Raw genomic sequence first — 69,590 nt, 5'->3', positions numbered from 1 at the left:
TAAATCAGGGACAAAAACAGAAGTTGCTGGAGAAGCTCATCAGGTCTGGCAGCATCTGTGATGGAGAAAACAGAGGTAACATTTCAGGTCCGGTGACCCTTCCACGGAACCAGATGTGAGGTATTGTTCCTCCGGCTTACACGTGGCCTCATTGTGGCACTGGAGGAGGCCCGGGCCGACAGATTACCCAGAAAGTTGTTGGGGGTGGAGGAGTATAAGTAGTTAGAAACTGGAAAGTGTTGTTGATTATCGTGTGTGGAACGCAGTTGCTCAGCGAATCAGTTCCTGAGTCTGTGACTGGTCTCGCTGATGTAGAGGAGACCACATCAGGAGCAACAGGTACAGTCAACCAGGTTGGAGGGTGTGCAGGTGAATTCATGTCAGATTTTGAAAGATTGTCTAGTGGCTTGGATGGAGTTGAGGGGGGAGGTGTAGGGGCAGCCGTAGCACCTCCTGCGCTCCCAGGTTAAGGTGCCGGGGACGGTGGGTCTAGCGGGAGTGTGGAGCGAACGAAGGAGTCACAGAGAGCACGGTCCCTACAGAACGCAGATAAGGGTGGGGAGGGAAAGGTATCTTTGGTGGTGGGGATGGGTTGCAGGTAGTGGAGGATGATGTGCTGGATGCAGAGTTTGGTGGGGTGGTATGTGAGGACCAGGGAACTCTGTCTTTATTTTGTTGAGGGGAGGGGATTCAAGAAGGCAACCTAAGAAAGCACATGCGATGTGCCTTAATAACTACTGTCCAGTGGCTCTGAGCTCAAGAATCATGAAGTGTTTCGAGAGGCTGCTCATGGCTTATATCAACTCCAGTTTCCCAACCTGGCTTGATCCTCTACGATTTGCCTCCTGTCATAAGAAGTCCACAGAGGATGTCATACCCCTAGCCCTGCACTCACCCGCGAAACATCTGAATAACAAAGTCACCTGTGTCAGACTCTTGTTCATTGACTACAGCTCCATCTTTAACTCCATTCTCCTCTCCAGACTGATTTCCAAACTCCATGACCTTAGTCTCGGCTCCATCCTCTGCAACTGGGTCCTCAGCTTTCTGACCCGTGGGCCCTAATCAGTGAGGTTAGGGAACTGCACCCCCTCCACAACACTGGAGCCCTCCAAGGATGTGACCTCAGCCCCCTCCTGTACTCCCTGTACACCCATGACTGTGGTGCAAAATTCTGAACAACTCCATCTACAATTTCGCTGGCAATACCACCGTAGTGGGATGATATCTAACAATGATGAGTCAAAATACAGAAGGGAGATAGAGGGCTCGGTGAAGTGGCACAATGAGAACAGCCCCTCTCTCGGCAAAACTAAAGAACTGCTCATCAACTTTAGAATGAAAAGAGCAAAACACATCCCCATCAACGTCAACAGAGCAGAGGGTGACAGGGTGAAGTGCATTATGTTACTCAGAGTGATGATAACCAACAATCTGTCCTGGATTTCCCACGTAGATGTGACAGTCAAGAAGGCACAACAATGCGTCTTCTCCCTCAGGCTGTTCAGGAAATTTGACATGTCCATAAGGACCCTCAGCAACTCCTACAGATGCACCATTGAAAGCATCCTGCCTGGGTGCATAATGGCCTGGTATGGCAACTGCTCTGCCCAGGGCTGTAAGGAGCTACAGAAGGTGGTGTGCACAGGCTAGATCATCATGGAAGCCAGCCTTCCATCCATGGGATCCATTTACACGGCTCGATGCACACACCAGCAGATTCAGAAACAGCTAAAAAATTGCAGCACGCTGCTGTGCAGAGGCACTTGGGTGTCCTTGTGCATGAATCGCTGAAGGTGGGACTGCAGGTGCAGCAGGTAATTAACAAGGCAAATGGAATTTTGTCTGCCATTGCTAGAGGGATGGAGTTTATAAACGGGGAGGCTATGCTGCAGCTGTATAGGGTCCTGGTGAGGCCACACCTGGAGTACTGTGTGCAGCTTTAGTCTCCTTACTTGAGAAGAGATATACTTGCACTGGAGGGTGTGTAGAGGAGATTCACGCGATTGATTCCAGAGTTGAGAGGGATGGGTTATGAGGAGAGACTGAGTAGACTGGGATTATACTCATTGGAATTCAGTAGGATGAGGGGAGATCTTATAGAAACATAAGATTATCAAGTGAATAGATAAAGTGGAGGTAGCGAGGTTGTTTCTGCTAGCAGGTGAAACTAGGACTAGAGGCCATCTCCTCAAAATAAAGGGAAGCAGATGTAGGACTGATGTCAGGAGGAACATGTTCACCCAAACGGTTGTGAATCTGTGGAATTCCCTGCCCAGTGAAGCGATTGAAGCTACCTCACTGAATGTTTTTAAGGCAAGGCTAGATACATTTTTGAAGAGTAAAGGAATTAACGGTTATGGTGAGTGGGCGGATAAGTGGAGCTGACTCTCACAAAGATCAGCCATGATCTTATTAAATGGTGGGGCAGGCTCGTGGGGCCAGATGGCCTACTCCTGCTCCTAGTTCTTATGTTATGTTCTTTCCTGCTGTTGTTAGGCTGAGGAATGAACTCTCTAGCCTCAAATAACACGGAGTTTGCTAACACAGGCCCGGATCAGATTTGTCCTCGGCTGCTTTGGGAAGCGAGAAATGCAATTGCTTCGCCACTTGCGAAGATCTTTGCATCCTCGCTCTCCACTGGAGTCGTACCTGAGGACTGGAGAGAGGCAAATGTAATTCCTCTCTTCAAGAAAGGAAATAGGGAAATCCCTGGCAATTATAGACCGGTAAGTCTCACGTCTGTCGTCTGCAAGGTGTTAGAAAGGATTCTGAGGGATAAGATTTATGACCATCTGGAAGAGCAAGGCTTGATCAAATACAGTCAACACGGCTTTGTGAGGGGTAGGTCATGCCTTACAAACCTTATCGAGTTTTTTGAGGATGTGACTAGAAAGGTTGATGAGGGTCGAGCTGTGGATGTGGTGTATATGGACTTCAGTAAGGCATTTGATAAGGTTCCCCATGGTAGGCTCATTCAGAAGGTCAGGAGGAATGGGATACAGGGGAACTTAGCTGCTTGGATACAGAATTGGCTGGCCAACAGAAGGCAGCGAGTGGTAGTAGAAGGAAAATATTCTGCCTGGAAGTCAGTGGTGAGTGGAGTTCCACAGGGCTCTGTCCTTGGGCCTCTACTGTTTGTAATTTTTATTAATGACTTGGACGAGGGAATTGAAGGATGGGTCAGCAAGTTTGCAGACGACGCAAAGGTCGGAGGTGTCGTTGACAGTGTAGAGGGCTGTTGTAGGCTGCAGCGGGACATTGACAGGATGCAGAGATGGGCTGAGAGGTGGCAGATGGAGTTCAACCTGGATAAATGCGAGGTGATGCATTTTGGAAGGTCGAATTTGAAAGCTGAGTACAGGATTAAGGATAGGATTCTTGGCAGCGTGGAGGAACAGAGGGATCTTGGTGTGCAGATACATAGATCCCTTAAAATGGCCACCCAAGTGGACAGGGTTGTTAAGAAAGCATATGGTGTTTTGGCTTTCATTAACAGGGGGATTGAGTTTAAGAGTCGTGAGATCTTGTTGCAGCTCTATAAAACTTTGGTTAGACCGCACTTGGAATACTGCGTCCAGTTCTGGGCGCCCTATTATAGGAAAGATGTGGATGCTTTGGAGAGGGTTCAGAGGAGGTTTACCAGGATGCTGCCTGGACTGGAGGGCTTATCTTATGAAGAGAGGTTGACTGAGCTCGGTCTCTTTTCATTGGAGAAAAGGAGGAGGAGAGGGGACCTAATTGAGGTATACAAGATAATGAGAGGCATAGATAGAGTTGATAGCCAGAGACTATTTCCCAGGGCAGAAATGGCTAGCACGAGGGGTCATAGTTTTAAGCTGGTTGGTGGAAAGTATAGAGGGGATGTCAGAGGCAGGTTCTTTACGCAGAGAGTTGTGAGAGCATGGAATGCGTTGCCAGCAGCAGTTGTGGAAGCAAGGTCATTGGGGTCATTTAAGAGACTGCTGGACATGTATATGGTCACAGAAATTTGAGGGTGCATACATGAGGATCAATGGTCGGCACAACATTGTGGGCTGAAGGGCCTGTTCTGTGCTGTACTGTTCTATGTTCTTTATGTTCTATGATCTTGCCGAGTGCAAGCCCTGTGCAATGAAGCCTGTATGTCTCTGCCTAAGTAAAATCTTAAAGAACTGCGGACGCTGTAAATCAGGAACAAAAACAAAGTTTCTGGAAAAGCTCAGCAGGTCTGGCAGCATCTGTGAGGAAAAAAAGAGAGTTAACCCTCAGAAGGGAGGGTCACTGGATGTGAAACATTAACTCTGTTTTTCTCTTCACTGATGCTGCCAGACCTGCTGAGCTTTTCCAGCAAACTTGTTTTTGTCTCTGTCTAAGTAATTTTGATCTGCGCATCCTTTCTTACTATCTGCCTGTACTGCTCGAAAGCTTTTCACTGTACTTTGGTACTAGTGGCAATCAATCAATAAAGCAACCAGGAACAGGAGGAGTCCCCTTGGCCCATTGAGCCCATACCGTCATTCAACGGCTGCTCTGATTCTAATCTCCCCACCACATTCCTGTCTATCCCCTGGTAACTTTTCACTCCCTCAGGCTTTAGGAATGTCTCTCTCTCCACCATTGATGTAGGAAGAGGTTCTGCATCCACTGCTCTTTGAGGAAAGGAATTTTAAAGCCTTACAACCATCTGTGAGGAAAAAAAAACACTTCCTCATCTCTGTTTAAAATGGGAGCCCCAGTATTTTAAAACTCTGACCTCACCCTCCAGCCCCGCCACATCCCCTTTCGAGATTCTCCCCTGAGGGGAGACATAGAGTTAAAGAATTAAACAAGTACAGAAGAAATAGCTCTTTTACCCATTGAGTCTGTCGTATCAAAATTTCAACTCGAGGTCCCACTCTGGGTCCATTGTCTTCATTGTTATGACAGTGCAAGTGCTTTTCTGTACCGCAGCGACGTCCCATATTCCTCCCTAACTCCCACATTAACCTGCTCTACCACCCTCAGGGATCTGTGGGCTAACACCCCAAGATCCCTCTGCCCCTCTGAGCTTCCCAGTGTCCTGCCATTCACTGAGTTCTTCCTTGTCTTGTTCCTGCTTCCAAATTATATCACCTCCTATTCCTCACAGTTAAACTCCATCTGGCACAGATCGGCCCATCTGACCAACCCGTTTCTATCCTCCTGTAACCTTACACCTTCCCCCTCTCTGTCACCCTCCCAGACAAGCTGTGTGTAATCCACAGATGTACTTCTCATCTCCTCTACATTCCCATCTCCATCATTTCTGAATATCATGAATGATAATGAACCCAGAACTGATCCCTGTGGGACATTACTGCAAACCGGGCTCCAGTCACACACACAGTCCTCGAACACGCTCTGCCTCCTGTCACTCAAACCCATTCTGGATCCAACTTGCCGAGTCACACAGGATCCCATGGGGTTTTACCTTCTTTATGGAGATCCAGCGTATGGGATCTTGTTAAAGGCCTTGCTGAAATCCATATAAACTACTTCAACCCTCCCCTACACACTTGGCCACCTCCTCAAAACACTCAATTTAATTGGTTAGGTAGGCTGTACCTCTGACAAAGCCACGCTGACTTTCCCTGATCAAACCTTGTCCCTCTGAGTGGAGATTAGTTTTCTCCCTCAGAAATTTCTCCAATAATTTCTCTATCACTGATCTGATACTCCCTGATCTGATACTCCCTGATCTGATACTCACTGATCTGATACTCCCTGATCTGATACTCACTGATCCGATACTCATTGATCCAATAATCACTGATCCGATACACACTGATCTGATAATTACTGATTCGAGATTCACTGATCTGATACTCCCTGATCCGAGATTCACTGATCCGATATTCCCTGATCCGAGACTCACTGATCTGATACTCACTGATCCGAGACTCACTGATCCGATATTCCCTGATCTGATACTCACTGATCCGATACTCATTGATCCAATAATCACTGATCCGAGACTCACTGATCTGATACTCACTGATCCGAGATTCACTGATCTGATACTCCCTGATCCGAGACTCACTGATCCGATACTCATTGATCCAATAATCACTGATCCGATACTCACTGATCTGATAATCACTGATCTGATACTCCCTGATCCGAGACTCACTGATCCGATATTCCCTGATCTGAGACTCACTGATCTATCTCTACCACCTTCTTGTAAAGCCGAACCTCATGAGATGTCCTCCAGCTCTTTGGCACCTCCTTGTGGCCAGATAACAAAGTGTGGAGCCGGATGAACACAGCAGGCCAAGCAGCATCTCAGGAGCACAAAAGCTGACGTTTCGGGCCTAGACCTTTCATCAGAGGTTACCTTGGATTCTCCAGAATCTGCAGTTCCCATTATCTCTTGTGGCCAGAGATGGTTTATAAATTAGGGTCAGTGTCCTTGTAATTTACTTCTCTTCCGACAGCAGCCTATGTTATAACTCACCTGGATCTGGGGAGTTGTCCACCTTTAAAACCTCCATTCCCACATGCTGCTCATATCGATCTGCTGAAGAACTTCACCGTACCCCTTCTCAACCTCTGTACCTATATCCTCCTTCTCCAGACAGATGTAAAGGTTTTGATTAACACTTTAACAATATTGTCGGGCTTCAATATGTGAGGAAAACTCCTTCCCACATCTACCCGATCAAGCCCCTTCAGGACCTTATCTGGTTCAGTTCAGTCTAACCAAATCTCATCAGATCCCATCCCCTTTCCTGATTACTTGCTGTACCTGTTCCTTCACCAGAGCATTGAGTCTGTTCCACCATTAAGTGGAATATTAGCCAAAGACCGCTCTAACTAGTGCTTTGGCTGTGAGATCCTTCAAGCCCATATCTGCCTGATGGTGACTTCAGGAACCAGAATTCAATCTCATGACGCTGATCACCACGTGTGGAATATCTGCACAAGCAACTTAATGGGAATGGCTGATCTCTCTGTCCTCAACTCCACCTTCCTGCCTTTTCCCCATAACCCTCAATTCCCTTCCTTATTAAAAGGCTGCTCTCCCTCAGCCTTGAATGACCCCACCTCAACAGCCATCTGCAGTCGAGAGTGGGTTTCCCATTGTGAGCAAAACTAGAATGAGGAGCCTTAGTTTTAGGATATGTGTTGACTGATCCCAGACAGAGATGAGGAGAACAAAGTGTGAAGCTGGATGAACACAGCAGGCCAAGCAGCATCTCAGGAGCACAAAAGCTGATGTTTCGGGCCTAGACCCTTCCCTCTGATGAAGGGCCTGAGATGCTGCTTGGCCTGCTGTGTTCATCCAGCTTCACATTTTGTTATCTTGGATTCTCCAGCATCTGCAGTTCCCAATATCTCTTATCAGAGATGAGGAGAAACGAGTAGTCTCAAAGGGTCACATCTGTGGAATTCCATCCCCCATAGAGTGGTCGATGTTGGGGCACTGAATAAAGCCAGGGAGGAGACATATTTTTAATGAGTGTTATATTAAAGTGTAATGGGGAGTGGGATGGACAGTGAAGTATAGGCTTGGATGAGATTTGCCATAATCATATCAAATACCAAAACAAGCTTGAGCAGCTGAACTGTTTACTCCTGCTCCTGGCTCTTCTGTTCTTAATATAAATATTTGTGTAAAGTGCAGCAAATCTCCGTGACAGATTTATATTATGTTGCAGGCACAATATTCGGAAAAATGATTTAATGAATGACCAGATAATACTTGAGGTGAGGACTGAGAATTTATGACACTTTTTTCCCTTTAAGGATATGACTTTGGAACAGACAATCCAATTCTCTGCACTGGCAGAAATTGGTACTTAGAATAATTGCTACAGTGAGGAAACACCATGGATTGTCTGAAGTGGTCATGTGAGTGAAGCCCCTAAATCATAGATTCCTTACAGTGTGGAAGGAGGCCATTTGGCCCATCAAGTCCACATTGACCTTCCCAGGAGACCCACTTCCCAACTCTAACTCCATATTTCCGATGACAAATCCTTATCGCCTGCACATCTTTGGACTGTGGGAGGAAACTAGAGCAGACAGGTACAGAGAGAGAGTTGAAAGCCCAGAGACAGTTGCCTGAGGCTGGAATCAAAGCCAGGCCCCTGGCGTTGTGAGGCAGCAGTGCTAAGCACTGAGCCACCATGCCAGCACACTTTGCAAAACTGTATTTCATTATAGTTAGTACTTTTACACAGCGAATCAATGTGGCAGAGCACTACTGGGGAGCAAAGACAGGACAGATGTTCCTTCATCCATGCCAATTTCTGTACAAACTCATGAAGAGATGCAACTTCCATCATGAAATATTTCTCTGTAAGTTTGGTTGGAATAAGAGCAAAGGATTTTTCCAGCTCGACCAAAGATGTGACTTGGCAATCACAGCCAAGCTGATCATGAAGTGAATGGAACTTTGCTAGTTGCCTGGCTACAAGCTCCCCGTAAAAAAAATGGATCCTGGACATTTCTGGGATCCAATGTATCGATTTCTGTAAACGTACAGCAAATCCCACTCAGAAAGGGATGTGAGGTGTTTCTTTGTCAGCTGGGAAGGGGTACAGCTGGGAGGTAGACCTGAGCTGACCAGTCGTTGCTGTCTGGAATGTGTGGAGAATATTAACATTTCGCTGACTCTGGGCAATGCCACTCTCTGAGGAGCTGAGTACTCAGATATTTCAGGTCAGATCTGCTGCCACATGCAGTTTCTGTGTGAGTGGCTAATCCTCAGGGGGCAGGGTGGGAGGAGGGGAGGAGGGAGGCGGTCAGTGAGCTCCGAGCTGCCGTTCCTGTGTGAATGGCTAATCCCCAGGGGGCAGGGGGCTGTGTGTGTGTGTGTGTGTCTGTGTGTGTCTGTGTGTGTGTGTGTGTGTGTGTCTGTGTGTGCGGGTGGGTGGGGGGGGGGGTAGGGGGGGAGGTGGGGGTGTGGTCAGTGAGTGAACTCCCAGCCGCTCTATAAAAGGAAACAAGTCAACGGTGGATTCGATCCTGGAGCAGATGGACTGAGCAGCAGAACAGCAGCACTCGGTAACCACTGCATCACCCTCACCCTCACCCTCACCCTCACCCTCACCCACACCCACACCCTCACCCAAACCCTCACCCACACCCTCACCCACACCCTCACCCTCACCCACACCCTCACCCTCACCCTCACCCACACCCTCACCCACACCCACACCCTCACCCTCACCCACATCCACACCCACATCCACACCCTCACCACACCCACACCCTCACCCTCACCCACACCCACACCCTCACCCTCACCCACATCCACACCCACACCCTCACCCTCACCCTCACCCACACCCTCACCCACACCCTCACCGTCACCCACATCCACACCCACATCCACACCCTCACCCTCACCCACACCCTCACCCACACCCACACCCTCACCCACATCCACACCCACACCCACACCCACATCCACACCCTCACCACACCCTCACCCACACCCTCACCCACACCCTCACCCTCACCCACATCCACACCCACACCCACACCCACACCCTCACCCTCACCCACATCCACACCCACACCCACACCCACATCCACACCCACACCCACACCCTCACCCTCACCCACACCCACACCCTCACCCTCACCCACATCCACACCCACACCCACACCCTCACCCACACCCTCACCCTCACCCACACCCTCACCCACACCCTCACATTCACCCACATCCACACCCTCGCCCTCACCCACACCCTCACCCACACACTCACTCACACCCACACCCACACCCTCACCCTCACCCACATCCACACCCACACCCACACCCTCACCCACACCCTCACCCTCACCCACACCCTCACCCACACCCTCACATTCACCCACATCCACACCCTCGCCCTCACCCACACCCTCACCCTCACCCTCACTCACACCCACACCCACACCCTCACCCTCACCCACATCCACACCCTCACCCACACCCTCACCCTCACCCAAATCCACACCCTCACCTGCACCTACACCCTCACCCTCACCCTCACCCGCACCCTCACCCTGACCCTCACACTCACCCTCACCCACACCCACACCCTCACCTCACCCTTACCCTGACCCTCACCCTCACCCACACCCTCGCCCTGACCCTCACCTATACCCACACCCTCATCCTCAACCTGACCCTCACCCTCTTCATAATCACCCTCACCCACACCCTCTCCCTCACCTTCAGCCCTCACACTCACACTCACCATCACCCTCAACCTCTTCACCCTCACCCTCACCCTCCTCATCCTCACCCTGACCCTCACCCACACCCTCACCCTCACCCGCTTCATCCTCACCCTCACCCTGACCCTCACCCTCTTCATCCTCACCCTCAGCCACACCCACACCCTCACCCTCACCTTCACCCCTCACCTTCACCCCTCACACTCACACTCACCATCACCCTCAACCTCTTCACCCTCACCCTCCTCATCCTCACCTTCACACTCACCCTCATCTTCACCCTCACCCTCCTCATCCTCACCCTCACCCTCCTCACCATCACCCTGATCCTCACCCTCACCCACACCCTCACCTTCACCCTCACTCACACCCTCGCCCTCTTCACCCTCACCCTCCTCGCCCTCACCCTGACCCTCTTCACGCTCGCCGTCAACCACACCCACACCCTCACCCTCACCCTGACCCTCACCCTCACCCATACCCTCACCCTCACGCCACCCTCATTTTCACCCTCATCCTCACTCTCACTCTCACCCTCACCCTCTTCACCCTCACCCCTCCCTCTTCACTCTCACCTTCACCTTCACCCACACCCTCACCTTCACCCTCACTCTCACCCTCGCCCTCTTTACCCTCACCCTCCTCGTCCTCACCCTGACCCTCTTCACCCCCGCCCTCAACCACACCCTCACCCACACCCACACCCTCACTCACACCCTCACTCACACCCTCACCCACACCCTCACCCTCACCCTTACCCACACCCACACCCTCACCCTCTTCACCCTCACCCTCCTCACCCTCACCCTCCTCACCCTCATCCTGACCCTCACCCTCACACTCAGCCTCATCTTCACCCTCACCCTCTTCACCCTCACCCTCACCCTCACCCTCCTCAGCATCACCCTCCTCACCCTCACCCTGACCCTCTTCACACTCACCCTCAACCACACCCTCACCCACACCCACACCCTCACCCACACCCTCACTCACACCATCACCCACACCCTCACCCATACCCACACCCACACCCTCACCCTCTTCACCCTCACCCTCCTCACCCTCATCCTGACTCTCACCCTGACCCTCACCCTCGCCTTTACCCACACCCTCACCCTCACACTCACCCTCATCTTCACCCTCACCCTCCTCACCCTCACCCTCACCCACACCCTCACCCTCACCCTCATCTACACTCTCACCCTCCTTGTCCTCACCCTCACCCTGACCCTGACCCTCACCCTCACCCTCATCTTCACCCTCACCCTCCTTATCCTCACACTCACCCACACCCTCACCTTCACCCCTCACTCTCACCACCCTCGCCCTCTTCACCCTCACCCTCCTCGCCCTCACCCTGACCCTCTTCACCCTCGCCCTCAACCACACCCACACCCTCACCCTCACCCTCTTCATCCTCACCCTCGCCCATACCCTCACCGTCATGTCACCCTCATTTTCACCCTCATTTTCACCCTCACCCTCACCCTCACTCTCGCCCTCACTCTCACCCTCTTCACCTTCACCCTCACCCTCCTCACCCTCACCCTCTTCACCCTCACCCTCAACCTTCTCACCCTCACCCTCCTCACCCTCATCCTGACCCTGACACTCAGCCACATCTTCACCCTCACCCTCACTCTCACCCTCTTCACCCTCACCCTCACCCTCATCCTCCTCACCCTCACCCTCACCCTCCTCACCCTCACCCTGACCCTCTTCACACTCGCCCTCAACCACACCCTCACCCGCACCGTCACCCACAACCTCACTCACACCATTACCCACACCTTCACCCTCACCCTTACCCACACCCACACCCTCACCCTCTTCACCCTCACCCTCCTCACCCTCACCCTGCTCTCTGATCCCTCACCATCCTCACTCTCCTCACCCTCACCCTGCTCTCTGATCCTTCACCTTCCTCACCCTCCCCCTGCTCTCTGACCCCTCACCATCCTCAGTCTTGTCATCCTCACTCTCCTCACCCTCGCCATGCTCTCTGGTCCCTCACTACCGGGTTCCCACCCCATTTTCCGTTCGGGTAGCCAATGTTGATCTGGTGTGTTGACCTCAGGTTTTGCCCTCTCACAGGAAGCACGATTGATGCAAAATCAGCTCAAGCCAAGACCACCCAAGTGGAAATGGTGGAATACAAGGTGAGCTTACGGTCAATCCAACTTACTACGGCCACTCGATATACATCTCCTGGTTTATTCCAGATCAAGAATCTCTTCCAGCTACAGGGTTAGATACAGAGTAAAACTCCCTCTGCACTGTCCCCGATCAAACACGCCCAGGGACAAGGTCATCATGAGGTTAGATACAGAGTAAACTCCCTCTGCACTTTCGTCCCATCTAACACTCACAGGAAAAGGAACAGCACGGAGTTAGATTCAGAGTAAAGCTCTCTCTACACTGTCCCTCCATCAAACACTCCCAGGAAGAGGAACAGCACGGTGTTAGATACAGAGTAAAGCTCCCTCTGCACTGTCCCCCATCAAACACTCCCAGGGACAGGGACAGCACGGGGTTAGATACAGAGTAATTACTTACTGTGCAGTTTTATGTCAATGATGCTGACTCACACATGGATGTGTAACCAGGTGAGGGATGTTTTATATTGCAGTGTCTCTCCTGCATGTTGACCCGCTGCCTTTGTGGGGCTGCTGTTTTTCTCAGGCAGGAGGGTTTTCTTGTACCTGATTCCAGCCTCGTCACTGCTGTCTCAGACTTAGCTCATCCTGGTCTCGATTTGAATCTGATCCAGCTTGAGTGGGTATTGGAGCTGATGCAATGCCATTCAGCCCCTTCCCCAGCCTGTTACACAGGGGGACAGCAGGAGGCCATTCAACCTCTTCCCCAGCCTGTTACACGAGGGGACAGCAGGAGGCCATTCAACCTCTTCCCCAGCCTGTTACACAGGGAACAGCAGGAGGCCATTCAGCCCCTTCCCTGGCCTGTTACACAGGGGGACAGCAGGAGGCCATTCAACCCCTTCCCCAGCCTGTTACACAGGGGGAACAGCAGGAGGCCATTCAACCCCATCCCCAGCCTGTTACACAGGGGGCAGCAGGAGGCCATTCAGCCCCTTCCCCAGCCTGTTACACAGGGGGACAGCAGGAGGCCATTCAGCCCCTTCCCTGTCTGTTATACAGGGGAACAGACGATGACCATTCAGCCCCTTTCTCAAGTCTGTTACATGCAGAACAGCATGAGCCCATTCAGCCCCCTCCATGAGCCTGTTACACAGGAATAGGATTATGAATCAGTTCCCCATGCTTCAGCGAGAAAGTTGCTTGGATTGTATCTTGCTGTGTAATCTCCACAGTCATTCCCTTTTCTCCCTCAGATGAAGATCTTCGAACAGGAGAATTTCCAAGGCCGGTGTGTGGAGGTGACTGGAGAGTGTATGAACGTCTGCGACATGGGCTTCGAGCGGGTTGGCTCAGTGCGAGTGGATTGTGGACCGTAAGGCCCCCCATTCTCAGGCAGTGGGAATGGTGGCGGTGGGGGAGGTGTGAGGGGTTGGGGTTAGGGAGTGGGTGAGGAAGAGATCTGTGAGTTACATGGGATGGGATGGATGTAAAACATGAAAGAAATAAAACATTCACAGCTCACATCAGCAGACAAATGATGCCACACAACACTGCCACCAATAAAAGACAATCTAACTACCATCCCTTTACATTCAATGGTGTTACCATCACTGGACCCCCACTACCCACATCCTGTGGGTTACCATTGACCAGAAACTCACCTGGGCCCAACACATAAACGCAGCGGCTGCAAGAGCAGGTCAGAGGCTGGGAATCCTGCAGCGAGTAACTCCCGTCCTGTCTCCCTCCAAATCCTGTCCTACCATCAACAAGGCACAAGGCAGGAGGGTGATGGAATACTCCCCACTTGCCCCTGGATGGGGGCAGCTCCAACAACTCAAGAAGCTCGACACCATCCAGGACAAAGCAGCCCCCGCTCAATTGGCACCACATCCACAAACATCCCACTCCCTCCCCCGACCGACGCTCAGTCACAGCAGTGTGTACCGTCTACAAGATGCTCTGCAGAAACTCACCAAAGACCCTCAGGCAGCACCTTCCGAACCCACGACCCACTTCCATCCAGAAGGACAAGGGGCAGCAGGTACATGGGAACACCATCCCCTGCAAGTTCCCCTCCGAGCTACTCACCATCTTGACTCGGAAATATATCCCCATTTCCTCAGTGTCGCTGGGTCAGAATCCCTGGAATTCTCTCCCTAAGAGACATTGTGGGTCAACCCCCAGCACATGGACTGCAGCAGTTAAAGGCAGCTCACCCCCACCTTCACAATGGGGCAACAAGGAATGGAGAATAAAAGTATTGTCCCATGTCACAAAAGTGAGTGAAGGATATTGGAACTGCTCCTTGATTCTTCTCATTTTACCTGTATAACTGGCACCTGGTATCGCAGGACCTCCTTAGTCACTGCCTGCAACTTGGAAAAAGGCCCTTTTATTCCCACTCTCTGTCTCCTATCTGTCAGCTCATTCCCAATCCATACATCCCTATGGCCGGGGTAGCTATTTCGAGGTGGCATAGGTTTAAAGTGAGTGGGGATAGACGTCAGAGGTAGGTTCTTTACTCAGAGAGCAGTTGGGGCATGGAATGCATTGCCGGATAGTGGAGTCAGCCTCATTAGCGGCATTTAAGCGATTATTAGATAGGCATATGGATGATAGTATAAGGTAGGGGTGGAGGTTAAATTGACTTCAGGATTAGGATAAAAGTTCGGCACAATATCGTGGGCCGAAGGCCCTGGGCTATGTTCTCTGTTCTATTCCCTCCAGTCCCATGTGCTTTAACATTTCCCTGGAATCTCTTATGAGGGACATCATCACAAACCTTTTGAAAATCCAAATTCCCTCCATCCGCTGCTTCCCCCTTATCTATTCCAGTAGTTACATTTCCCCTGAAACACCAGAAGTTCATTACGTGTGATCTGCCTTTCAGAAACCCGAACTGTCTTTGGCCAATCTGCACATGCTTTCCAAATGGTCAGTTATCCTCTTTTTCATAACAGAGTCCTGAAATTTGCCTGTTACTGATGTTAAACTAATTGCTCTGTAATTATCTGCTTTATTTCCACTTCCTTTTTAAACGTTGGGGTTACATTTGCTACCCTTCAATCTGTAGGGTCCGCTCCAGTCTCCATTGAATCTTGGAACATGAAACTGATGTACCCCATCCTTCCAGGGCCACTCCCCTGAGTACTCTGGGCTGTAGGTTATCAGGCGCTGGAGATTTATCAGCCTTTAACTCATTCATCTCTCCAGCAGCATTTTCTTACCAATTCTCACTTTCCTTCAATTCCGCTATAACACTTTTTCCCCTTACATTTTTGGGAGCTCATTTGTAGCCTGTTTTGTGAAGACAGAACCAAAATCTGCGCTCAATTCTCCTGCCTTTTCTTCATTCCTCATTTTAATTTCTCAGGCATTTGACTGTGAGGCTGAAATAACTCCAAGAGGTTGGTATCCTGTCACTACATACCCTTTTGTTTATACATGGACAGTTCTTGACACTGATCCAGTTCCCTTAGACCCAGATCTCAGAGTGAACCAGACTTCTGACACTCCTGTTTCAACCTGTCAGCCAGGGCTCCCTGATTGGACCAGGTTAACATCTCCAATCAGGAAAATCATATCCTCTGAGGTTCACCTGGCTGATGCTATTACAATCACGACAAGCCTCCCCCTTGGACTCTGAGGATGTGGGCTGGTTCCTTATTTTGTGGCTCCTTGCTGGGTGTTTTAATGCTGCATCAGTTTCCTCTGACATGAGCAGCGTGTAATGTATATTAGCTTGCTTCTTGTGCCTGCAGTCTCTCATTCTCTTCTTCAGGAGGCAAAGGTGTTGGGGTGGAAACATCCACAGTGCCCATCTGAGCTTCCAAGATCTCTTCAATACTTGGCCAAGATGGAGAACACATGGGCTGTGCCAGCTTTCTGACTATTCCCACGACCCGGGCACGTTTTCCTCTCACCCCATTCGTAGCTTCCATATGGCCCACGGGCTTGCTCAGGACCACCACAACTGACCAAACTTTATATGTCATGGGACCCCATCTCGTTTTGCCAAGGCTTCTTACCCATGTGGGGCCATTCCCATGGTTCATTCACAAAACTGAAATAAACTGTCTCACTTGGCAGACTCTTGTAGCCGCCATTGACATTCCTGAAGCCATTTCACCGTTTCCTCCTTCCCCACCACCACAGCCAGGAAATCAGATTTACCGTGGTGCAAAGTCGTCTCAACATTGACATCTCCATAGTTTCATGAGGGGTGGTTCTATCATCAAGTAGGAACTGAAACATTTTGGTACATATTGAAGCTTTCAGATCTTACTTTAAACTTGCCCTTAAAGTTTGGACTCCTCTTTCTTAGAATAACGGCCCACTGCTGAAATTAGCCTGAAGGTATTGGCAACACAGACTTGTCCTCTTTAAGTAAACCTAACAAGGGCTTGTGGTTGGTTATTATGACAAATTTATGTCTGTAAAGGTTTTTGCTTCAACTTCCTGACTCCAAATATGGCTCCAAATCTTCCTTCTCCATCTATGCACATTTACACGCTGCCTTAACAAGGGTCCTGCGCATTCCTTTCCATTGGATCACCTTAGTGCTATTACTGCTCTGATATTGTATGCGGAGGCCTCGCATGTCAATGCCAGCTCTCGCCTGGGTACACAGTGTGCAACATTTTAGAGGACGATAGGTGTTTCTCCACTTCCCTAAAGGCTATGTCTTGGTGACAACCATTTCAGAGGCTATCCATTTTTTAGGAGTTCATGCATGAAGTTTCCATAATAATTCACTAGCCCAAAGTAAAATCTGAGCTTTGACACAGACATGGGAGCTGGGCCACCTTTGATCACCCTCGCTTATGTTCCACAGGGTGTAACCCAGCCTTGTCCATTTGGCCTTTGATTAGTAGATTAGGTTGATAGGCCTTGATAAATTGCCCATAGTGTCCAGGGATGTGAAGGCTACGTGGAATGGTGATGGGAAATTTAGGGTTACAGGGGTAGGGTGAGGGAGTAGGTCTGGGTTGGTGATTTTGGGTGGGTAAGTTTGGACTTGATGGGCCGAATGGCCTGCTTTCTTATTGTAGGGATGCTATGTAAGCACTTTTGTATGGTTACATCATGAATCCCACATACCAAATGGTAATCATTCATTTCTAGTTATATCAAAGTCACATGGCCTCTGCCAGTCTTCTTAACCTCCTCAATCATCCCAATACAGATTTGCCTGCTTCCAGAATAGCTGATTCAGAATTAGGGATGGAAATATTCATTAAGTAAATCTGCCAAACTCTTTGAAGGTTTTAATATCTGGTGTCTCAAGGAATGAGAGGCTCCTAATAACCAAAATAATCCGTAGGTCCACAAACTATCAGGAGAATTACTTGCGGCTCTTCATCTGCCCCAATGTCTCAGTATTTGCTGGCAGGATCAAACAAGTCAAACCTCTCAAATGAAGGCATGATGCCAGAAATACTTACCCTAACTCAAAGATAACTGTTGTGAGCAAGTTTCCTCAGGAGCATGTTTTTCTCTCATCAGCACTGAAATAACTCCACAGAGGCTGATATCCAGTCTCCAAGTCACCCTTTACATACACATGCAGTGTCCTTGACACTGATCCAGCTCCCTCAGAGCCAGCTCTCAGAGTGAACAGGATAGCATCCTTATTTTTATCTGTCAGCCAGTGTTCCCTGATTGAACCAGGTTAACAGCCCCAGTCAGGGAACTCATACTCTATATAAACACTGAAAGTACTGCAGATGCTGAAAATCAGAAACAAAAATAGAAATTGCTGGAAAATCTCAGCAGGTCTGGCAGCACCTATGGAGGGAAATCAGAGTTAGCATTTCAGCTCAAGAAGCCCTTCCTCAGAACTTATATTCTATACCTGGCTGACCTTGTTACGAACACTACAAAGGCAACTACGTTTATCTTCACTAACCTTTATGCCTTCATAACTTGTGAAAACTGATAGAAGTTTTTATAATCCCTGCATTTTACTCTCATACTTTATATTCCACACTTCTGATCAAATATTTTGCCTCTTTTGCTGAATTCTAAAATGCTCCTGGTCCTCAGGATTTCTGCTTTCACTGGCAACTTTATATCTCTTCTCTTTAGATCCAGTACTATTCTATTTCTTTTGTAAGTAATGGTTGAACCATTTTTCTGCTTCCATTTTTGCACCAGAAATGATGGAATAATTGTTGTAATCATGTGCATGTTATTTAATGGTAATCCATCCTTGCCAATTTGCGTCTTATACTCTCATAGTTTCCTTTATTAGATTCCACACTCCAGTTTTGGATTTCACACTCCATCTTAAGGCAGATTTCTACCAATTTATGGTCACTTTTCCCAAAGGGGCCCTGCACAACAAGATTGTTAATTATCCCTTTCTCATTGTCCAGTACACAGCCTGGTAAAGTCTGTTGTCTTGCTGGTTCCTTGAGGTGTTGGGCTAAAATACCCAGCACATGCACACTGCAAGAAATATTCTCCACAATCCCAGTGTTAGTTAGGCTTGCCCAGTCTAGTTGTAAATTAAAGTGGCCCAGGATTACTGCTGTGCCCTTATTCCATGCCTCTCTGATTCTTACACTTATGGCTCCACTACTAATTCAGGTTGATAAACCTCTCCCAGCAATGCTTTCTGCTCCTTGGTGTTTCTAGTTTCCACAACATGATTTTTGAGCTGATGTCCTTCCTCAATATTAATCTAACCCTTCACTGTCAATAACACACCAAGTCCTTTTCCTTTCTGTCTGACCTTCCTGAAAAACAAAAACCCCTGGATTCAGATCAGTTTCCACCCTTCGTCACCTTGCAGCAATGTCTCCATAATCATAGCAAGATTCTATCTGTGTATCTCGAATTACAATGTAGATTCTTTGTCCTTATTGTGAATTTATTCCCTCCTAACAGTTGGGTCGTATATGACAAATGCAATTTCTCTGGTGAGATGTTTGTATTAGAGAAGGGTGAATTTCCCCGATGGGACTCCTGGTCGAGCAGCTATCGGAATGAATACATCATGTCATTCAGGCCTGTCTGTATGGTATGTTCCTGCTCATCTTCTTTCATTTGGCATCTGTACTTCTCTTACGTCACACTCAGCTTTCCTTCCCTCATTCCATTCTGTCTGTACATTCCTAAATAACAAACAGCCTACCTCCTCCCTGGTCCTCTGGGAGCAGATCTTGTGTTTTTTTTATTTTCTGGGTTCTCTGAGGGCAAGGAATTTACAATGGAATAGAATCCATTACTTTTAGCTCCTTGTGCTGGTTTCAGATGTGGTGTTGTGACCCACCAGGGCTGCCGTTACAGACTGCACACATTCTGTTAGTGAGCGGAACTGTTCGTGACTGTCTCAGTCTCCAATAAATTCCACAACTGAGCCTCGACAGACATCTGTGGTAAAGAATTCCACAGATTCATCATCCTTTGAGGGAAGAAATACCTCCTCATCTTTATCTTCAATGGGCGACCTCTTATTCTGAGACTATACTCTTTAGGTCCAGACTCTCCCTCAGAGGGAAATAACCTCTCCACATCCACCCTGTCATGTCCCTAAAGTAATTTGCATATTTCAGTGAGGTCGCCTCTCATTCTTCTAAGCCCCAGTGAGTACAGGCCCAACCAATTCTTATTCACCTCATCAGACATCCATCCTTCCCCAAGATCAGCCAAGTGAAACTTCCCTGAACTGCCTCCAACACTAGTCTGTCTTTCCTTTAATCAGGTACCCCAAAACTGTTCAGAGATTTCCAGCTGGGCTCTGACTCGTTCCTTAACACAGCTTTAATAAAAGCTTTGCAATTTTACACTCTCTGTTTGGAATAAATACAAATATTCCCTTCTCCTTCCCTCCTGCAGATTGAAGATTGCTTTATGTGCTTCATAGATAAAGAAATTCCAGAGCCCTGCTACATAGCTTTCTGCAGCCTTTCCCCATTTTAATAATATTCACTTCGTCTATTCTTCCTGTCAAAGTTCATCACCCCACAGTTCCCCACATTATTTTCCATCTGCCAAGCTTCTCCCAACATAATCTGCCTAAACCCTCTGTGACGTCCTCACCACTCTCCTTCCCACCTATTTTTTGCGTCATCTGCAAACTTGGCGATTGTACATTCACTTCTCTCATTCATTTTATGAATATATATTGTTAATAATTATGGCCCCAGAACCGAATCCTAGTTCCAGGTTGACATCATAAACATTCTTCCCTTATCTGAACTCAATGTCTTCATTTCAATAGTGAATTATCTGTTAATGTTAATAATCACCCTAAACTCTATAACCCTGCCTAACATTTGAAATCTCCCAGCCTCTACACCCCTCCCTATCTCTGTCACAATGTCCAGCTTCTACACCCTTCTCTATCTCTGTCACATTCTCCAGCTTCTACACCCTTCTCTATCTCTGCCACATTCTGCAGCTTCTACACCCTTCTCTATCTCTGTCACATTCTCCAGCTTCTACACCCTTCTCTATCTCTGTCACATTCTCCAGCTTCTACACCCTTCTCTATCTCTGCCACATTCTCCAGCTTCTACACCCTTCTCTATCTCTGCCACATTCTCCAGCTTCTACACCCTTCTCTATCTCTGTCACATTCTCCAGCTTCTACACCCTTCTCTATCTCTGTCACATTCTCCAGCTTCTACACCCTTCTCTATCTCTGTCACATTCTCCAGCTTCTACACCCTTCTCTATCTCTGTCACATTCTCCAGCTTCTACACCCTTCTCTATCTCTGTCACATTCTCCAGCTTCTACACCCTTCTCTATCTCTGTCACATTCTCCAGCTTCTACACCCTTCTCTATCTCTGTCACATTCTCCAGCTTCTACACCCTTCTCTATCTCTGTCACATTCTCCAGCTTCTACACCCTTCTCTATCTCTGTCACATTCTCCAGCTTCTACACCCTTCTCTATCTCTGCCACATTCTCCAGCTTCTACACTCCTCGTTACCTCTGCCGTCTCCACCAGTCCCTACACCCCTGCGTATCTCTGTAGCCACTACCAGCTCCTACACCTCTCACTGTTTCTGTAACCTCCACCAGCCCATACACCATTCCTATCTCTGTGGCCTCTACAGGCCGATCTCAGTAACATCCACAAACCCTTATACGCGTTTCTACCTCTGTCACATTCTGTAGCCCTTACACCCCTCCCTATCTCTGTAACCTCCCGCAGCCTCTACACCCCCTCCCTATCTCTGTAACCAATCTTGGGAGGAAACTGGATGGACAGTGATTGACTCACTGGCTAGGCAGTGTATCAAACACTGGCTAGGCAGTGTATCACACACTGGATAGGCAATGTGTCACACACTGGATTGGCAGTGTATCACACACTAGATTGGCAGTGTATCACACACTGGATAGTGCATCACACACTGGATAGTGCATCACACACTGGATAGGCAGTGTATCACACACTGGATAGTGCATCACACACTGGATAGGCAGTGTATCACACACTGGATAGTGCATCACACACTGGATAGGCAGTGTATCACACACTGGATAGTGCTTCACACACTGGATAGGCAGTGTATCACACACTGGATAGTGCTTCACACACTGGATAGGCAGTGTATCACACACTGGATAGTGCATCACACACTGGATAGGCAGTGTATCACACACTGGATAGTGCTTCACACACTGGATAGTGCATCACACACTGGATTGGCAATGTATCACACACTGGATAGTGCATCACACACTGGATAGGCAGTGTATCACACACTGGATAGTGCATCCCACACTGGATAGTGCATCACACACTGGATAGGCAGTGTATCCCACACTGGATAGTGCATCACACACTGGATAGGCAGTGTATCACACACTGGATAGTGCATCACACACTGGATAGTGCATCACACACTGGATAGGCAGTGTATCACACACTGGATAGTGCATCACACACTGGATAGGCAGTGTATCCCACACTGGATAGTGCATCACACACTGGATAGGCAGTGTATCACACACAGGATAGGCAGTGTATCACACACAGGATAGGCAGTGTATCACACACTGGATAGGCAGTGTATCACACACAGGATAGGCAGTGTATCACACACTGGATTGGCAATGTATCGCACACTGGATTGGCAGTGTACCACACACTGGATTGGCAGTGCATCACACACTGGATAGGCCGTGTATCACACACTGGATAAGCAGTCTATCCCACACTGGATGGGCAGTGTATCACACACTGGATTGGCAGTGTATCACACACTAGATAGGCAGTGAGTCCTACATACTGATTACTTAGCGAAAGAGTAGAGATTTTTAGTAAGGATGGACACTGATGAACATTGTATGTTTTGTTTCCTCTCAGGATCCCCAGCAGCACAAGATCTGTCTGTTTGAAATGGCAGGATTCCAGGGTCGGAAGATGGAAATCCTGGATGATGATGTTCCAAGTCTGTCTTTGTATGGATTCACCAATCGAGTGGGCAGCATTACTGTGAGCTGTGGCACGTGAGTATTAAAGAATCTACCTCGAAAGAAAGGAAATTGCTGCTGAGTTTCCAAACCAGGCGCTATGAGCTAATACACCCAAACAGGTACAGATGGTGATGGGTTGGTTAACCACAAGCTGCACAAGTTTATTTCTGTCACTTTGTATCATTCCCATATCTCAGTCTCTCCCCTGCCCCCCAGTGAATTTCCAAAACCAGACAATACTTTACCTTCCATTCTCTAAGTTGGAATAGCTGTTACATGAATTGGGTGACCATTCAGCCCAAACTGTCAGTGCTGTCCCTTTGAAGGAACAGCTCAGCCCATGCTCCTTCCCTGCTTTCTCCCGGTATCTTTGCACATTCCTCTGATCCAGACAATGGCCCAGTTCCCTGCCAAAAGCCTCATTGATCATTGTGTGCCACACTTTCAGACCAGGGGTACCAGAACCAAACCATGCACTTGCTTGAGAAACAGAACTCCACTTATCATTGTCAATTCTTCTGTTAATCACCTCAAATCTCTACTCTCCCCTTCCTTATTGTTTCGCCAATGGGAACAGCTTCCATCCCTATGATTTTGAAAACCTGCACCAGATCTCCTTCTCAGCATCCTTCTCTCCAAGGAGAACAATCCTGAAATTCTTTAGCCTCTGTTTATCACTGAAGTTATTAATTCCTGGGACCAACTTCATGAATCATAGAATTAATGAACAGGAGGTCATTCTGCCCCTCTATTCTGCCTAGTAATTCATTAAAATTGCAGTTACTCTGAGCTTAACCTCAACCCTACATTCCTGCATATTGTGGATAAACTTTTATCAACTTGGTCTTCGGGAATGTCTGTTTTTGCTTTCAAAATATTTAAGCATTCTGCATCCATTGCCCTTTGAGCGGGTGAATTTCAAAGACTCACAACTCTCTGAGAGAAAATAAAAACATCCCCATCTCTGTTTTAATGACAGCCCCTTACTTTCAAATAGTGACTCCCTGGTTCTAGATTTTACTCCAAGAGGAAATTTCCTTTCCACATCCACCCAATCCAGTCCCCCTAGGACCTTCTCTGGTTTGGTTCAATCCCCTCGGATTGTGCTAAACTCCTGAGGATACAGGGCCAGCCTTTCCTCATCAGGCAATCCGCTCATTCCATGGATGAGTCCAGTGAACCTTCTCTGAGCTGTTTCCAAACACATTCCACTCCTTCTGTCAGTACAGTGCCCTGTTCCCTGTGCACAGTATACCAGCTACAGCCTCATCCATTGTCCTGTGTAGCTAACACCCCAACTCCCGGATTTAACCCCTCCTCACAAAAAGCCATCAGATCCCATCAGCTTCCTTGAGTACTTGCTGTACCTGCACACTAACCTTCTATGATTCATGCACTCAGACACCCAGATCCCACTGCAGCTCAGAGCTCTACACCCTCTCCCCATTTATACCATCTGCTCATTTTTTATTCTTTCAACCAAAATAGAAAAGTCCCCATTTAACCAAATTGTACCCCATTTCCTAGATCTTTTCTCACTCACCGAGCTATCGACATTCTTTTGATAACTCACTTTCCTCCTGAACTTTGGTTCATTGTTAAGTTTAGCTTCTGTACCTTCAATGCTTCATCCAAACTGTTTGTGTAAATTTTAAAGAGTTGAGGCCCCAATACTGAACCAGGTGTGACGAGACTCGAGTCACCCTACCTGCCTGGAAAATGTGCCACTCTCTACTTCCTGTTCACCAGCTAATCTTCAATCCACACCAATATGTTCCCCCAACACCACAACCTTTAGTTATTGAAACAATGTTAATGTGGAACATTTAAAAATGCCCTCTGGAAATCTAAGCACGGTACATTTACTGGTTCCTTTGCCAACAGCGTGTGTTAGCTCCTTAGAGAATTCAGATAACTTGGTTGAAAATAATTTTCCCTTGACAATGCCACGTTCACTCTGCCCAATTACAGGAATTTTTCAAAGTGCTTTATTAAGAAGGTCTTTCACAAAGCCTGATACTTAAGCTGTTTGAGATGTTATGGGTTTAATGGGGAGTGCTGGAGAGAATTTCAGGAGCAGTGTGAAGATGAGGTGTTAGGCTGGTAAAGCTACAAAACAGGACCGCACACATGCCAAACTAAGCAAACAGCAAGTGAGCTCAGTAGTTCCACAACCAACGAATCTGCAGTCCTGCGACATCCATCACTGAATGGTGATGGACAATTAAATAACTTACCGGAGTAAGTGGCTCCACCCATACCCTCGTCCTCACTGATGGAAGAGCCCAGCACATCAGTAACTGATACGGTTCTTTCCTCACCCTCCCTCACACCTCCATCATAACTCCCTTCCCACTGCCTCATTCCTCCCTCACACCTCCATCATACCTCCCTCACCACTACTTCATTCCTCCCTCACCCTCCCTCACCCTCCCTCACACCTCCATCATAACTCCCTCACTACTGCCTCATTCCTCCCTCACCCTCCCTCACACCTCCGTCATAACTCCCTCACCACTACCTTATTCCTCCCTCACACTCCCTACACCTCCGTCATAACTCCCTCACCACTACCTCATTCCTCCCTCACCCTCCCTCACACCTCCGTCATGCCTCCCTCACCCTCCCTCACACCTCTGTCATACCTCCCTCACCACTGCCTCATCCCTCCCTCACCCTCCCTCACACCTCCGTCATGCCTCCCTCACCCTCCCTCACACCCTGTCATACCTCCCTCAACACTGCCTCATTCCTCCTCACACCTCTGTCATATCTCCCTGACCACTGCCTCATTCCTCCCTCACAGCTCCCACACTCCTCCCATGCACTTCCCTTACACTTACCTCAACATGTCTCGCCCCTCTCTCTCCCCTCCCTTGTTAATCCCTTGTATCTCCCGCTCATTTCCCTCACTCCTCTGTCACACCTCTCTCACCATCCCTTCCTCCTTCCCTCGCCTTTGTACTCACTTTCTGTCTTTTTACTCTCACTCTCTCTTTCACTCACTTTGTCTTTCTTGCTTTTTCTCACTTCCCCATCTCTCTCATACAATCTCTGTCACCCTCTCTCTCTCACACTCTCTCATTCACTCACTGTCACTCTCTGACTCACACAGTCTTTCTCACTCTCCCATCCACCCACGCATTCTCTCACTCTCTCACACTTTCTCTCACACATTCTCTCTTGCTCTCACAAATACCCTCACTTTCTCTCCCTCTGTCTTTTTCTCTTTCTCCCTATGAATCGATCTCATGCATGTACTCTTTCTCTTAGTTGCTCACTCTATCTCTTTCTCTTGCTTTCATTCTCTCACTCCCTCTCACTCTCTCATGCACTCACACAGTCTCCGTCACTCTCATTCTCGCTCACCCACATACTCTCTCACTGACTCTCCCTCCCTTTTTAAAACTCTCACTCTCTTTCGCATACACACACTCTGTCTTGCTCTCACACACTCACGCACTTTGTCACTCTCACTCCATTTCTCAGTCTCATTCACTCTCATTCTCCATCACATTCTCTCTCGCACTTTCTCTTCACACGCGTGCAGACACACACACACACACACACACACACACACACACACACAGACACACACGCAGACACACACACACACACACACACACACAGTCTCACACAATCACATACCAAACACAGGCAGACAGACACACACACACAGTCTCACACAGACAATCACACACACACACACACACACACACACACACACACACACACACACACACACACAGTCTCACACAGACAATCACATACCAAGCACAGACAGGCAGACAGAATCACACACACACGCACAGTCTCACACAGACACAATCACACACACACACACACACACACACACACACACACACACACACACACACACACACACACACACACACACAATCACATACCAAACACAGGCAGACAGACAAACAGACACAGTCTCACACAGACAATCACACACACACACACACACACACACACACACACACACACACACACACACACACACACTCACTCTCTCTCACTTTCGTCCCTGTAGGTGGGTAGGTTACGAATATCCTGGTTACCGTGGATGCCAGTTTCTTCTGGAGAAAGGCGAGTACCGACACTGGAACCAATGGGGGGCACATAAGCCTCGGATCCAGTCCGTGAGGCGAATCAGAGACCACCATTGGCACACCCAAGGATGTTTCACCATCACCAACTAGTGGGTGCAGAATATGGGTCTTGACTGACTTGGGGCATGGGTAACGTGGCACTCAGCAGGAAGGAGCAGAGCTGGTAGAGTGAATTGGGATAGAGGGTGACTGGGAGTAAATGGGGTATGATAGAATGGCATTGGGGAATATGGGAGGGGAAATGGGTAAAGTCCTGGAGTGCAGACCGGGTCTAAGGGTGAGGATGCAGTTAAATTGTGTGTGTTGGGTACTGGGAGAAACAGGCTCGTGGAGGCAGTCGGGGTTGAAGTTTGGACAATGTCTGGGAGTGGTAAACAGGGTTAAAGTGTCAGGACAGGTCATGGGGGATATGGGAGCAGTGTCTGGTTGTGGGGTAGGGTCTGGGCATGAAGATGGGTTCCAGGAAGAGGCGTAGTTGTTGGGGTTGGGATAGGTTCTGGGGTTGGGTACAGAATTGGGTTTGGCTACAGGTTCTGAGGGTCTTTGTACTGGGTCAAGGTGGTTATGGGTCTGAAGGGTGGGTATAGGATCTGGGAGTGGGCAGAGATTTTGGGATGGGGAAGTGTTAGGTGTGGAGCAGGTTGTCTGGGTAGGGACAGGATCTGGAGGTGTGGAGACAGAGTCAGGGCACTGGGTAGAGGTTCTATGGGTTGGGGACTGGTTTTAGGGGTGACAGTAACCTCAGGGTCACTAAAAGGGAGTGGTTTCATATTCTATACCTCAGGATGATCTGTGGGGGCTGGTGGAGGAGACGAAGTCAGGATGCATGATCCCTGAGCAGAGAGGGGGAAGGTGCAGGCTGGTGTAAAATGAAAGGACATTTCCCTTTCTGGAGCCCATTAAGAGTGAACAAATCTCCACTGGCATCATCTCCCTGAAGTTAACTGCCTGGCTGCTTGAAGTGTGAGCTGTTGTTTTATTCTGAAATAAAGACTGCATGTAAACACAACAGCAAAGTCACTGAATGAGTGTCTGATTTTTCTCCCTGCGTCTCCCTGATTGGCGACCATTCCCTGACTGTTGGGAAAGCTCAGGGACATGTTCCAGTGTGAAAGAAGCTCCAAACCAGGAGAACATCTCCCTGCGAACAGCTAACACTTGGAATGTAGGATACTCAAATCTTCAAGTCACACAGACCCTGCTTCATCCCAATGCTGTGGCTACCTCCTCTTCTCTTTCTCCTTTACTCCTTTTCACCCATTACCTTGCTGTCTCTCTCTCTCTCTCTCTCTCTGTCTGTCTGTCTCTCTGTCTCTCTCTCTCTCTCTCTCTCTCTCACACACACACACACACACACACACACAAACACACACACTATTCCGATGTCTACCTTTACACTCTGTAATTCTCTCACAAACTGTTTCTTTCTCTTTCTCACTCCATTTCTCTCTCCCTCTCTCTGTCTCACTCCAGTTCTCTCCCTCTCTCTGTTTCACTCCAGTTCTCTCTTGCAGTCCATTTCAATCTCTACTTCCATTACCTTCACTCTTGCACTCTATTTCTTTCTCTCTCTTTGTCTCTTCAGTTAGTTTTTCTTAGTCCATTTCTTTTTCTTTCACTCCAGTTCTATTTCTCTCTCTCTCGTTACTTTTTTCTCCCCTGCGTTTTTTTGATCCCTTTAGCCATGAGAACTATATTTAACTCCTTCTTCATAACATTCAGCATTTTAGCCTCAACTACCTTCTGTTCCAGAAAATTCCACAGGCTCCTCACTGTCTGGGTGAAGACATTTCTCCTCATTTCAGTTCTAAAAGGCCAACCCCAAATCGATGTGTTGTGATCCCTGGTTCTGGAACCCCCCCCGCCATCATTGGGAGCATCCTTCCCTCAGTTATCCTGTCTCACCCTGTTGGTATTCTCTAGGTTTCTATGAGATTCACTCTTATTCTTCTAAACTGGAGTGAATACAATCCTCAGAGACACAGCCTGTCTTCAAATGTCAGTCATGCTATCCCAGGATTCAGTGTGAAAAACCTTCACTGCACTTGATCCATAGCAAGAACATCCTTCCTCAGATACAGAGACCAAAACTGTGCACAATATTCCAGCGATAACTAAGTGTGGAGCTGGATGAACGCAGCAGGCCAAGCAGCATCAGAGGAGCAGGAAAGCTGACGTTTCATGCCTGGATCCTTCTTCAGAAAATGTTTTAATGTAACGGAGGAAGAGATGGGGTTTAGGGCCAGTGTAGCTACAGAAGAGGAATTGTTCCAAATAACCTACCAAGAGGCAGGCATAGCTTGGGCCCATGCGGGTACGCGTGGCCACCCCCTTTGTTTGTGGGAAGTGGGAGAGATTGAAAGATGAGTTTTTGAGGGTGAGGATAAGTTCAGCTATGTAGATGAGGGTGTCGGTGGAGGGGGACTGGTCGGGCCTGCGGGACAGGAAGAAGCAGAGGGCCTTTAGGCCATCTGCATGGGGAATGCAGGTGTATAGAGACTGGACATCCATGGTAAAGATGAAGTGTTGGGGGCCGGGGAATTGGAAGTTTTGAAGGAAGTGGAGGGAGTGGGTGGTGTCAGGAATATAGGTAGGGAGTTCCTGGACCAAGGGGGAGAAAATGGAGTCAAGATAGGGGGAGATAAGTTTGTTGGGGTCGGTGCAGGTGGAGACAATAGGTCGACCAGGGCGGGGAGGTTTGTGGATTTTGGGAAGGAGGTAGAAGCAGGTGGCGCAGGGTTTGGGAACAATGAGATTGGAGGCTGTGGATGGGAGGTCACCTGAGGTGATGAGGTTGTGGATGGTTTGGGGGAATGATGGTTTGTTTCTCAGGGGTGGGGTTGTGATCCAGGGGGTGGTTGGAGGAGGTGTCAGAGAGCTGGCGCCTGGCCTCGGCGATGTAGAGGTCAGCGCGCCATACTACAACTGCGCTTCCCTTGCCCGCAGGTTTGATGGTGAGGTTGGGATTGGAGCAGAGGGAGCGGAGGGCTGCATGTTTTGCTGGGCAGAGGTTGGAGTGGGCGAGAGGGGTGGAGAGGTTGAGGAGATTGATGTCACGATGGCAGTTGGAGATGAAGAGGTTGAGGGAGGGTAGGAGGCCTTGGGGCAGTGTCCAGGAGGATAGGGTGTGTTGGAGGCAGGAGAATGGTCAGTGGAGGGAGGGTTAGGCTCATGGATAAAGAAGGAAGCGTGGAGGTGAAGGCAGCCGAAAAACTGCTCAAGGTCCAAACGTGAGCAGTATTTGTCGATGTTTGTGTGGAGGGGGACATAGGTGATCCCCTTACTGAGGACTGACTGTGCGTCCTCAGTAAGGTGGAAGTCTGGGGGGATGGTGAAGACCTGGCAGGGCTGGGTGCTGTGGTCTCCTCTGGAGCTGCTGACTGTGGAGGTGGTTGGCAGAACGACATTGATGTCGGCTTTGGACGGTGTGCTGTGGGCGGTGTGCTCTCTGCAGTGCGCTGTGGGCGGTGCATTGTGGGCAGTGCGCTATGGGCAGTGTGTTGTGGGCGGTGCGCTGTGGGCAGTGTGTTGTGGGCGGTGCGCTGTGGGCAGTGTGTTGTGGGCAGTGTGTTGTGGGTGGTGCGCTGTGGGCAGTGTGTTGTGGGCGGTGTGCTCTCTGCAGTGCGCTGTGGGCGGTGTGCTCTCTGCAGTGTGCTGTGGACGGTACGTTGTGGGCGGTGTGCTGTGGGCAGTGTGTTGTGGGCGGTGCGCTGTGGACGGTGCGTTGTGGGCAGTGCGCTATGGGCAGTGTGTTGTGGGCGGTGCGCTGTGGGCAGTGTGTTGTGGGCGGTGCGCTGTGGACAGTGCGTTGTGGGCAGTGCGCTATGGGCAGTGTGTTGTGGACGGTGCGTTGTGGGCGGTGCGCTGTGGACGGTGCGTTGTGGGCAGTGCGCTATGGGCAGTGTGTTGTGGGCGGTGCGCTGTGGGCAGTGTGTTGTGGGCGGTGCGTTGTGGGCGGTGCGCTATGGGCAGTGTGTTGTGGGCGGTGCGTTGTGGGCGGTGCGCTATGGGCAGTGTGTTGTGGGCGGTGCGCTGTGGGCAGTGTGTTGTGGGCGGTGCGCTGTGGGCAGTGTGTTGTGGGCGGTGCGCTATGGGCAGTGTGTTGTGGGCGGTGCGTTGTGGGCAGTGTGTTGTGGACTGTGCGTTGTGGGCGGTGCGCTGTGGACGGTGCGTTGTGGGCAGTGCGCTATGGGCAGTGTGTTGTGGGCGGTGCGCTGTGGGCAGTGTGTTGTGGGCGGTGCGTTGTGGGCGGTGCGCTATGGGCAGTGTGTTGTGGGCAGTGTGTTGTGGGCGGTGCGCTGTGGGCAGTGTGTTGTGGGCGGTGCGCTGTGGGCAGTGCGTTGTGGGCGGTGCGCTGTGGGCAGTGTGTTGTGGGCGGTGCGCTATGGGCAGTGTGTTGTGGGCGGTGCGCTGTGGGCAGTGTGTTGTGGGCGGTGCGCTGTGGGCGGTGCGCTGTGGACGGTGCGTTGTGGGCGGTGCGCTGTGGGCAGTGTGTTGTGGGCGGTGCGCTGTGGGCAGTGTGTTGTGGGCAGTGCGCTGTGGACGGTGCGTTGTGGGCAGTGCGCTGTGGGCAGTGTGTTGTGGGCGGTGCGCTGTGGGCAGTGTGTTGTGGGCGGTGCGCTGTGGGCAGTGTGCAGAGTGGGGTAGTTGGCAGCAGCAGCAGTGACGGTAGGTGATTTCTCAATGTCTGTGGTGTTGGCCTCAGAATGGAGGCACTGGCATCAGCAGCTCTGTCAATGGCGCTCGCTGTCCCGGAAGTGGTGTATCTGGTAGTGGCTAATGTTCCATCATCTGTGGGTGCTCCGAAGGGGGCCGTGTGGCCAATGGTGGCGGGCACATTGTGGGAAAAGTCCTGGGTAGAGTTGGGGATTTGGGAGGTGGAGGAAGCCCATTTTGGGTGGGAGGCACCAGTAAGTTCACTGTACTTATGGTTTTAAGTGTCCAATAAAGCTGAGTAGAATTGTGAGTTCACGTTGTAGACCCTACGCAGAATAAAAAACAGGACAGATCCTTTGCAGGTCTGGGAGAGGGAAGCTCTGAGCTGAGGTAGGTTTGATGCCAGGAGATGCCAGTGCATCACTGCGAGTGTCTGTTTCAGGAGTCGCAGGGAGAAACGTTTTGAAGGATCTCAATGTTCTGAATGTAGACATTGTCGAGGTTGGGGCCACATTGGGAAGGCCTGAATGTGGACTTTAGTCCATTGGAGATGGTTTGGCTCCATAGGCAGGTACTAAGAAAGGTGATGTGGCTGTAGTACCTGTTTTGCTTCAGGATGTGGTCGAGCAGTTTCAGGGCTGAAGAGATTACGAGACAGTTGCAGTGGGAGACAGATTCACTGAGGTCATTCCGGAGGGAGGAGGGTAATTTCTCCAAGGTAGGCATCCTTAGAAGAGCCTTTGCAGTGGGGTTAAAATTGTTTCAGAGATAGTAGGAACTGCTGATGCTGAACAATCTGAGATAACAAGGTGGAGAACTGAATGAACACAGCAGGCCAAGCAGCATCAGAGGAGCAGGAAAGCTGATGTATCAGGCCTCGACTCTTCACAAAATTTTCTGAAGAAGGGTCTTGGCCCGAAACGTCAGCGTTCCTGCTCCTCTGATGCTGCTTGGCCTGCTGTGTTCATCCAGCTCTACACCTTGTTATCTCAAATTCTCACAATATCCCAGCTGCGGTTTCACTAAAGCCTTGTACAATTCCAGATTCCAATTCATGTATTCCATCAGAATACCAGACCCATCTGAACATGAGACAGCAGCAAAACTGCACGATAAACTCTCCTTAATATTGGTACATTCAGAAATGAAGGTCATCAATTTAACTGGGGCAATGTAACCATTGTAACATAAGCCAAACATAGACATGCGCGAGAATTCCTAGAGGAATGTTTCTCTGCCCATACATCAATGAAGAAACATGTAGAATTGGACTTATATACAAACCCATGCTGACTCACCATAACGGACCACACAGTACAAATTCCAAGCGGAGTAGAATTCCATTGTTTCATCAGAAGCTTCCTTACTTAGCATGAAGAAAAACAGGCCAGCACGGTGAGCAAGTCAACAACCTCACCTCTATAAGGTTACCCCTCATCCTATGACACTCCAGGATAAATAGCCACAGCCTGGGCAAAGGAGTCACGGAGAGAGTCATTCCTCCGGAAGGCAGGCAAGGGTGGGGAGAGAAAAATGACTTTGGTGGTGGCACCCTTGTCTGTTTTCTGGAGGGAGCACTCTCTCCCTGACTCCCTTGTCTGCTCCACACTCCCCTCCAGCCCCACCACACCTGGCACTTTTCCCTTGAACTGCAGGAAGTGCTACACCTGCCACTACACCTCCCCCCTCACACCCATCCTATGCCCCAAGAAGACTTCCACATCAAGCAGGTATTCACCTGCACATTCCCAAAGTGGTATACTGCATCCGCTGTACCCGTTGTGGCTGCCTCTACATTGGGGAAACCTAATGGAGGCTTGGAGACTGCTTTGCAGAACACCTATGCTCCGTTCGCAGTAAAAAACTGCACCTCCCAGTCACGAACCATTTCAACTCCCCTTCCCAATACTCAGATGACGTGTCCATCATGGGCCTCCTGCAGTGCCACAATGATGCCACCCGAAGGTTGCAGGAACAGCAACTCATATTCCGCTTGGGAACCCTGCAGCCCAATGGTATCAATGTGGACTTCACCAGCTTCAAGATCTCCCCTCCCCCCACTGCATCCCAAAACCAGCCCAGCTCGTCCCCGCATCCTGAACCTGTTCTTCCTCTCACCTATCACCTCCTCCCACCTCAAGCCACACTCTTATTTCCTCACTACTAACCTCCTCCTGCCCCCTTGACCTGTCCATCCTCCCTGGACTGACCTAACTCCTCCCTAACCCCCAACATACTTTAGTGGGTCCATCCCCGCCTCTTTGACTTGTCTGTCCCTTCTCCACCTATCTTCTCCTCTATGCATCTTCGGTCCGCCTCCCCCTCTCTCCCTATTTATTTCAGAACCCTCTCCCCATCCCCCTCTCTGATGAAGGGCCTAGGCCCAGAAAGTCAGCTTTGGTGCTCCTAAGATGCTGCTTGTCCTGCTGTGTTCATCCAGCTTCACACTTTGTTACATTGGATTCTCCAGCATCTGCAGTTTCCATTATCTGTGAATTCTCTGATCACCGGCAGTTTCCACATTCACTGAGCAGGTGGTACAGAGGTAATTCAGGGAAGCAGGAAAACAATTATTTCAAATATTGACAAAAAGGATGATATGGAAACAGACCCGTCCCCACTGGTACTGTACTCCTGTGTTATACAGCGACAGACCCGTCCCAACCGGTACTGTACCCCAGTGTTATACAGTGACAGACTTGTCCCCACCGCTACTGTACCCCAATGTTATACAGTGACAGACACGTCCCCACAGGTACTGTACCCCGGTGTTATACAGCGACGGAACTGTCCCCACCGGTACTGTACCCCAGTGTTATACAGTGACAGACCTGTCCCCACAGGTACTGTACCCCAGTGTTATACAGTGACAGACCTGTCCCCACCGGTACTGTACCCCAGTGTTATACAGTGACAGACCTGTCCCCACCGCTACTGTACCCCAGTGTTATACAGCGACAGACCTGTTCCCACCGCTACTGTACCCCAGTGTTATACAGTGACAGATCCGTCCCCACAGGTACTGTACCCCGGTGTTATACAGCGACAGACCTGTCCCCACAGGTACTGTACCCCAGTGTTATACAGCGACAGACCTGTCCCCACAGGTACTGTACCCTAGTGCTATACAGTGACAGACCCGTCCCCACAGGTACTGTACCCCAGTGTTATACAGCGACAGACCTGTCCCCACAGGTACTGTACCCCAGTGTTATACAGCGACAGACCTGTCCCCACCGGTACTGTACCCTAGTGTTATACAGCGACAGACCAGTCCCCACCGCTACTGTACCCCAGTGTTATACAGCGACAGACCCGTCCCCCACCGGTACTGTACCCCAGTGTTATACAGTGACAGACCCGTCCCCACCGGTATTGTACCCCAGTGTTATACAGTGACAGACCTGTCCCCACAGGTACTGTACCCCAGTGTTATACAGTGACAGACCTGTCCCCACAGGTACTGTACCCCAGTGTTATACAGTGACAGACCTGTCCGCACCAGTACTGTACCTCAGTGTTATACATTGACAGACCCGTCCCCACAGGTACTGTACCCCGGTGTTATACAGTGACAGACCTGTCCCCGCAGGTACTGTACCCCAGTGTTTTACAGCGACAGACCTGTCCCCACCGGTACTGTACCCCAGTGTTATACAGTGACAGACCTGTCCCCACAGGTACTGTACCCCAGTGTTATACATGGGAGGCAGTGGCCTAGTGGCATTATTGCTGGATTGTTAATCCAGGTAACACTCTGGGACCTTGGTTTGAATCCCACCACAGCAGATAGTGAAATTTGAATTCAATAAAAACATCTGTAGTTAAGAATCTAATGATGACCATGAATCCATTGTCAATTATCGGGGAAAACCCATCTGGTTCTGTAACGTCCTTTGTGGAAGGAAACTGATTTCGTTACCTGGTCTGGCCTACACGTGACTCCAGACCCGCAGCACTGTTGTTGATTCTCCACTGCCCCCTGGGCAATAAACATTGACCTCGCCAGCGACGCCGTCACACCATGAATGATGAAAGGGAAAAAACATGTATCTTTGCAAAAGTGCATTATGTATTTACTGGTTTATGTTTTCTATGCCTGACTCGCTTCCGACCTCAACTAAATTTGGCTGCTCATTTGACCCGCTGGGCTTTTTGCACGGTTCAATTCCTTTGCCAAATTTGGTTAAACGATCCATTACAGCTCTCTATCAGCACCGATCTTCTGAAAGTGCGGTACTCCCTCAGCATTGACCCTGTAACAGTGCTGCAGTCCCTCAGTGCTGCCATTCTGACAGTGTGGCACAACCTCATTATTAAACATTCGATGTTGTGGGTCTCCCTCAGCAATGTTCCTTTTCCAGCGTGGCACTCCCTCAGCAGTGGCCCTCTTAGGGTGCAGACCTCCCTCAGTCCTGACCCTGAGACAGTACAGCACTCCATCATTTCTGAACATCTCACAGTGCAGCACTTCCACTTCTGCAGCCTCCGTGTAGACTGTCAGCAGGGCAGCTACCACTGTATAGGGACCGTCTAACAGTTCAGAGCACCATCAGTCCATCCTCCCTGAGCGTGTAGCCCTCTCTCTATCCAAGCTCCCTGCAGTGTTGCAGTTACTCAGTGCAGAACTTCTGATTTTGACTCTCGGTGTTGACACTAGAACATTACAATACTCTCCCTGCACTGACTGTGAGTTGGGAAATCGCTATTTCTTTCTGACATATAAACAGAGCAGCACTTCTTCAGTCCTAATGCTCTGGCAGTGTAGCACTCCCACATTGCTGAGCAGCTGCAAATGGAACTTAGGATAATTTCTGTCCTTGCAACTACACTGAAACATTATTGACAGTACAGTCCTCCTACAGTGTTCACACCCAGAGCAGTGCACACACACCTCTAGCCCTGTGGTATTCTTAGAGGGTGCAGTACATTTACAGAGAAGGGGCTGGATACCTGGTACATTGAGCATCATGAAATGCAATGCATACTGCCATGAGTTACGAAGCTGTCTTTCTGGAGGGAGAATGCACATGGAATTGCGACGTTTTGCTTCAACCACACAAAGTCAATTGTTCTAATTTCATGTGGTTTAATCTGCAACAGCTTTACTGCTTGAAGAGCGATGTTAATTGCACTGTGAGCAGTTTACGGCAGAATTATTAGTTCTAATCCCAGGATGAAGGTGCCTGAAAATGCTACGAACTCACATGCGTGGATTCATGGCCAAGGAACTGAAAAAGTCACTTCAGGAATGTTGTTGTCGCAATTGTCAAGCTCAAAACACATGGAAAGGTAACGATGCTCAGGGACAATTGTACAGTGCCCTTGACAGAGGTCAGCTTGGTGGAACTGGATCAGGTAGGTGTATACATCATGGCCTCTGGCAGACGTTGGTGCAGGGTCTATTCCCTAGAGAGTGACTATCTTGAAGAAAAAGGGCAAAAGGAGTGAAACAAAGAGCGAGACAGAAATCAGAAAGAAAATGGTTTTAATGTCCGAGCACAGAGTGGAAGAATGAAATGTGACAAGATACAAGCAACAATAAAAAAAATACAGAAATTGCCAGAAAAGCTCAGCAGATATGGCAGAAATAAGAGATAACAAGGCGTGGAGCTGGATGAACACAGCAGGCCAGGCAGCACTGGAGGAGCAGGAAAGCTGATGTTTTGGGCTAGGCCCTTCTTCAGAAAAAGGAATCAGAATTAACACCTCTTATCGAATGACCCTTGGGAGATTTCTTTGCACAGAATCTTTTCCACAGATGCTGCCAGGTCTGCTGTGCCTTTCCAGCAATTTCTGTTCCTGTTTCTACATTATCGGACCCACAGTTCTTTCGATTTCTACAAGACAAAAGCTTCAGATACAGAGGCCAAAGAGAGAAGCAGAGTTTGCTACTCCTGAAATTAGTTTCTCCTTCAGTGGAACAGTTTGGCAGATTACTGTGGATAGAGCAGATAAATTGTGTGTGTCCTACGTTGGGAAACATGAATTGTAAGTTGGCTTGACGTGCAGTAAATGGTGGCAGGAGGGGTTGGTGGGGTATGGTGTGGAGTGTACATGGCGGTGATTTTCTCCCAATGTCTTATCATCATTCATGATAAAGTCAACTGCTAGCTGAAAGAAAATAGCTTTGTACAGGTGGTGCTGTGAGGATAAGAGATGTGTTCACAGAATACGTGATAAAGTGGGATTAAACTTGAAAAGTGCTGTAAAAGTCATTCAAAAAAATGGAATGCATAACAATGCTGGTGAGACTGGCCGAAGTGAAATAGGCTGAGATGCACCTGAAGGAAGACCAAGCAGATAACACCAATCAGAGATAATGGGAACTGCAGATGCTGGAGAATCCACGATAACAAAGTGTGTAGCTGGATGAACACAGCAGGCCAAGCAGCATCTCAGGAGCACAAAAGCTGACGTTTCGGGCCTAGACCCTTCATCAGAGAGGGGGATGGGAGAGGGTTCTGAAATAAATAGGGAGAGAGGGAGAGGCCGACCGAAGATGGATAGAGGAGAAGATAGGTGGAGAGGGGAGCATAGGTGGCGAGGTGGGCAGGGGATAGATCAGTCCGGGGAGGCTGGACAGGTCAAGGAGGCGGGATGAGGTTAGTAAGTGGGAAATGGAGGTGCGGCTTAAGGTGGGAGGAGGGGATAGGTGAGAGGAAGAACAGGTTAGGGAGGCGGGCACGAGCTGGGCTGGTTTTGTGATGCAGTAGGAGGAGGGGAGATTTTGAAGCTTGTGAAATCCACATTGATGCCGTTGGGCTGCAGGGTTCCCAAATGGAATATGAGTTGCTGTTCCTGCAACCTTCAGCTTCAGATAACACCAATCCACTAGTTAAATGATCTGTGGTAGCCATGATTGCAAAATGTTGCAAGATTGCTGAATGGAACGTCCTGAGATTAAAAATAATACGGAAACACTAGATTACAATTCAATAAAACTGATTGGCTTCTCTGAACTGAGAATTTTGTTGGTTTTGTGATGGTACAAGTGAAGGCCATCTTGGAGCCACGATGAGATCAGTTACAAACAGCTTCCAGCTCAAATAAGTTAGTGAATGCAAACAGAAGGCTCCATTCCTGAGGGGAGAGATTGGGTGTGCTTCAAATTGAGCTGTCAAACGATTAGTCACCAAGGTTTCAGTCAGCTCTTGGGATCCGTCAGCGTAAAGGTAAATAAAACAAAAACAACTTGGCATATTTTGCAATCTCTGTGTCTCCAAGGAAATTCTACAGCATATATAATTAAGGTACCAAGAATCTAACAGACCAGAATCTAATTTTGGGAGGGTACTGATCACACTTTCAAGAGAAGATGCACCGTCTGATTCAGATCATCAGGAAAATATTCTACCTGATCCTCGGTGTGATTGGTATTCCTGGTACGTGCCCATAGCCATAGACAACAAGGTGTTAAGCTGGGTCAATGCGGAATGAAGAGTGTAGGCACTAGATGTCCATGGTACAGATTAGGTTTTGGGAACTGGGGAATCAGAGGTTTTGGAGGAGGTGGAGGGTGTGGGTGGAGTCATGGACGTCGGTGGGGAGTTTCTGGACCAAGGGCGAGAAAATGGAGTCAAGATAAGTGGAGATGGGTTTGGTGGGGCAGGAGTAGGAGGAGACAATGGGTCGACTAGGGCAGTCAGGTTTGTGGATTTTGGGAAGGAGATAGAAGCGAGCAGTGCCGGGGTTGGGGAACAATGAGGTTGGAGGCGGTGGGTGGGAGGTGACCCGAAGTGATGAGGCTGTTGATGGTTTGGGGGATGATGATTTGTTGCTCAGTGGTGAGGTCATAATAAAGAGGGTGATAGGAGGTGGTGCCAGAGAGCTGACGCCTGGCCTCGGCGATGGAGAAGTCAGTGCGCCAAACTACAACTGCGCCTCCCTTGTCTGCGGGTTTGATGGTGAGGTTGGGGTTGGAGTGGAGGGAGCGGAGGGCTGCCCATTCTGTGGGGGAGAGGTTGGTGTAGGTGAGATGGGTGGAGAGGTTGAGAAGATTGATGTCATGATGGCAGTTGGAGTTGAAGAGTTTGAGGGAGGGTAGGAGGCCTTGGGGTGGTGTCCAGGAGGAGAGGGTGTGTTGGGGGCAGGAGAAGGGGCCAGTGGAGGGACGGTTAGGCTCATGATTAAAGGCGTAAGCATTGAGGCGGACGCGGCCGAATTCCTTCACCTCCGCGGTATCTGCTCCTGAGATGAAGCATTCCACTCCCAGACATCCCAGATGTCCTCGTTTTTCAAGGACCACAACAACCTCCCCCCCCCCCCACAGTGGTCAAAAATGCCCTTGATCGAGTCTGTCACATTTCCCACAACTGATCCCTCACACCCTGTCCCCTCAATAACAATCAAATCAGAATCCTCCTCATCCTCACTTACCACACCACCACCTCTGGATCCAACGCATCATCCTCCAACATTTCCACCATCTGCAATCTGATCCCACTACCAAAGTCATTTTTCCATCCCCACCCTTATCTGCTTTCCAGAAGGGCTACTCTCTCCGGGACTCCCTTGTCCGCTCCACACTCCCCTCTACCTCCACCACACCTGGCACTTATCTCTGCAACCGCAGCAAGTGCTACACCTGCCCCTACACCTCCTCCCTCAACGCCCTTTCAGGATCTAAGAAGACTTTCCACATCAAACAGAGGTTCACCTGCACACCTGCTAATGTGGCATACTGCATCCACTGAGCCCGTTGTGGCCTCCTCTACATTGGAGAAACCAAACGGAGGCTTCTGGACCACTTTGTGGAATATCTACACTCGGTTCGCAATAAACAACTGCACCTCCCAGTCGTGAACCATTTCAACTCCCCCTCCCATTCCTTAGATGGCATGTCCATCCTGGGCCTCCTGCATCCCACAACGATGCTATGCAAAAGTTGCAGGAACAGCAACTCATATTCCACTTGGGAACCCTGCAGCCCAATGGTATCAATGTGGACTTCACAAGCTTCAAAATCTCCCTTCCCCCACTGCAACCCAAAACCAACCCAGCTCATCCCTGCCTCCCGAACCTGTTCTTCCTCTCACCTATCCCCTCCTCCCACCTCAAGCCACACCTCCATTTCCCACTTACTAACCTCATCCTGCCCCCTTGACCTGTCCGTCCACCCTAGACTGACCTATCTCCTCCCTACCTCCCCACCCATACTCTCCTCTCCACCCATCTTCTCCTCTATCGATCTTCGGTCTGTCTCCCTCTTTCTCCCTTTTTATTTCAGAACCATCCCCCTCTCTGGTGAAGGGTCTAGGTCTGAAACGTCAGCTTTTGTGCTCCTGAGATGCTGCTTGGCCTGCTGTGTTCATCCAGCTCCACACTTTGTTATCTTGGACTCTCCAGCATCTGCAGTTCCCATTATCTCTGATCACATTACGTTAACAGTTTTTTCCTTCAAAGGTGCTACCAGACCTGCTGAGCTTTTCCAGCAACTTTGTTTTTGTTACATTGGAGAATAATGTTATCTCATTCTATTTATATGAGTGTTTACATGAGTGAATTGTAAAATGACATTGATGTACTTCTTTCAGGATACATTACCAGGCAGAATGCAGTTTTAAACTAGACCCCAATTAACATTGTGTTGCAAACTGCAGCATTCCCACTGAGTGTGTTGAGACTGGGTGGGGGTGGTGGGGTGTGCTGAATGAATTGGAAGAGTTGAAACCAATCCCCATATATTTACTGTAGAATCCGTCAGTGTATGTTAGGCTTCAATGATACCACCATCCTTTCTCACGCACAGTCAATATTTTCGCAGATTAAGCCCTCACAATCTTTCTAAGGTGATGTAATTTCTATCTTATGTTACCTCCGTGGGAAGGTGGAAAACACATAATTGATTTCAAGATAGAGTTTTAAGTGCCAGGCTTCAAATGAACAGAAATGCATTCGATTGATTTTCAGATGCTTCATAAATTTCCTGTGATCCTTTATTATTCTAATCCTATGAACATATTCTTATGTTCCCTTCTCTTTCTTTCTGACCTCAATTTCTCTTTAACGTTTTCCCTCTCACAGGGCAGCAAAGCCCATACTATTGGCACTCCCGGAATAGGTAGCTGTGCATTTGTTTTGTTTTCACATCGCTTTGGTGACAGTCTTCTGTTCATGACATTTGGAATTCAACAGGTAGAAATAGACTTATGAAGGCATAACTTTTGAAGGGAGTTACAATTATAAAACGATCAACTGTAACTATCGTAACAGCACCAGAGAAAGAGAGTTATTCTTATCAATGCAATAGCCACCTGTAGTTTCAGAGATAATGGGAACTGCAGATGCTGGAGAATCCAAGATAATAAAATGTGAGGCTGGATGAACACAGCAGGCCATGCAGCATCTCAGGAGCACAAAAGCTGATGTTTCGGGCCTAGACCCTTCATCAGAGAGGGGGATGGGGTGGGACCATCCCCCTCTCTGATGAAGGGTCTAGGCCCGAAACGACAGCTTTTGAGCTCCTGAGATGCTGCTTGGCCTGCTGTGTTCATCCAGCCTCACATTTTATTATCTTAGCCACCTGTAGTTTTACTGTTTGATGTAGAAAAATAAAATTGAAATGCACAGCCTATTTCATGTTCAAAGCCGGTTAATATAATCATTGCTTCACATTTTCAGAAGAAGTAATCCTGAGTTTCTTGTTTACGCGTCCAGATTCATCAAACTTGCTTTGAATGTAAATGTATTTATTTACCTGTAACCCTCGATCCCCAACTTCCCTCAGCTATGGGGAATGATCCAAGAACGATAACTGTCTACTGTGTGAGAAAATAGTCCGAATTTGTTAAGAAGCACTCCTGTCCAGGGCAATCAGAATTTAGGATGGGATTTTTCTCTTCTTGTTCCGTTATCAAATGTTACACCACTGTTTTAGATCCTTGTAGAATTTTGTACCAATATCCTTTTTACACATAAATTAACTAGAAACAAAATACTATGAAGATGAATACTTTAATGAAATACAGAGAATACTGTAGAAACTGAACAGATCTGGTAGAGTCTGTGGAGGCAGAAGCAGAGATAAATTTTCAACTTGAGATATGGCCCTGCTTTAGAAAGCTGTACAATCCAAATATGGCTCAATGAGCTGTGAAGCCTGTTGATAACGCGGTTCGCATTATTTAAAGCCAGCCTGATTCCCAGTTCAAAAGTGCGAGTTGCTAAAGTGTGGCATTTGTTATTTAGATTCAGAATTGCATGTTGTTTTGGCAGTAATTTGCAACCAAATTCTCCTCTATTTCATCCAGTTAATTTAGTGGCAATTGTGATCCTGTCCCGAGAAAAGTGCGGAGTCTCCACCTCTACAAGGTGCCACATGGTTGCCATGGCTACAGCAGACTTATTGTTCGTTATTGTGGAGATCATACTCAGCAAAGTCAAAAATGATTATTTCCCACTAACTTTCCTGGACATCACTCCTGCGTGTAGTGTACGTTATGCCATGCGCCGTGCAGTCATTGACTGCTTCGTCTGGTTCAATGTTGCTTTCACCTTGGATCGATCTGTTGCTATTTGCTGTCAGAAATTAAAATTGAAGTATTGTTCCAAAAAAACTGTGACTGTCGTTCTAGTGACAACAAGCATTCTGCTCTGCCTAAAGAATGTTCCCATCTACTTTAGATTTAAACGTTCAAAGATCATTGAGAACATACCATGGGGTTGCTCTAATACAAATGCATATTACGTTGATCCCGTGTGGCGTGGATATGTTATTTGACAAGGTTTTAACACCAATACTCCCATTTTCACTAATTCTGTTACTCAACACTCTAACAATCAGTCGAATTTTAGTGACCAATCGAGTCCGCCAGAGATTGAGGTGTCAGAGCACGAGTGAGAATCACAGGGACCCAGAGATGCAGAACAGAAGGAAGTCCATGATAATACTCTTCGCCATATCCGCCAATTTCATATTTCTGTGGTTCTGTTCTGTTTTATATTTTTTTGGCGTTCACTATGCATTAGATACAAATGGTGAATACGCATTTAAACATGTCGCATATATGCTCCGTAATTTAAGCTGCTGCACGAATTCTTTGATTTATGGAGCGGCTCTGCCCAAGTTCAGAGAACACGTGATGAAGGCATTGAACTATCCACTGAAATCAACTATTCAATCTAACACTCAGAAAAGAAGTATCTGGCGTGCCAAACATTAACTGGATCTAGTCGTACAGCTGAACTCTTGCGGACCGAATATAAAGGGATTGAAGGACAAAAACAAAAATGCTTTAACAAGGGGTGAGACGGGACACAAATCTGATGGATGGGAAGTGAAATAACAGCAATTGTGGAATACAACAAACTGCAGTGCTCGTTGAACAATAACTGACAGATGCGTGATGAACATCAGAAGTCTTGTGCGGTCACCAATGAACTGGAGCTACTGCCCACATCAAATATTCAGAGAACAGGGACAACTCGGAAAACAGAGATGTCCTGATCTACATCAACAGGATGAGTGTAACACTTGCCGTCATTGTGGGCCAAGAGCCCTGTGATTAGTACCGACTGCTCCAGATTCACATATAACATCTCCGAGTAGGTTGATATGAAAAAAGAAATCAAGGGAAACTCAGTTTGCATCGGGCAAGAACGGATCTTCGGAAGACGGGGAAGGGTTAGGCTGCTGTTTCACTGTGTCTACAGCAGGTGGCAGCGTTGTTCCTGGTGGTTTCAGGTGAGACATGACAAGCCTGTTTGATTGACGCAGAGTCCAGGGATGCTGCATTGAAAGACAGAGCGACTAAAGCATGGAGACTTGGGGTATCCAACAGAGGAGGCGAAGGACAATGACCCATCAGAACCAAGAGATACGTAGTTTACTTTGAAGTGACCAAACGTAAAGAAACTGGGGAAGCAAAGACTGAGTTGTAATAAGGAAATGAAGATAAGTTCGGGATTGGAAAACAGAAGGAAGCAATCAGAAATCAAAAGCCTAGAACTAGAAGTTACAAGAAAAAGATAAAACAAGGTAACATGAGGCCGTTAATATCAAGTGAAAATGACCCAGGAGAAATGAACAAACATCAGGCACTCGTGCAGTCGCTGGTGGAGACACCTTAACCATATGAGTTCGAGTAGTGTGTTATGGATTACAACAAATCCCCAAAAATATATTATCTTATTGGCATGAACCCTACCTTCCATTTTCAAAAAGGCAAGTGTAAGGTGCCGTGCTTCGGATGTGATTCATTGGCTTCACCAACAAATGTTGAAACAAAACACGTTGGATTCTTACGTCTCAGGCAACACACAACAAAAGGAAGACGTGGTATAAAGTTAATCTCTGGAAATGCTTAAGAAGATAATATATTACTTAATATCAATGCTCAATTGTAACACTATAGGCAGTATCCTATGAATACACACTTCACCAAAAATGCAATTCAGCAAAATAGCTGGTCTCACACGCTGTCTCGCGCCAATCGCTAAGAAAGCAACGATCCGCGCCACGATTTTTATGAGGAAGCCTGGCTGTCTAACTGTATCAACTGGGAGCTCAAACGTTTAGAACAGCATCTAGCGGAAACCTTCTCACTAACTGAAAGCCAAGAAACTAAAAACATTCTTGGATCTGTGTAGGTTTTGAGTGCACCACCGCATGATCCTTTAATTTCGTTACAAAAAAAAACAACACTTCGGCACAACTGAAAAACTGTTTGCCAGCTGTTGGAATGAAAGATGCATTTGTGCCCACGTGTCAACAATATATTTCAGGAGAAACAGAGCAAAGCACAAATAGCCCGAACTCCAATTATGTGAACATTCAATACAGTAGTCCACCCTCTTCATTTTTTTTCTGTCACCGAGCAACCTGACGTTCCTTCGTTAAATTCGTGACAATATGTCAGTAAATAAGTTAACTCAGTCTGCACATGTATAATTTTCACATTGAATGGTTCCATCTAAATAGTGTGGTACTCTTAATTTTAATATTTTGAAAACTATTCAGGGGTTATGATCAGCGTGGACAATCACCTCAGGTACATCAATGGTATCAACAAGGTGAAACTCAAGGTCTCTTTCTCAATGGTGGAATTTTTCTTTTGATGAACGTTCAATTTTTTTGGAAAAATGTCCAACAGGCCTCGTTATAGTCTTACTGTCTTCTTGTCAGACTCTAGAACAAACACCCACATTTTTCACATCAGTAGAATGGCTTTGCACAATTTGGTGTTTATCACACCGGGGCAGTGGGAAACCCAGGGTCCAGGCTGTTAAGTACCTCCTCAGATTCATTCGCCCACTGAAAAGTTTTGCACTTCTCAAAAGATCAGTCAGTGGGGCAAACACACTGCTGAAATTCAGTGTGAATTTCGTGTAAAAAAATCACATGCTCAGGAATCGTACTACTTACCACTTTGTGAACGGTTTGTCAAACTTCCCAATAACTTTTCCTTTCATTTCCAATTTGGGCATCTACCACGTGCAATGCATAGTCTAGGGATGTGACTTGGGTTTTAGTGATCTCAACCTTCGGCAGGCTTATCAAAAAGCCTGATCCCGGATGTCAATTGAACAATTCTGCTGTATGCTCCAAATATTCCTTCAAAGTATGATCTAACATTGTCTATATTTGCCGCACAATTGATCAAATCCAAAATGACTTTATTAGATAATCTTTGAAATGTGGCTGGTGCAATTTTCATATCAAATGGTTCACCTTTAAATTGATGAAGTTCATTTGGTGTCAGGAACGATGAAATTTCATTTGCTCTTTCAGATAAAGGTACCTGTTATTATCCTTTGATTGAGGTAACATTGGAATGTAATTTGCTTGTCTCTCACTCTCAATTCATTCTCCAGTTGTAGAATAGGTTGCAAATTTGATTTAATAACTGTTTTGCCTGTTCGCTAGGCCGCACATAATGCTTGCATATCATCATGCTTTACTGCCAACACTGTGGGGGAGCTCCATTTTTTGCAACTCACTTCAACTATATCATCACTGACCATCCTATCAATCTTTTGAACGTTGTGGAGAGAATTCATTCACTCTATTCAATCCTTCCAAAAAAAAGACACATGGTCCATATATGTAGTTTCTGAACACTGACTAAACATTTTTCTTTAATTCAATTAAGCGATCCTCTCACATCATGCTCAAAAAACTAAATCAAATGGAATTAATTTAGTTGATGCATTCAGGGCGTCTGCAATTGCAAGAAGTACAAGTGGTACTCCTTTATCCCAATCCTCTGGATAGTCTTGACTATAGACCCTCAACATGGTCTTTAAAATTTGATACTACTGCTCACAGGCTCCGTGGAATTCTGCATGTTACACAGTGGATTTGAATTAAAGGCATACTGTTATCGAGTAATAAAACGCCGAAGAAGACTTTCCTGTCCAACTAATCTTTGTGCCCGGGTGCCCAAACAAAAGTTTCCCAACCTGCCTGCATTTGGCCCCTATCCCTATGAACCTTTCCTATTCATGTACTTTTCCAAGTGTATTTCAAACGTTGCAACTGTACCTGCATTCCTTACTTCCTCAGGCAGTACAATAGAATAACTAATCACTCTCAGTTGAAAAAAAGAGTTGTCATCATTTCCTTTTTCATTCTTACTTCTTTTACCCTAGCTTTGAACTGTCCCACCTTACCCAAAAGACCTTTGTGATTCACCTTATTTATGCCCCTCATGATGGTATTAACTTCTATCAGGTCACCCCTCAAACACCGACACTCCAGTAAATAAAATCACTGCCTATCCTGCTGATTTTTAAAACTCAAACCTTCCGTTCCCAGCAACATCTGATTAAATCTTTTAAATCTTCTCTCGATTGAAAATGTCGTTCCTAAAACAAGGTGAGCAGAACTGCACACAGTCTTCCAGAAGATGGGTCGCCAATCTTCCGCGCAACCTCGGCATGACGCCCCAACTCGCGTACCTAAAGATTTGAGCAATGAAGGCAAGCGGTGCTAAGCCATTCAAATGCTCCTGTCTCCCTGTGACCCAAAAATAGAAAAATTATGTCCCTAATATCTCTCTGTTCTGTAACTTGTTCCTGAGCTATTCATAAATACCTTGAATAACGTTGGTATAAAATTTGATCTCTGATTTGATTGTGACTCTATGGGTACACTGTATCGAGAATAAAAAAGGAGTGCTTTCTTCCAATCATTTTAGCTATGATATTGTGGAACATAATGGCATCTTGAAAAATAGTAGACACATCCATTTTGGAAACAAATTTCAATTGGCATTTGTGGTTTCATGGAAGGTTCATTCGCACTTAACTAAGATACTTCTGGAGCATTCCTGGAATGCTGGAAAGCGAATTGATAGTGCTGGTCTTATCACTGTTTCAGCTTTTCTGCCGTGTGCGACAAGGCTGGCAAATTTCAACCACATCTTTGTGTAGACCAGGCCAATTAAAATATTTCTCTGTAAAGACTTGAATTGAGTTTACTGCCAAATGACCTGCTCCTGATAACTGATGTGCTACTTCCATTCTACAATCCGACTGTATTAATACTTAACAAAATGTGAAGCTGGATGAACACAGCAGGCCAAGCAGCATCTCAGGAGCACAAAAGCTGACGTTTCGGGCCTAGATTCTTCGTCTGATGAAGGGTCTAGGCCCGAAACGTCAGCTTTTGTGCTCCTGAGATGCTGCTTGGCCTGTTGTTTTCATCCAGCTTCACACTTTGTTATCTCGGATTCTCCAGCATCTGCAGTTCACATTATCTCTGTATTACAACTTGATGAGCTTCTGTCCATTTTGCATCTGTCGGAATATGCAATCAATTTCCTCAGCAAGGCTTCCGATTTAAGACAGCAACATTCTGGGATGCACTCAAAAATGTGTATCTTCCATGTCTGCGTTATGATACAAACACTTTATATCTTCACCTTTCTGTTGTAATTCAGACAAATCCCATACTTAAAATTATCTATTTGCCCTCCACATGCTCTTGTTTGTTTTTAATCTGAACCATTTGGCCAAAAAATATTTTCTATAAGTTGAACATCACCGTCCTTACCTTTCCTATTTGATTACAATTCCTATTTCAACCACAGGCTGTGCGAAATTGTTGTCACAGAATTAGGAAAAGTCCCGGGGTACACTTGTTCAGACGTTAGCTTTCTCTGGCCTTCTATTAACTTGTCTATCCTCGTAGGCCTCACTCTTGCCTGTGATCCAGCTGTATCATTACCGAGTATAAACTGTGCGTCCCAAGCTGACAATGTCTCTTTATCTTGTCATCACTTTTCACTCAACGGTCCAAAATCATATTAAGTATTAGACATTACGCTTCTCAGCATGAAGCCCACATGTTCCCAACTTTTCTGGCAATGCTGCTTCTGAATTACGTTTTTCTTTATCTCTCACAATCAAAGATTGACTTGCTTTCATATCATTTAAAACCTTTATATATGAACCAACTTCACCAGGTACAAACGAGCAATCATTACTCACACAAGTAAATTCTTTAAAAAGATCTGGCACTTTGTTAGCAACCAAACCTATGCATTCTTTTGCATTTATTTACTTTTCCGTCTGATTTCGTTTACCATTTTAGCAAACTCCACTAACTTATCCTTTTTTCCCCAAGTCCGCCTTCCCAGTGCTAATTTTAAATAATGAACACTGCGACTTTGTGCTCTACTTCATTTAGTGAAAAGATTCGAGTTTTATTTTTATTTCTGTACAACCCCATGAGTTTCCTTTTAAACCTGGGGTAAACTGTGCCCGTTACCCTTACCACCTGACGATTTCTCTTTTCCCAATTTTCATCTTTCACAGATTGAAATTGATGGCGAAAGCCAAACTTTTATTTACGAAGCAGCTCCTAATAATCTGACAATTCTGCTGCTGTTCTTGCAACTATAACTCTCTACTCTTCAACATGAGGTACGGAATGGTGGCACAGTGCTTTGCACTGCTTCTTCACTGTGCCAATGATCCGGCTTTGATTCCAGCCTCTGGCGACAGTTTGGGTGGATCTTTCACGTGTTCCATGTGACTGTGTGTATCCCCTCTAGGTGACGCCACGGATCTGACAATGTTGGGCGACGGTTGCATTCTCTCAGTCCGCCATCCACTGAGAACAGACTCCAGTTCCCTCAAAGCTGGATCGTTGCCTGGTGATTATGAAAGTGGGTATATGGATAGTGAACAGCATGCATCTGTACGATTACACCTAAATATCTCCCATTTTGATGCATACACCGACGGCCTGTGCACACAGTGCAATGTCAACATTCTTGTTCTGGTTTGGGAATCTGCTTGGTGTATCCGAGGTGAATATTTTGTGACTAGATTTTATTAGACGCCAATATCCCTGAGCTTTCACCAGAATCCATTTCAATCTACATATTCCCCTTTGGAATAGATTTGCAAAAGTTTGTATTTGACTGGTTTGTGATTTATATTCGCAGTCAAGGCCCTCCTAAACACATCACTATGAAATTGTATGGTACCGGGTTCTCTCACGAGTAGCATCACGGAAGCGACCATGACAAAGCTCATGGTTAAATTGTCTTCTGGTGACCGACGACTCGGTCTTGAATGGGCAAATTGATCTTTCCGCACTGGGAATGCACTCCACAGTGAAATGGGCTTCTCAACCCTATCTCCTCCCCTCTGTTTCTTCCTGCGACTTTGCAATTCAAACTCATAGACAGTTTAACAAAATGTGTAGCTGGGTGAACACAGCAGGCCAAGCAGCATCTCAGGAGCACTTTGTTGAGACGTCAAACATGGAAACGTTGACAATATAAGCAAAAAGGAAATGGCAAGACGACAGGTGCAAAGTGACCAATCCCTTTGCCGTCGACTGTAGGAGCAACAAGCCGAGGAAATTCACGAGGACTAGGAATATTCAGGACGGCTTCAAAAATAAACAGAGAGACGTAATAACAGGTACAAAATCTAAAGAAAATGAAGCCGGGCCGGTGTCTCCTCAGTGGGTGGGGAGGGGCAGGGGGCGGGGACTGAAGAAAGCAAGTAAGCGAGGCTATGAAAATCATTGGTATGTAAGTATAAGGAGATTCCAAACATCTCCTAGTATACACCAAGGACAGGCTTTAACTCGAGAAACAATAAATTTCATTCGATACCACGGGTGAGATCATGTGCAAGGAGTAGGGGGATATTGGTGGAGTTTTAAACCAGTATTTCACATTTTTTCCTCACTTGAAAAAAGGCGAATGTGGGGATATAGTTCAAGGATTGGTTTTGGGAGTCTCCAAAACATTTTGATATTGCGAGTGGGGAGGGATGTTTTGAAATGTTTAAAATTGGATATATGGCCAGATCTGAACAAAATGTATCCCAGACTGCTGTGGGAATAAAGAAATAGAATTGCAAGAAACTGGCCATAATTTCTAAGTAATTTCAAACAACAGGAGAGATGCCCGAGGATTGGAGGATAACTAATGTTGATTCACTTTACAAGTAGATTGGTGGAGACAAACCAGGGTACTACAGATCAGTGAGTGTTACATCAATGTTATCGAAACTATTGGAAAATATTCTTAAGGAGATAATTAATTAAAACATGGAGAGGCAAGTTTTGATCGGGAATTGTCAGCGTGGCTTTGTCAGTGGCAGGACATACCACAGAAATTGGTTAATTTTTTTTTCAGGTGAACAAGTGTGCACATGAGGGTCAGGCAGTTGTTGTAGTTGAATTGAATTTCAGCAAGACGTTTGATGGATTCCACATGAGACACTGATAATGGAGGTAAAACTTCATGAGATCTGTGATACTTGGCAATTTGTAGCAAAAATTGCCTTCGTGGCAAGAGACAAAGAGTGGTGGTGGAAGGCTGTTTGACTGAAGTCCACTGTGCAGTGGTACGCAACAGGAATGAGTGCTGGGCCCCTTAATGTTTGTGATATTCGTAAATAATGGAGGTGGCAATATGGAAGTAAAATAAGTGAGTTTGAAGATGACAGAAATGTTCGTTGGATATTTGGCATTGAAAGAGGAAAGTGTTAGGTTAAAGCAGGGATTAAGGGAATTGCTCAGATGGGCAGATCAGTGGCATTTGGAATTGAACTCTAATGAATGGAAGGTGATGCACTTTGGAAGAAGAGAGTGCAAGGTGGTACTTAATGGATGGCAGGGCACTAGAAATATCAGGTAACTCATGGACATTTGGGGACTTGCACACAGATACCTGAAGGGTGCAGTGCAGGCTAACAGGGTGATTAAAAAGACATATTGGGCATTTGCCTTAATTAATCATAGTGTAGCTTGTAAGAACTTGAATGTTGTGTTGGTGCTGTACATGACTTTTTTGAGGGGCCTTATAGCTACACTGCTAGCAAAACGATTACATCTTTTTTGGTTTAAAATTCCACTCATATAGCTTCAATTAAGACATGTTTTGAAGTCTCACTCATCCTGATTGCATAATCTGACTCCCTGACTGACTGAAGTCCTTGTGTCCCGCAATATTGAGCAGCCAACCCTGCCACTCTCTCCATTATTTATCTCAACCATCAGAATGAAACCATACCCCAAATCATCCACCATGTTCATCTGACTCTTTGGCAATGATTGGTGGAAGTTACTCAACTTCAAAATGCCATGTGTCTTAACTGACCTATAGTTTCTATGCCTTCCTGCCTCATTTTATGTCTCTTGTAAATTTGGCAGTTCATTTTCCCTGCTGGACATTTGGCAGTATCCAATTCGCCTGCCAAATTAGCTTTAAAGATTTATTACACCTCTCCATAAGCACGAACCCTCTCACCACACAACACTCCTTCAGGACTAACACACCTTGGTAATATCGTCCTATTTGAGGAAAAAAATGCCATCATTATGAAACAATGGCTTCTTTTCTCTTTAAAAACAAACGTCATTTTCACGAGATAAAAGGTCCTCCATCTAAAGCTACATCCTTCATACCAATTCTGCATAAATATATAAAATTGGACTATACCGCTTCTATCCTTTGTACACAATTTGCTTTAAGTCTACGATAATGCAGCTGCATTAGTATTTTTATGGCCTGCAACATGTACAATCTGTAAATTGTAAGTCTATATCGTAAGACTTCAGCGAAACAGTCTCATATTTTTGTTCATGATTCTTTACAAAGACATAAGAGTGTTGTGATCTGGTTTAGTCTCTTTTACTGTATTGTTTTCCGCAGTGCCTTTCTTAAACCACTGCCTGTGATGTTATGTGTCGTTCTTCATTACAGTGAAAACACCTGAGGCCCTTCTTCTTCTTTTAACCCTATTGGGTTTATTTTTCATCTGTGGTAAACTGTTCCCAGTGAGATCTGCTTTATACTTTTCATTGAAGCAAGCCCCATTTTTCCAATCTCTATAACTCATGGAATGAAATTGCTGTTGGAAGGTAGATTTTGATTTGTGCACTAATACGTATTCATCCACCATCTCAGCAGCTCATCTCGCTGTTTGTACTTTCTGAACATGAGTTCCCATCATCACTGGAAGTGAGTTTCTGAACTCCTCCAGCAGAATAATCTTTCTAAGATACTCATATCTATTTTATATCTTTAATGCTCTCACCCCTCAATTGAAGTCACTATGTTTATTTCTTTCAACTTGACATGTTCTAACCTGATTCCTTCACTATATTTCTGAACTGTTGTCCATATACCTCTGGTACCAATTAGTGGAAGCTCAAAATTATGCGTTGCACTCATTCATAGACTCCTGAGAACTCCCCTGACAGCATTGGTAACACCTCACATAGATCTGTTTACCAAATTGGTCTGAATTAGCATTACCAACACAGCCTCTGGCCAATTCATCTGCCTAGCCAATTTCTCAAATGAAATGAAAAAAAAAAAATTTGAACATAGAACATAGAACATTACAGCACAGCACAGGCTCTTTGGCCCTCGATGTTGTGCCGACCTGTCAGACCGATCTCAAGCCCATCTAACCTACACTATTCCATGTATGTCCATATGCTTATCCAATGATGCTTTAAATGTACCTAAAGTTGGTGAATCTACTACCGTTGCAGGCAAAGCGTTCCATTCCTTTACTACTCTCTGAGTAAAGAAACTACCTTTCACATCTGTCCTATATCTTTCACCCCTCAATTTAAAGCTATGCCCCCTCATGCTCGCCGTCACCATCCGAGGAAAAAGGCTCCCCTTATCCACCCTATCTAATCCTCCGATTATTTTATATGTTTCAATTAAGTCACCTCTCAACCTTCTTCTCTCTAATGAAAACAGTCTCAAGTCCCTCAGACTTTCCTCGGAAGACCTTCCCTCCATACCAGGCAACATCCTAGTAAATCTCCTCTGCACGCTTTCCAAAGTTTCCACATCCTTCTTATAATGCGGTGACCAGAACTGTACACAATACTCCAAGTGCGGCCACACCAGAGTTTTGTACAGCTTCACCATAACCTCTTGGTTCTGGAGCTCGATCCCTCTATCAATAAAAGCTAAAACACTGTATGCCTTCTTAACAGCCCTGTCAACCTGGGTGGCAACTTTCAAGGATCTGTGTACATGGACACCGAGATCTCTCTGCTCATCTACACTACTAAGAATCTTACCATTAGCCCTGTACATCGCCTTGCGGTTACTCCTACCAAAGTGCATCACCTCACACTTGTCTGCATTAAACTTCATTTGCCACCTCTCAGCCCAGCTCTGCAGCTTATCTATGTCTCTCTGCAACCTACAGCATCCTTCGTCACTATCCACAACTCCACCGACCTTAGTGTCGTCTGCAAATTTACTAACCCATCCTTCTATGCCCTCATCCAGGTCATTTATAAAAATGACAAACAACAGTGGACCCAACACCGACCCTTGTGGTACACCACTAGTAACTGGTCTCCAGGGTGAACATTTCCCATCAACTACCACCCTCTGTCTTCTTTCAGCACGCCAATTTCTGATCCAAACTGCTATATCTCCCACAATTCCATTCCACCGCATTTTGTACAATAGCCTATTGTGGGGAACCTTATCGAACGCCTTGCTGAAATGACATATTCTACATCTTTTTCATTGAATTTTGGTAATGTCTGTTCCTATTTGTAAATATCACTACAAGGCTGCTGGCTACGATGAGTTTGCACATTGTCACTTCAATTTCATACGTTTCCTTCTGCCATTTGAATTTTATTTGCTTATAGTTCCAACTTCATCATTTCCATTCGACCATTCTTTCTATTTCTTCTCTCTGTTTTTCTCCTTCTTCTCTGTCTATTTCTTTTTCCTCAGCCTTCCCTTTCCCCTTTCTTTTTCCTCTGCCTTTAACTTTAATTGAAACCGTTTCAGTCTTCTTTTTTCCTCTTCTGCCCTGGTTCTTCTTTCATTTTCTTTGTCTTCTAACTCCAATTTTCTAACTTCCAATTTAAATCCCCTACACTTGTCTGTTTCTCTGATATGCCTAAAGTGAACCTGTGCCAATTTTGGAGGGTTACAACTGTGGTATATTGTTGAATTGGCAAAGCATTTCCTCTCCCTACCTATGCCAAGTGAGGTTCCTCTGATCAGATAATGTTGGACAATTTGTTCATTCTTTCTGATTGCCCTTCATTGAGAACAGACTCCAGTTTCCACACCTGTTTGTTGTTGTCTGCAAATTATGGAAGCTGGTGGCATTGTAGGTGAATGAAATGCGATTGATTTGATTTTATTTATTGTCACGTGCACCTGAGTAAAGTGAAAACCTTTGTTTGTGAGGAAAATGGGCAGATAATAGTAAGCAATGACCTTCAGATCTGAGGGTGAAAAAAAAAAACCTGGATAGAGTAAGGCTTCCAGTTAACACTGCAGAGGCATGTGCTTGCAACACCAACATTACCACCATCAACATTTTTGAAGTTCGTGAGTTCACTCTATAATCTAATAAGAGCAGGGAATAAGCTGTTCTTGAATCTGCTGGAGGGTGCTTTCAAGCTTCAGTATTTTCAGACTGATTGAATAGTTTGTGGGACAGCATTACCATTGTGGTATGAGTCTTAAATGATGTGGGCAACTTTTCTGTGGAAATGAGATGTGTACATGGATTTTGTGGATAGGATGTTGTCTCTCACAATGGCCAAGGCTGTGGATGCGACCTTCTGCAGTATCATACAGTCTTGGGTAGAGCAGCTGCAGATCTAGGCCATTAGGCACGCAAATTGTTTGCTTTCATTGGTGGGTCTGTAATAGTTGGTCAGGGAGTACATGGGAATGCCAAATTTCCTGATGCACCTCAGAATGAAGAGGGGTTGTTGTGCCTTCATGACCATCTCATCTACGTGGGAATTTCAAAACAGGTCATTGGTTATGATCACCCCTAGGACTTTGACACTCTCAATCATCCCAAACTCAGCTCTGTTGAATTAGATGGGGGCATGTACTCCTCCGTTCTTTCTGAAGTCAATGATCAGTTCTTTTTTAATTGCCAACAATGAGAGAGATTATTATCGTTGTACCACATTACCAAATCGTCTATCTCCTTTCTGTTTTTTGGCTCATTATAATTTCATTTTCATATTACCACAGTAATGTAGTCAGCATACTTGTAGATAGCATTTGTTCAGAATTTGGCAACAGCATCGTGGGTGTACAGGAAGTTCAATACGAGGCTGAGAACGTATCCTTGGGGGCTCCATTTTTGAGTGTTATCGTGGAGGAGATGCAACTGTCTGGTCGATTGCTCCTGAGCATCTTCAACTTCACTGCCCCGATCCCTACCTGCAATCTCAGTGCAATGTAAACATTCTGTCTTGTTTCATTATCTGTTCAGTGTATTTATGGTGATCATCTTGTGACTAGGTTTGATTAGATGCCAAAGTCTCTGTACTTCCATTAGAGTCTACATAATGTCCTTTGGAATTGTTTTGCGCCATTGTTTTTGAGTTGTTTGTGACTGATTTCCACAAAGAAGGTTCTCCCAAATAGAGCACTCTGAAATTGACTGATAGCAAATATGGTCATCAGTAATATCATGAAAGGGACCACAAAATTGTGCACACTTCATTGTCTTTCAATGACAGAAGCCCAGTCATGAGGGGACAAGTAGATCCGCCCCCCCCCCCCCACCCGCTGGCATTGCACACCATGGTGAAACAGACTCCCCAACACTGGCTTCTCCTGCTAATTCTTACACAGGAATTGCTATTCAAATTCATTTATGCGGGTTACTGTGTCGTGAAACATGGAAACATGGACAATAGGAGCATAAAAGAAAATGACAAAACTACAGGCCTAAACTAAACTTTTAGTGCGGACTGTAGGATGTAAAAGTCCAGAGAATGCTTGGTGTCGAAGGAATTGAGAGAACTGAACAAGAAAATGAGAGGGGAGACATATAACTGCTGCAGCTAAATAACAAAAGTTAAGAAATGCAAGGGGGGAAAATGTAGCTGAAGAAAGCAATTAGGAGAGTGACCAGGAGGTATGAAAAACACTGGCAAACAAGAATGGAGAGAATCTTAATCTATTCTGCAATGTTCCAACTGGAAGAGGGCAGTCTGAGAAACAATACGATCCATTGGGTTGCAAGAAGGAGACGTATATATCGCTGGCAGATATTGGTGGAGTGTTTAACCAGCAGTTCACATCATTATTCACTCAGGAAAAGGAGAATATAGGGATAGAATTCAACTAAGATTTGTCAAGTTCTATCGAAGGGTATGGGGAGTGCAGAGCTATTGGATGTTTTTCCATGTTAAAAAGTGGGTATATCAGGTCTGAAAAAATTGTATCTCAGGCTGCTGCGGGAGTCAAGAAAGGAAATTGCAGCGACTCTGACCCGAATGCTAAATAATATCTGGCCACAGGGACGTGCCATACGGCAGAATGACACATAATGTGATTCTTTTTCACAAGAAGAGTGGGGGAGATAACCCAGAGAACCAGAAACCAATGTGTCTCACTTAGGTGATAGGCAAACCTTCAGAGAAAATAGTGAAGAAGAAAATTTATCTCCACCTGGGGAGGTCAGTGTTGATCAGGATTGTTAGCTTTGTCAGAGTGAAGTCACAGCTAGCAAATTTGATTGAGTTGTATACGGAATTGGCCAAGTGTCTAAATAGGCATGTGCTCTTGATGTAGTTGATGTGGGTTTCAGTAAAACTCTTTAGAAGAGAACACGTAGGGGACCGATGAAGAGGTTAATGACACATGAGATCTTGCATGAAGTGCAATTTGGACCAAAAATTATCTTAGCTACAGGAGACAGATTGTGATGGTAAAACATTATTTATGCGACCGGAGCTCAGTGTGCAGTGCTGAAACACAAGGACCAGTGCTGCGTCCATTATTAATTGTGCTATGCCTAACCAATGGGAATGAGAATGTGGGCGAATAATGAGTAACTTTGAAGATGACTCTGACAACGAGATCTGGGTGTTCTTGTACATCAGTCAATGAAAACAAGCATGCAGGTACAGCAGGCAGTGAAGAAAGCTAATGGCATGCTGGCCTTCATAACAAGAGGAATTGAGTATAGGAGCAAAGAGGTCCTTCTGCAGCTGTACAGGGCTCTGGTGAGACCATACCTGGAGTATTGTGTGCAGTTTTGGTCTCCAAATTTGAGGAAGGACATTCTGGCTATTGAGGGAGTGCAGCGCAGGTTCACGAGGTCAATTCCTGGAATGGTGGGACTATCATATGTTGAAAGAACGGAGCGACTGGGCTTGTATACACTTGAGTTTAGGAAGATGAGAGGGGATCTGATTGAGACGTATAAGATAATTAAAGGATTGGACACTCTGGAGGCAGGAAGCATGTTTCCATTGATGGGGGAGCCCAGAACCAGAGGACACAGTTTAAAAATAAGAGGTAGGCCATTTAGAACAGAGTTGAGGAAAAACCTTCTTCACCCAGAGAGTGGTGGATATATGGAATGCTCTGCCCCAGAAGGCAGTGGAGGCCAAGTCTCTGGATACTTTCAAGAAAGAGATAGATTGAGCTCTTAAAAATAGTGGAGTCAAGGGGTATGGGGATGAGGCAGGAACAGGATACTGATTGTGGATGACCACTCATGATCATAATGAATGGTGGTGCTGGCTCGAAGAGCCGAATGGCCTACTCCTGCACCTATTGTCTATTGACATTGTGAGTGATGAGGAAAGTGTTGGGTTAAAGGGTGATAGAAACAGATTGCTTGGATTGACAGAATAAGATGAAGGAGTACTAAATGAATGGCAGGGCGCTAGGATGTTTGGAAGAACAGTCCACAGATTCCTGAAGATGGCAGAGCAGGTTAATAAGATAATTAAGATCAGGCCACAATACTGAATTCCTCATCTCAGCTTACAAGCAGGAGCTGAAACATAAGGACCCTTCACAGAAAGAAATACAATGCTGGTCTGAGGCAATGGAACAGTGTCTCTGTGACTGTTTGGAATTAATTGACTGGACCATATTCAAGTGGTCTGTGAAAAACTGTGATGAGTATACCACTGCCATCACAGTCTTCATGAGAAAGTGTGTGGAGGATTGTTTACAACAGTATTCAATCCAGGTATTTCCCAATCGGAACATAAGAACTTAACATAAAAACTAGGAACAAGTGTAGTCCATCTGGCCTCTCGAGCCTGCCCCACTATTTAATAAGTTCATGGTCAATCTTTGTGAGACTCAGCTCTACTTACCTGCCAGAACAACATACCCCTTAACTCCTTTACTGTTCAAAAATTTATGTAGCCTTGCCTTAAAAACATTCAACGAGGTAGCTTCAACCGCTTCACTGGGCAGGGAATTCCACAGATTCACAACCCTACGGGTGAAGATGTTCCTCCTGACATCAGTCTTACATTTGTTTCCCTTTATTTTGAGGTTATGTCCTCCAGCCCTAGTTTCACCTGCCAGTGAAACAAAATCTCTGCCTTCACATTATCTATTCCCTTCGTAATCTTACATGTTTCTCTAAGATCTCCCCTCATTGTTCTGAATTCCAATGAGAATAATCTCAGCCTACTCAGTCTCTCCTCATAATCCAACCCTCTCAACTCTGGAATCAACCGAGTGAATCTCCTCTGCACCTCCTCCGGTGCTAGTATATCTCTTCTCAAGTAAGGAGATCAAAACTGTGCACTGTACTTGAGGTGGCCTCGCCTGGAACCTATTCAGCTGCAGCATAGCCTCCCCGTTTATAAACTCCATCCATCTAGCAATGGCAGACAAAATTCCATTTGCCTTTTTAATTACCTGCTGCACCTGCAATCCTACTTTTAGCAATTCATGCACAAGGTGTTTACGGATATTGGAAAGAGTATGGGCGCTGGAGGAGGTCACAGTGTTAGGGAGGGATATATAGGCTAGAGGAGTTTACAGGACGTCTGCACAGCAGCGTGCTGCAATTTTTTATCATTTAAAACAAAGTCCATTTTGCTGTTATTACTATCAAAATGGATGACCTCACACTTATCAACATTGTACTCCATCTACCAGATCTTTGCCCACTCATTTCGATTATTTATATCCCTCTGCAGACTTTCATTGTCTTCTGCACACTTTGCTCTACCACTCACCTTAGTGTCATCTGCAACTTTTAACATACCACACTTCATCCCCAACTCCAAATCATCTATGTAAAATGTAAACAACTGCAGTCCCAAAACTGATTCCTGAGGCACACCACTAGTCACTGACTATCAACTAGAATAACACCCATTTACCCCTACTCTTTGCTTTCTACTGGTCAACCACTCCTCTATCCATGCCAATACATTATCTGTAATACTGTACAGCATTATGCAGCAGCCTTTGGTGTGGCACCTTGTCAAATGTCTTCTGGAAATCCAGATACACCACATCCACAGATTCCCCATTGTCTACCATGCAAGTAATGTCCTCAAAGAATCCCACCAAAATTAGTTAAACATGACCTACCCTTCATGAACCCGTGCTGGGTGCGCCCAATGAGACAGTTTATACCCAGATGGCTTGCTAGTTCTTCCTTAATGATAGATTCAAGCATTTTCCCCACGACCGAAGTTAAACTAACTGGCCGATAGTTACCTGCTTTTTGTCTACTTCCTTTTTTAAACAGTGGCATCACATTGGCTATTTTCCAATCTGCAGGACCCACCCCAGAGTCCAGTGAATAATTACCAGTGCATTTGTAATTTCCCCTATCATCTCTTTTAGTACCCTGGGATGCATTTCGTCAGGGCCAGGAGACTTGTCTACCTTTAGCAACGTTAGCTTGCCCAGCACTGGCTCCTTAGTGATAATGATAGTTTCTAGGTCCTCAGATCCTATAACCTTCTTGCCATCAGTTTTTGGCACGTTACTTTTGTCTTCCACTGTGAAGGCCGACACAAAATAACTGTTAAATGTCTCGGCTATTTCCTCATTCCCAGCTATCAAATTGACCTTCTCATCCTCTAAAGGACCAATGTTTTCCTTCGCCACTCTTTTACAATTTACATATTTACAGAAACTTTTGCTGCCTGTTTTTATATTCTGAGCTAGTTTGCTCTCATAATCCATCTTACTTTTCTTTATAACTTTTTTGTGGCTTTGTGTTGGCCTTTAAAGATTTCCCAGTCAACTAGCTTCCCACTACTCTTTGCTTTTTTGCATGCTTTTTTTTTCAATCTGATATGGCTCTGTCTTTTCCTACAGTTCTTTCTTATCACTGGAATATACTACTGCTAAGCACTGTGAAAAATCATTTTGAAAGTCCTCCACTGTTCCTCAATTGACCCACCATAAAGTTTTTGCTCCCATTCTACCTTCTCTAAATCCTCCTTCATCCCATCATAGCCTATTTTGTTTAAGCACAAGACATTGGTACCGGATTTAATGGTCTTACACTCCATCTATATTTTTTATTTGACCATGCTGCGATTGCTCCTTCTCAGAGGATCCCTAACTGTGAGATCAGTAATTATTCCTGTCTCATTACACAGGACTAGATCTAGGATAGTATCAGAGATAATGGGAACTGCAGATGCTGGAGATTCCAAGATAATAAAATGTGAGGCTGGATGAACACAGCAGGCCAAGCAGCATCTCAGGAGCACAAAAGCTGACGTTTCAGTCCTAGACCCTTCATCAGAGAGGGGGATGGGGAGAGGGGTCTGCAATAAATAGAGAGAGAGGGAGAGGCGGACCGAAGATGGATAGAGGTGAAGATAGGTGGAGAGGAGAGTATAGCTGGGGAGGTGGGGAGGGGATAGGTCAGTCCGTGGAGGATGGACAAATCAAGGAGGCGGGGATGAGGTTGGTTGGTGGGAAATGGAGGTGCGGCTTGAGGTGGGAGGAGGGTATAGGTGAGAGGAAGAACAGGTTAGGGAGGCAGGGAAGAGCTGGGCTGTTTTTAAGATGCAGTGGGGGAAGGGGAGATTTTGAAGCTTGTGAAGTCAACATTGATATCATTGGGTTGCAGAGTTCCCAAGAGGAATATGAGTTGCTGTTCCTGCAACCTTCGGGTGGCATCATTATGGCACTGCAGGAGGCCCAGGATGGACATGTCATCTAAAGAATGGGAGGGGGAGTTAAAATGGTTCATGACTGGGAGGTGCAGTTGTTTATTGTGAACTGAGCGGAGGTGTTCTGCAAAGTGGTGCCCAAGCCTCTGCTTGGTTTCCCCAATGTAGAAGAAGCCACACCGGGTACAGTGGATACAGTGTACCACATTGGCGGATGTGCAGGTGAACATCTGCTTAATATGGAAAGCCATCTTGGGGCCTGGGATGGGGGTGAGGGAGGAGGTGTGGGGACCAGTGTAGCATTTCCTGCAGTTGCAGGGGAAGGTGCCGGGTGTGGTGGGGTCGGAGGGGAGTGTGGAGCGGACAAGGGAGTCACGGAGAGAGTGGCCTCTCCAGAAAGCAGACAAGGGTGGTGATAGAAAAATGGCTTGGGTGGTGGGGTCGAATTGTAAATGGCGGAAGTGTCAGAGGATGATGCGTGGTATCCGGAGGTTGGTGTGGTGGTATGTGAGGATGAGGGGTATTCTCTTTTGACGGTTATTGCCGGGGCAGGGTGCAAGGGATGTGTTGTGGGAAATGCGGGAGACACGGTCAAGGGTGTTCTCGACCACTGCAGGGGGAATTTGCGGTCCTTGAAGAATGCGGCCATCTGGGATGTGTGAGAGTGGAATGCCTCATCCTGGGAGCAGATGCAGCAGAGGTGAAGGAATTGAGAATAGAGGATGGAATTTTTGCAGAGGGCTGGGTGGGAGGAGGTGTATTCTAGGTAGCTGTGGGAGTTGGTGGGCTTGAAGTGGACATCAGTTTCTAGCTGGCTGCCTGAGACGGAGACAGAGAGGTCCTGGAATGTGAGGGATGTGTTGGAGATGGCCCAGGGGTCAGTGGAGGGAGGGTTCGGCTCCTGGTTAGATAAGTAAGCATGAAGGCGAAGGCGGTGGAAGAACTGCTCTATGTCCAAACGTGACTGGTATTCGTTGATGTGTGGATGGAGGGGGACAAAGATGAACCCCTTGCTTAGGATTGAGAGTTCATCCTCAGTCAGTGGAAGGTCTGGGGGGAAGGTGAAGATTTGGCAGGGCTCAGTGTAGTTGTCTTCTCTGGGATTGCTGGCAGTGGAGGATGTGGGTGGAGCGATATAGGCATCGGCTGTGGGCGGGGTTCCGTCGGCGGTGGGTGGAGTTGCGTCTGCACCAGCGGTGGGTGAAGTTCCATCAGCAGTGGGCAGTGCGGCGTCGGTGGTGGGAGGAACGGGGTGGGCGGCAGCAGCCGCGGTGAGGGCGATGTTTGTAGTGTTGGCTCTGGAAGTGGAGGCGACCTGGTTTGACCAATTGATACGTAGATTAAAATCCCTCATGATAACTGCTGTACCATTTTTACATGTATTAGCTATTTCTATGTTTATTGCCTCCCCCACCGTGATGTCATTATTTGGTGGCCTATAGATCACACTTTTCAGTGACTTCTTCTCCCTGCTCCTCCTAATTTCCACCCAAATGGATTTAACCTTTTGTTAAGTAGAACCTATATCATCTCTCACTACCACCCTGATATCATCCTTAAAAATCAGAGCAACACTATCTCCCTTACCCTCCTGTCTGTCCTTCTGTACAGTTTGATACCCCTAGATATTTAACTCGCAGTCATGACCATCCTGTAACCATGTCTCTGTAATGGACACGAAATCATACCCATTTGCCATGATTTGCACCGTCAGCTCATCCATCTTGTTTTGAATGCTCTGAGCATTCAGATAAAGTGCCCTTATGCCAGTTTTTGCACATTATTTTTGAGTCCTCTCACCACCATTACTAAAAGCTCTTGAATTCTTCCCTTTAACTTTTTCTCTTAATTTTCAATGGAGTTGAAGCTTCCTCGTTACCTGCTAACCTCCTGTTTTGCCTTCCATTAATTGTTATACTCCCTCTATGCTCAGTCCTCTCTTCCCCACTACTTACTAGTTTAAAGTCCTATTAACCACCACATTTACCCTGTTCACCAGAACACTGGCCCCGACCCTGTTTAGATGGAGTCCATTCCAGTGGTATAGATCCCTCCTGTCCCAGAACTGATGCCAGTGCCCCATGAAAAGGAAACCCTCCTTCCCACACTACTCTTTTAGCCACGTGTTTACTTCCCTCTTCTTTGGCTCCCTGTGCCAATTTGCACGCGGCTCGGGCAGAATCTAGAGATTATGACACATGAAGACGTGTTTTTTTAATTTTGTTCCTAGCTTTTCATAATCCCGAAACAGGTCTTTTTTTTCTTGGTCCTGCCTATGTTGTTGGAATTAACAATATTTAATCTACTGGATGTGTCTACCTCCTGGAGCACAGCATCCAGGTATCTCTCCCCCTCTGGGATGTGCCGTGGTGTTTGAAATTCGGATTCAAGCTCATCAATTTTGAGCTGAAGCTCCTCGAGCAGCCAACACTTGCTGCAGATGTGGTCACTGCCGTTCAACCCTGGATGAACTGGGAAATTCGCTCCCTGCTGAAGACCAACACACAGAATTAAAGTCAGACACTCAGATGAATACAAATACTTCAGACATGTCCTCCACAGAGATGCTAAGAGGCAGTATTGGACCAAGTTAGATTTCCAACCAATCTTACTGACTCCTGCCACCTGTGGAAAGGCCTAAACAACATAATAGGGTATAAAATGAAGCAGAGCAAGATAATGGACAAAGAGGTAGCTCTCCCTGGTGTCCTCAATGCTTTCTATGCTCAGTTTGAGCAGAATTCCTGCAACGTAGTGACGCCTACCTCAACAAGCCCTGATCCCCTATCACTGCTGCAGATGTCAAAGCGTCAACCCAGGAAAGAAATAGGCTCAGATGGTGTCTCGCACCGAACACTCAGAACCTGTTTGGACCAGCTGGCTAGGGTGTTCACTGATATTTTCAACCTTTTCCTTTCTCAAGCCAAAATCCCCACCTGCTTCAACAAAACCACTATCCCATCATCCCCATAATTAAGAAAGCACATCCAACATGCCTTAATGCCTAACATCCAGTGCCTCTAACCTCGTTAATCATGAAACGTTTTGAGGGCTGGTCATGGTACACATCAACTCCAGCCTCCCAGCCCGCCTTGATCCTCTACAATTCACCTATTGACATAGCAAGTCCACAGCAGACTCTATTTCCCTAGCCCTGCATTCATCCCTAGAACATCTGGACCCTGTGTCAGGCTCTAACAACATAGACTACAGCTCCACCTTCAACAACATTATTCCTGCAGACTGATCAGAAAGTTCCAAGACATAGGTCTTAGTTCTTCTGTCAGAAACCTTTGAAGAGCAGGTGTGCATGCTGGAATGGATAGAGATAGAGGAAGCTGATGTACTGAAAATTTTGTCAAACATTAAGATTGACAAGTCGCCAGGCCCGGATCAGATTTGTCCTCGGCTGCTTTGGGAAGCGAGAAATGCAATTGCTTCGCCACTTGCGAAGATCTTTGCATCCTCGCTCTCCACTGGAGTCGTACCTGAGGACTGGAGAGAGGCAAATGTAATTCCTCTCTTCAAGAAAGGAAATAGGGAAATCCCCGGCAATTATAGACCGGTAAGTCTCACGTCTGTCGTCTGCAAGGTGTTAGAAAGGATTCTGAGGGATAAGATTTATGACCATCTGGAAGAGCATGGCTTGATCAAATACAGTCAACACGGCTTTGTGAGGGGTAGGTCATGCCTTACAAACCTTATCGAGTTTTTTGACGATGTGACTAGAAAGGTTGATGAGGGTCGAGCTGTGGATGTGGTGTATATGGACTTCAGTAAGGCCTTTGATAAGGTTCCCCATGGAAGGCTCATTCAGAAGGTCAGGTGGAATGGGATACAGGGGAACTTAGCTGCTTGGATACAGAATTGGCTGGCCAACAGAAGACAGCGAGTGGTAGTAGAAGGAAAATATTCTGCCTGGAAGTCAGTGGTGAGTGGGGTTCCACAGGGCTCTGTCCTTGGGCCTCTACTGTTTGTAATTTTTATTAATGACTTGGACGAGGGAATTGAAGGATGGGTCAGCAAGTTTGCAGACGACACAAAGGTCGGAGGTGTCGTTGACAGTGTAGAGGGTTGTTGTAGGCTGCAGCGGGACATTGACAGGATGCAGAGATGGGCTGAGAGGTGGCAGATGGAGTTCAACCTGGATAAATGCGAGGTGATGCATTTTGGAAGGTCGAATTTGAAAGCTGAGTACAGGATTAAGGATAGGATTCTTGGCAGCGTGGAGGAACAGAGGGATCTTGGTGTGCAGATACATAGATCCCTTAAAATGGCCACCCAAGTGGACAGGGTTGTTAAGAAAGCATATGGTGTTTTGGCTTTCATTAACAGGGGGATTGAGTTTAAGAGTCGTGAGATCTTGTTGCAGCTCTATAAAACTTTGGTTAGACCGCACTTGGAATACTGCGTCCAGTTCTGGGCACCCTATTATAGGAAAGATGTGGATGCTTTGGAGAGGGTTCAGAGGAGGTTTACCAGGATGCTGCCTGGACTGGAGGGCTTATCGTATGAAGAGAGGTTGACTGAGCTCGGTCTCTTTTCATTGGAGAAAAGGAGGAGGAGAGGGGACCTAATTGAGGTATACAAGATAATGAGAGGCATAGATAGAGTCGATAGCCAGAGACTATTTCCCAGGGCAGAAATGGCTAGCACGACGGGTCATAGTTTTAAGCTGGTTGGTGGAAAGTATAGAGGGGATGTCAGAGGCAGGTTCTTTATGCAGAGAGTTGTGAGAGCATGGAATGCGTTGCCAGCAGCAGTTGTGGAAGCAAGGTCATTGGGGTCATTTAAGAGACTGCTGGACATGCATATGGTCACAGAAATTTGAGGGTGCATACATGAGGATCAATGGTCGGCACAACATTGTGGGCTGAAGGGCCTGTTCTGTGCTGTACTGTTCTATGTTCTATGTTCTATGTTCTAAACTAGATCCACAGCTTCCTGACTCACAGATTGGAATCAATGAAGACAGACGAATGCATATCCTCCACGATAACACTCACCACTGGAGTTCAATACTATACTTCCTGTATGCCAACAAATGTGTTCCAAAATTCTGAATGTACACCATTTACAAGTTTGCTGACAGTACCACCATGGTAGGCCAGATATGCTGCAGTCAGAAAGGAGATGGAGGGTTTGGTGAAGTTGTGTGATGATAACAACCTTTCTCTCAATGTCAGCCAAAGAAGATAATTGATCATTGACTTCAGAAAGAAAGGAGGAGGACATGCCTTACCCACATCAACGAAGTTGAGGTTTTGAGGGTTCAGCGTGTCAATGTCTTAGGATTGACGATAATCGACAATCTGTCCTGGACTTCCCACGTCGATGAGATGGTCATGAAGGTACATCAATACCTGGTTTTCCTCAGGCTACTCAGGAAACGTGGCTTATCCATAAGGTCTCCAACCAATTTTTACACATGCACCATAGGAAGCAAAAAGGTCTGGTTTTGCAACTGCTGTGGCTGGGGCCATAAGATACAACAGAATATTGTGTACACAGCCCAGATCTTAGCTTTTATTAATAGAGGGATCGAGTTCTGGAACCAAGAGGTTATGGTGAAGCTGTACAAAACTCTGGTGCGCCCGCACTTGGAGTATTGTGTACAGTTCTAGTCACCGCATTATAAGAAGGATGCGGAAGCTTTGGAAAGGGTGCAGAGGAGATTTACTAGAATGTTGCCTGGTATGGAGGGAAGGTCTTACGAGGAAAGGCTGAGGGACTTGAGGCTGTTTTCATTAGAGAGAAGGAGGTTGAGAGGTGACTTAATTGAAACATATAAAATAATCGGAGGGTTAGATAGGGTGGATAGGGAGAGCCTTTTTCCTAGGATGGTGACGGTGAGCACAAGGGGGCATAGCTTTAAATTGAGGGGTGAAAGATATAGGACAGATGTGAGAGGTAGTTTCTTTACTCAGAGAGTAGTAAGGAAATGCAACGCTTTGCCTGCAACAGTAGTAGATTCGCCAACTTTAGGTACATTTAAGTCGTCATTGGATAAGCATATGGACGTACATGGAATAGTGTAGGTTAGATGGGCTTGAGATCGATATGACAGATCGGCACAACATCGAGGGCCGAAGGGCCTGTACTGTGCTGTAATGTTCTATGTTCTATGTTCTATGTTGTCAACCTTCCATCTCTGGAATCCATCTATACATCTCGTTGTGGCGTATAGGGTGCCAATATCTTCAAAGACCCATCCCATGCCAGTGGTGATCTCCTACATCCACTTCCCTTGGGCAGAAGATACACCAGCTTGAAAACATCCAACAGCAGGTTCAAGAACAGCATCTTCTCTGCTGTTATTAGATCAATAAATGAGCTCTCTACCTTCAAATAATGCTGATCATATTTTGATTTTGCCAGCACACGTCTTATTTGGTGGAACCAGTACACCTTTCACCCTGTGATCTGTGTGTCCTTGCTGACTTTGATCTATGTACTGCTCGCAGACAAAAGCTTTTCACTATACTGAAGTACATGTGGCAATACATCACATCAAGTAGATATATGAGACACTTGTTTTTGTCAATTTTGGTACAGGAACTGACAATAGATTGGAACTGTACAGAATTTTGTTGAGAGATGACTGCACAATCCCACTAAAGTGATTGATCTTATTTTTACTTTAAAGTTACAGTGATATCGCTTCAACTGAGCCACCTTTTGAATGATCATACCTCCTGACTGCAGTACATGATTCCCTTAAAAATTGCCAGATCTCCTCCTCTTTAATCTATTTCTCTGTCTTGACTGAAGACCCTGCACCTTGGAATATTGAGCAGCTAAGCCTGCCTTTCTCCCCACCACATCTCAATGATAACAATACAATCAGACACCAATACTTGAATTAGTGCCCTCAAATGATTCACATTTTTTTGTCAGACTCCTTGAATTTAAATAAATGTAATCTGTCCTTGCCAAAGTGCCTTGCGAATTTACCAAGCCTTCCTGACAGTTTCTATCTCTCCTAACTTTGGCCATTCATCTCCAATGTTGGGCTTTTCTCAGGATACACTCTCCTGCCAAATTATGTTAAACCATCAGTTGCACCTCCTGAAAGAGAGGCAGTCCATCAGTACTGTCCCTCCGACACTACTACATTACAAAAGTCTTGAGACTCTGAGGGTATAACACTCCATCAGCATTGACAGACCGACAGTGCCAAACTCCATCAGTACTCACCCTTGGACTGTTCAATCTACATCAGTATTGATTGTCCAACTGTCAGCATCAACCTCAATTTATCTGTTTCGCAGTGCAACACACACTAACTTTGGCTCTCCCACAAATCAGAACTCCATAATTACTTAGCATCCTTGCAGCATTTTTTCTGACATGTTTTTAAACACACTGTGCCAATGTGCAGCTCTCACTGATGGGTAACTCTGCGCCATTGTCATACTCCAGAAATGTGTCTCTGCTACATTTCTAAACACAGCAACATACACTCCCTTCGGAGAGAGCCCTTGTATGCTGCACTTAATGTGCAGCAGCACTCAATTCTGACATTCTGAAAGAACAGCGCTCTCTCTCAGTCTGTTCTCTTTGACAGTCCAACATTCACGTAGCATGGTTACTCAGCTGTTACATTTCATGCTCATCTGTATGATTTCCAAAGGGCAAACGTTCACAATCCTGACCACCTGACATTTCTGCAATCGCCCTGTGCAGACCCTCAATGGGGTAGCTAACACAGTACAGGGACTCTCCAACACTACAGAGCTCCAT

The 69,590-nt window shown here is 46.6% G+C and overlaps 1 protein-coding gene across 2 annotated transcripts; it reads left to right on the top strand.

Annotated features, from left to right (window-relative positions):
• Positions 1-8,910: 8,910 nt before the first annotated feature.
• On the top strand, positions 8,911-42,889 carry LOC125449565 (beta-crystallin B1-like). Of its 2 annotated transcripts, none has more exons than XM_059642750.1 (6): positions 8,911-9,012; positions 12,274-12,338; positions 13,532-13,650; positions 19,173-19,305; positions 22,612-22,754; positions 42,748-42,889. In XM_059642750.1, exons 2-6 carry the CDS (start codon positions 12,324-12,326, stop codon positions 42,749-42,751), a joined length of 414 nt encoding a protein of 137 aa, XP_059498733.1. In that variant the 5' UTR covers positions 8,911-9,012; positions 12,274-12,323; the 3' UTR covers positions 42,752-42,889. The 2 variants fall into 2 exon arrangements, with proteins under 2 accessions (XP_059498733.1, XP_059498732.1); XM_059642749.1 differs by lacking the exon at positions 42,748-42,889 and adding an exon at positions 26,761-27,830.
• The last annotated feature ends 26,701 nt before the right edge of the window (positions 42,890-69,590 follow it).

The sequence above is a fragment of the Stegostoma tigrinum genome, chromosome 46 (genome assembly GCF_030684315.1).
Source record: "Stegostoma tigrinum isolate sSteTig4 chromosome 46, sSteTig4.hap1, whole genome shotgun sequence".
NCBI lineage: Eukaryota > Metazoa > Chordata > Chondrichthyes > Orectolobiformes > Stegostomatidae > Stegostoma > Stegostoma tigrinum.
Note: the sequence above shows the minus strand (reverse complement) of the source record. Positions and strands in the feature narration are given on the sequence as shown.

Coding starts and splice junctions, on each gene's coding strand:
- LOC125449565 (XM_059642749.1), top strand. Junction 13,651..19,172: donor GTGCGAGTGGATTGTGGACC/GTAAGGCCCCCC, acceptor CCCTCCTAACAG/TTGGGTCGTATATGACAAAT. Junction 22,755..26,760: donor ATTACTGTGAGCTGTGGCAC/GTGAGTATTAAA, acceptor TCGTCCCTGTAG/GTGGGTAGGTTACGAATATC.